The sequence below is a fragment of the Nelumbo lutea genome, chromosome 1 (genome assembly GCF_056320005.1).
Source record: "Nelumbo lutea isolate HS-2025 chromosome 1, American lotus-T2T, whole genome shotgun sequence".
Taxonomy (NCBI): Eukaryota; Viridiplantae; Streptophyta; class Magnoliopsida; order Proteales; family Nelumbonaceae; genus Nelumbo; species Nelumbo lutea.
The window spans coordinates 153,874,529-153,946,617 of NC_142684.1; the positions used below are offsets into that span (position 1 = coordinate 153,874,529).

Here is a 72,089-nt window from a genome sequence, read left to right on the forward strand (position 1 = left end):
TATTGGAAAAATGTTTACTTAAAATAAAAAATATAGATAATGATATATTTAATTTAATAAAAATAATAAATAAATAAATATTCACGGCCATCAGGCAATAGAGTGAAAGATGGAGAGATAAATTTTGTCATTGTATTTTTGTTTTATATAGTGGAGTAATTGTAAATAGTTAAATAATAATTAATTTAATTTAATAAATAAATAAGTATAGTAAAATAAATGAGATAAATAGACAATCATGTGAGAGTAAATATATATAAATATATACGCAATTCTATGTCTTACTTTGCTAGTAATAATAATTTGTTAGAATATTAAATTATTAACTAATTAAATAATTTAGTAATCGAGTAAATAAATAAATAAAACTTTATGTATTATCAACACAAGATTGGTAAAGGCTATCTCAAATTAATTAATTAATTAATTTAGCATTGTTAATGGTTTGGGCTGAAGTATCACGCTACCAAGCCCATGAACAGTCTTAGCCCTATTTGTGGCCCGGCCTGGCCTAAGACTTGGCCTGCATACCAGCCCTGCCCGCGGAATAATACGAGCCCATGCTGTCTCGGGCTAAAATAAATTTTTTAGATCTTTTATAATTTATGTTAAAATTTTCATTAAGTTTATCAAAATTTTTAGAAAACATGACTTAGCCCGGTTCGTGGTTGGGCCTGGCCTAAGACTTTGCCTGTGGCACGGCACGAGCCCACGTGTTCTCAAACTATATATTATATATATAATATAAAATTTTATTTTCAATTTTATTATACCATTTCATTTTATTATTGTATATATAAACAATTGTATACATCAAATTTTATATAAAATAAAATTTAAGATCTTTTTAAATTTTTACCTATTTTTTAATTTATGTTAACTTTTTAATTATTTTTTTCAAAATTTATAAAATGCATGGATTAGCCCGGTTCATGGCCCGGCCTGGCCTAAGACTAGGCCTGTAGTACAACACAGCCCGATTGATCACATTCAGTAAAAAAGATTAATTCCATAAATTTGTATTTTCATGGCAAATAATTTAGAAATATGTAAAATAATTAAATAGGAAAACCTTCAAGCTTATTAATAACCTACCCAACTTCAGCTTCAGCCATTAAGAAGCCCAAACCTCCCAAAAATCTTATTTTACTAACGACAAAGCAATAAGTTTTTCAGATCAGCCACTATCAAACAACCTCCAGCAAGAAAACTTGATGCCCAAAATAATAAAACCGGGAACTTTGGATCTCTCGTTTCTTCAAATTGGAATTCAATGCCATATATATTCCATACAGCTTCCATACTTAGCATCAATTAGGTTCTCGTTCTAAACAATGGACAACATAACCAGGCAAACCATTCCCATAGAAGGCAATTGTTTTATCTTAAAGCCACACATTCCTTGCAATCCTCATCATACAAATAGCCAAATCAATTCCAAACATGCAAAGAGAATACTAAATAAGAAAAAGGAAAAGGACAATTTCCTTAAATTATCTCTACTATTTGCGAAATGGACTAACCGTACCCTTACTTTTTATATATTGTCTTAAAGTATCCTTATTGTTTCTAAAAATTGATATTGTTGTTAAGTGTTAACCGAAAGAAACAAAATGTCGAATTTGTCTTTTACTATTTCTCCAATTTCAAAATAAAACCCAACTGATCAGCAATTCAGATGTCAATTTTTAGAACATAAACAGTTTTACATATGACAAGAAAGAACATACATGGGTTTAAGAGTGAAAATGTTAGATGATATGAGAGGCACAACAACCTCTTCCAAGCCTATATAACAAAAAAAAAAAGACAAAAAAACAATTAGTATGGTTCTTGATATTTGATCAAAATGAGAAGTAATGCCTAGAAACACACCTATAGTAATAAATAACAGAGACAAACAATCCAAGAAATCCAAAAAGACACTTACATCAAGCCCTTCAGAAACAACCCAAAGAAACACCAAATAACCCACAAAAAAAAGCACTTAGTTCATTATTAGGACAACGAATGACGAACATTTAATCACTACCAAAAAACCAAACCTAAGAGTGGGATTCTCACAACTATAACACCCAAAACAATGTGACGACTCCAAGCCTGCAACCAAAACAACAGAAATTTAAAAGAAAAATGGACCAAACAAAAACAACACTAATTGAACAAGACGAAACCTGTGAGTGGGAAGCAAATACTAAAAATCACATGAAGGAAATTAGAGCAAATAAATGAACCACAACTTGCAATAAAAACCTTCTCCCATCACCAGTACTTATCTTACAACTCCGAAAAAAAAAAACAGAGAAGCAAATAGCTGAACAAATGAAGAAGAAAAATAAGAAAAGAAAAGACGAAGAGATAAATACAAAACCCTTACAAAGAATAGAAGCCTTTTCAGAAGAGGAATGCAACTAGACGATCCAATGGGAGTGGGAGATAAAGGGAAGAGAAAAAAATAGAAGAACGAAACGAAACCCTCACAGAAAAATAAAAGAAAGGGAGAAGTGCGGACAGGCCCATTGCAGAATTCTGATTTCCTATGCAGATCTACAATATTAGGAAAGGTTAATTACCCCCACCATATGCACTAATGCCCGCTTGTGAATTGGTATTAATTCCGAGTTGGCACATACCGTAATTGTACTTTACGCCTATGAATTCTGATCCTGGGCTGAACTGTCATTCTCCCTAATGAAAAATGATTAGGTGTAGGAGAGCGAGCAGTGATACACCACGTCAAATGCATGTTGACCGTCAGCCTCGACCATTCGCTGGCTGACAACTCAGCCATCCTAAACATACCCAAACGTTTGCTCATTCACAACTCAGCTACCCTAAACATAGTCTTGCTAATTTAGGATAGCTGACAAAGAGGGGGAGAGACGAGTGAGACTCAAAGCGTGATTTTCCCACATGCTCACCTAACCTGCACAGGCTAAAAAGTCGGGTTTTTTCACACAACACTCGCACGTGTAGATCCCATTTCCTAACTGCAAAAGCTAGGGGTTAGCATTATTTGGTTAAAACCAAAAAACTGAAACCCAAATTTTGGTTTTGTAAAATTTCGGTTTCAATTTTGGTTTTTAGGTTTAGAATTTCAGTTAACCGAAAAAATTGAATTAGCCAAACTTTATTATCTATAAAATATATATATATATATATATATATATATATATATATATATAGTTGAAATTTGGCTTTGACCAAAAAACGAACGAAAAATTTTGGTTTTGATTATTACGGTCTATCATTTAAAATTTCGATTTAAAACCGTTTGCTCAACCCTACCAGAAGCTGTCCTTGGATTCCATTTCTTGGATGGGGTCAACCATACCCCATTTTGCTTTTAATATATTTATAATATAGATTAAAAATTAAAAATAAACTTAAAATTTTATTTTATATAAATTTTAGTGTATACAATTATTTATATATGAAATAATAAAATGAAATTAAAAAACAATTACAATAAAATTGGACCATGCATAGCATCACCCATGTCGTGTGCGGGCATTAAGGCTCACTTTAGAGCTCCAATATATATATATATATACATACATACATACACACACACACATATATATATATATATATATATATATATATATATTAGTAAATGTGTATGTGCATTTAAACATGGCAGTATCTCTAAGGCAAAATGATTTATAATTTATGGTCACTTTTTATAATTTATTTATCCAAAAATTAATTAAGGTATTAAGTGGGCAGTTTTTGAAGTGAAAGTAAAGGACATATATGCCCTCTTTATGGAGGAAATTTTGGACCTTCCAGCTCTATCCAACACTGCAATTGTTCTGGTGTTAGTGTCAACAATCTCTGCCCGTGATAGTTTTTATTGATGGTGCTACTTGTATGGAAATTATAGGAGCTCGATCAGTTGAACATTACATTATAAACTTTATGAGTTTATAAAACATTATAGGAGAGACGATGCAACAAAGAAGGCTTGGAGTTCACAACTTCACATGAAGCCTTGCCACTTGAAGTGGAGCTAATAAATCAGGGTGCAATTGATACAAATACCATAATTTTTTTTGGAAACCGCCCTTAGGCATCATATTTCATTCAATCAAGAAATTGATTAAAAAAAATGCCGACAAGACCAATAATAAAAATCAGAAACAATTTGCCAAGAGAACAAAATATAAAAAATGGATGAAGGAGAACATAAAGAACTTCTGCAATTGAATAAAGGTAAATAAAAATCACCAACAAAAGTAGACAAGCACATCTCCAATCCACCACAAACGGTGAACAAATTTGACAATAGAGGATTCCAAAAGATTGCATTCGCCGGAGAACCGCGAATGAAACTCACCATTAATAGCAATTGCTGGAGAAATGCGAACTGGCTCAATCATAGATGACAATCGTGAAGCTACATCCACTAGTAACGATCGCCCAAGAAAGAGTCCAAGGGAAGAACCCCATGTCAAAACGCCTGCAAAAAGAAAAGAAAACATAAAAAGAGGCACAAAAAATAGTAGGAAAGAGAAGAGCAAACGATGGGGGAAAGGCAAGGGAAGAACGGATAGATGGGAGAAAAACATGGGGAAAGGAGAACCCAGATGGGAGAAACTAGAGAAAAAAGCCTTGAGAAAACTCAAGAAGCCTTGAGAAGAACTCGAGATGAAGCCTCTCTCGAAAGAGAGAGAGAGAGAGAGAGAGAGAGAGAGAGAGAGAGAGAGAATAGATGGGGGAAGGGGAAAGGAGAAACTAGATGGGCGGCTCCCTTCGGGAGGGAGCCACCCCAAAGAAAACCCTAAACGATCACCTCCTTTCGAAAACCCTAAATGATCACCTCCTCAATACTTTTCAATGATACAAATATCATCCATCTGTTGGAGAGCTACCACCAAACATCTTTCCTAAGTCATTTTCTGAAAAGGGGTTCCATCCACACATTTCATTTTAAAATGTTTATGAGAACAAAAAAATAGTTATAATAGATTTAATAATGTTTATATTATTAATAATTTTATATCTTTCAAAAATCATCACGAAATTATGTAATAACAATATAAATAATAATTTAGTAGATTAGTCAATTTAAATCTTATTCAGATAATAACTTTAACACTAAAAAGTAAAATATTATTTAAATATTTGTGATGTGGGCTAGCCAGGCCTAGCCCATTACGGACTGGGAGGCCCAGCCCACTAATGCCTGACAGCGCTAGCCACAACAGGGGGAAAGCCCTGCTACCTTCGTACGGAGCCAACTGCAGGGCTGTCAGACGTACCCACCAGGGCCTGCCGCCTGACCTCATACGACCCTCATTTGGTGCGTTCATCTTCACCTACCTCCAGCCCGCTCAAGTATAAATAAGAGGTGATTCTCCCTTAACGGGGGATCCAGAACTTGGGATTTTGACATAACTCTCTCATTTACCTTCTGTACCTACCTTTCTTCCTTAGCATTTCTTGGGGAATTGGTGTATTCGAGGACTGTCATCAAGATCTCGTCTGCACCTCCTCCTACTTTACACATCGTACTAACTTGAACGTTGGAGCCTCCTTCTCGGGTTTACACCCGAGGCTTTTGACACATCTTGTTTTGCAGTACCTCAGATCTCCAAGAATCTCGCCACCGAGGTGACGACTCACTGTCCTCGACTTCTACGGTCCTCGGAAGGAATACCTCACCTCGGCCTACAATATTTGGCCTTGGCTTACCTCTCCCGAGGCCTCGAAGTCTTCAGCCTACCTTCGAAACTTGGAGAGTGAATTTACCTTGTTGCCCCTGGCTAATCCATGGGGCAACAAATGGCATCGTTTGTGGGAAGTGTTGCTAAGACGACCCCCTTTTCAGGATAAAAAAAATACTCTTACTCCAAGCCTTCCTAACCTTGAAAGCCATGGTGCAGAGAACCAGGAATAATCAAAACTTGGTCACCTATGAACAGTTTCAAGTTGTCCTCGATCATTTGGACCGCCTTACTCTTAACATATGGAAGAAGTCTGCCCCCGAGCAGGAGGTCCCTCTCGAGGCAACCGCCCCGCTAGAGTGTCAGAGGATCAGGGCTGACACGAGCATGTCGAGTCACCAGCCCTCGGCCAGGGCAACAACTTGCTGGCTGAGCCATCGGAGCCGGGCAACAACCGTTCCCCTAGTTCACCATGAGGGAATAGCCGAAGGGAAAATGTGCCCGCTCAATCCGAAGACAGTCACCAGCATTTGGAGCAACACCACTGCCATTGGAGGGAGGTCCCCAGGGACGATGACGGGCATCTCAGCCACACTGGAGTTCGCTCCCGAGGTGAGAGCCAATGCCACACCACTCCCCCTCCCGTCTTGGATCTTTGGGATGTTCTGAGTGATCACCGTGCCCGTAGATGAGCATGCGACCCGGTCTCAGAGTACTCGGGAGTCCAAGCTGACACCCACCAAATCCGTGAAGACAGAAGCAGGGCCCACGCCTTTGCTGACCTAGGGCTATCTGAGTTGTGAGCCGAGATCAGGGCTGTCAAGGACGAGTTCCGCCAGGTTAAGGAGAAAGCCAATGCCTCAACTAGTCACGGAAACTCCGCTGGCCGCATGGACGCATTCACATCGAAAATCATTTCGGAGCCTCTCCCCCTACACTTCAAGGCTCCTACTTTGGAGATGTATGACGACTCCTCAGACCCGGACAACCACCTGGAGAGTTTTCGAGCACTCATGATATTGTACGAGTATTCGGACACCTTGACGTGTCGTACTTTCCAGGCCACCTTCGAGGGGGCTGCATGCCGGTGGTTCTGCAGCCTCCCCCAAGGTCAATTAGCTCTTGGGAGCAATTTGCCAATATGTTTCTTACCCGCTTCATTAGCAGCAGGCGATGCCTGATAAGAATAAAAATTATCATATTTTTATCCCTAAATATTCAGTCTTTTATACTTAGTTAGTACTTAATTGGACTCATTATGCTTGTATTTTGATTTAGGGCATGAAAGAAAGCGTTAGGAGAAAAACAAGGCTAATCGGGTAATTTTGCACAGTTTCAGTACCACGTAGTAATCTGGGCATAACTTTCCTATCCGGACTCGGATTGAGATGATTAAAGATGCATTGGAAAGATAAGGAAAAAACTCTACAACTTTCATGTTTTTAGTTTTGAAAAATTCAAACTGCAACGAAGTAAAAATTGGGCCCGAAGTCTGCATAAGTTCGTAGAGAAGCCCAGTTCACAGAGAAACCTTGTAGCAGCCCAATTCGTTGAAGAAGCCCAATACGAATATAAGAATAAGCAAACTGCAAAGAGTCCTATCAGATGTAACTTTCTGATGTAATTCTAGAAAGATAATAAAGGAGATTCATATTACTAGATAAGAGATAGGATAGGATTAGATCTAAAATAATCATTAGGAATTAGGACTTTCTATTTTTGAGAAAGAACTCCAAAAAAGAGTTGGAAACAACCCCTCCTCCTAAAGCTATATAAAGAGGGGGGGGGGGGGGGGGACTAGCACCAGGCATCAATCAATCTGGGGAGCAATCAAAAGTCCTCCAAGAGAGCTTCAGCTTTCAAGGAAGCAGTCAACAACCTAGGAGGAGAATAGGGTGGCGGAAAGGAGAAGACAAGCTCATCGATCTCAACTTCAAGGGCAACATCATGAGTTCTTTCTTATACCTTGTTTGTTTAATTTTCTTTATCATGAACTAGTTTATTTATAGCTGGGGCTATGTAAATCCTAACCACGACCAATTGTCTATGGGTTATTATGCGTAATGCAATTAGGAGCTTGGCCATCTCTTAGTTGATTTGGTTTATGTGAATGAACCAGAAGAAGAATTCATATAATAGACTAAATAACTCATAGTGTGAATTGAATGGTATATAGGAATATATATACATGATTCATCTGATGATATAGGTTTTTCATAGAACTTAATGCACTTTCAATCTCGAGAACTCTAATTGAGGAATCAAAGGGTTACTTGATAGAAGTAGGTTTGATATATCCTGGAAGGGAATATTAAATAAATTAGGAAAAACTTCAGCTTATGAAAATAATAAGTTATCTTGGTTAATTTAATAAATTGATATTCATTGGAAAGGTTAGGTGGACCAATAGTCCTGGCACTTTCAGTTAAATCGTTGCAAGTTCAGTCATTGATTGCCTTTGTTTTTATCTCTTTTCTTTTTTTATCTTTAATTTTCAGTAGCTCCTATTGTTAGATCCAAAATTCGGTTGTCCAAATAATTGAGGGAAGCTATAGTTCTAATACTTATTTTGTTAAATCCTCGTGGGAACGATATCTTTATACTACTTGATAACTAGTGCACTTGCTAGGGTTATATAATTATAACTATCAAGTTTTTGGCATCGTTGCCGGTGATTTAATCCTAAAATAATATTAGAACTTATTAACCTTGGTTAATTTTGATTTTACTCTTTATTTAATGTAATCAAATTCTTGTTGTGTTCAGATTAGTTAGTGTATGACACGCACTAGAGGCAAAGAATTAGCAAAATTCGATCCTAAAATAGAGAGGACTCTTCGCATATTGCAAAGAGCCAACAAAAGTAAAGAGAGAGAGAGGGTTGAAGTAGGTGAACCAATAGAAGAAGTTGAGGAAGAGATGGCAGACGAAGCAAATCGAGGTATTGAGGCCAACCCTGAGAAAATACAAGCCATATTGGACATGGCACCTCCTCGATCGGTGAAGGAAACCCAGAAGCTCACTGGTCGTGTGGCGGCGCTCAACCGCTTCATGTCAAAGTCTGCTAACCAATGTCTTCCCTTCTTCTGATCCATCAAGAAATTGAAGGATTTCCAGTGGACGGAGGAATCTCAGCATGCTTTCGATGAAGTCAAGGAATACCTCGCCTCACCTCCCCTCTTGTTCTGCCCGGTACTAGGAGAAGCTTTATACCTTTACATATCAGCCAGGGACGAAGTAGTCAACTTAGGCCTGATCAGAGAAGACAGAGCACAAAAACCGATATACTATGTCAGCAGAGTGTTGTGCGATGTTGAAACCAGATATTCCAAAGTGGAGAAGCTAGCCTTTGCCCTCATGGTTTCAGCCTGAAATCTTATGCCTTACTTCCAAGATTACACCATTATGGTGTTAACAAACCCGCTTCGGTGATGATGCTCTCTAGTTGGACCCGCTCCATCTGTTCCTTGGAGAGTCCTTGCCGTGCCTCCTTCAGCTGAATCTCGAGGTGCTCCCGAACTAATTGCTCGTCCAAGAACGCCTTTCAGAACTTCTGGTGCTTGTCCTCAGCGGTGGCAGCTGCCTTTTGGAACTTCTCCCATTCCTTATGGAGCTTCTCCTCGATGGGCTTCTTCTCCTTCTCCGCCTTGTCAATGCGAGACATGGCCTGCCTTGTTCGGTCCCCCAAACTGACAAAATGTAGATATGCCTGCAACAAAGCCAATTAGCAAACGAAAGGGTAGGGAGAGAAAGAAACACAAAACTGAAAAGCATCTTACCTCAGCTAAGTGGTACAGGCCCTCGTCGTAGATGGCCTTTAGGTTGCTCTGCAATAGGTGGTAGTGATCCCTCGGCTAGAAGGCCCTGCTCACCAGTTCCTAGTTGACCCCCTGATCCTGAATGAAGTCCCCTTCTCGGAGTTGTCATTGTGGGCGGAAGATCTTTCCGCCCCCCTCGGCTCTCTCGAGGAGCCCCTATACTGATGAAGGGGCTGATGAAGGCCCAGATGGGTGCTCCCCGGACGTGGACCTCTGCACCACCTCCTCGGTCGGTCGCTCTATATTGGCCACCTTCTGCGGCAGCTCTCCCCTCGGTGTATCTATTGCGGGCCTCTTCCTACTCACCTCGGACCCGTCTGTGGGATTTTTTGGCACCTCGGTTCAGGTGGTTGGCTTCTTTGGTGCTTCCGCTAGCTTTTTGGCCCCCTCCGAGGGCCTCTTCACCCCACTAGTGACTTCCTGGGGTGCCACAATTGGCTGCTTCCCCTTAGCGAGGACTTGCGAATTTTCCCCCTTCACCGAGGTAGGGGCAACTTCATCTTCAGGCCTCTTCGGTGTTTGTCCTCCGGCTTTCTTCGTGGCCTGCTATGCCCGGGCCTTCTCCAGCAAATGTTGTTTGGTGTCCATGGGAACTTCTATAAAACAACAAAAGAAAATAGTTAGTACACTAAAGCGAAAAACGTGGAAGACGTGCTAAGTAACCACAAAACCTCTCTTACCGAGGGGGGTTGGGCTAATCCCAGCGAAGACTAGGGGGACCTCCTCCTCCACCAATGGCTTCGCCTGGAATGTCCCCATCACTAGTGCGTGAGCTACAACTACAGCCTCTTCGTCTTGAAGCAGTGGGGGACATCTCTCGACGATGACACAGGCCTTCCCCCAGTCAAACCTAAATCGTCAGCCCTTGGCGTAGGAGACGTAGAAGCATTTGTCCTTCCACCCATGGACGGACGAGGGGTTATGCACAGTCTTCCCCCTCTGAGGGTGGAAGTAATACATATTGACCTCAGAAGCGTGCTTCCTCGACGTGAACATGGCATGGAACATCCTCAACATCATCTCCACACCCCTAAGTCGAGCCCACACTATCATCGTTACGATGGTCCTAACGACGTTGGGTACGAGTTGACTAATAGTGATATCATACCACTCCAGCAATTCGAAGATTAAAGAAGGGAGGGGAAACCTAAGACTAGATTTGAAAAAATGCTGGTAGACATAGATTTTCCCCTCCTCGGGGGTCCACGACCAATCACCCACATTGGGGACCCTCAGATCATAAGACTGGGGTATGTAGAACTTCCTCGTTATGGATTTGACTTGGCCCACGTCCAAGGATCTGTCAAACTCCGAACACAGAACACCAGTGTCAACCACCCTTCGGGCAGCACTCCCTCCCACTAGTCTGGCGACGACTTCCACAACATCCTCCTCGTAGAGAGGAGACCCTTCGGGCTCCCTCAGCGACGCTGACGCGATGCTTTCATGGGGAGAGTTATTCCCCCGATGGCTGCCCTCGGCACCCCCTGAAGGTAACCTTTCCCTTAATAAGGCCACCTCTCGCCGAAAGAGGGCTACGGCTAAGGAACCCAGAGAAGACAGAGGGGGAGGGGTTGCAGGGGAGCTCCCTCTCGAGGTGTTCGGGAGTTCATGGCATTTAGAGCCAGAGTCTGAAAATGACATAATTGATTACCTAAGGAAGTGAAGACAAAATGCCCTGGAGAATGGAGGAGCTGGGAAAGTCTTGAAGGATTGAGAGCTGGGGAGTTGAGCTCACTCGATAGCAAGGGCGTCTAAGTTCAAATGAAGGGGAAAGTCACCACTAGGGCCCCTTTTTAAAGGAGAATGGATGGCCTGGATCTCATTGAATCCAACAATTGAGACACATCAGTTTCTACCATCCAACTACAATGCGCCACCCGACGCTCGTCCTTGGAAGGCGAAACAATGCCCAAGCAACAGCTCAGATTAAACATGTTCATGGGCCATCCGTTTCTAAGGCCTGAGCACGAGCCGGCCCCAACCATCGGGCCTACAACTTGGGCCCAAGCCCAGCTCTCATAAAAAGCCCGAAGCCTGGGCCCGAGCCCGAAATTTAGCCCATACTATTAGCGACTAAATATAGAGAGAGATTATAAAGAAAAGAATAAAAAATGTATATATTAAATTATAAAAATATATTTTAATAAATATTATATTATTTATATATTTTATATAATATATAAAATACATATTATATATCTTATAAAATATATAATGCTGAGTCGGGCCGGGACAGGCTTGGGCTGGGCTTTTTTGACAAATCCCGAGCCCGTCCCAAAACATAGTCAGGCTTACTGTGTTAGGCCAAGGTCAGGCCTGCAGGCCTAATTACATGACCAAGCCTGACCAGGGTGTGGGCCGGGTCGGGCCGGGCCATCGGGCTACCCGGCCCACGAACAGGTCTAGTTCAGATCACCATGGATCCAACGGTCATGGGAACCCTCCGCTTCTGCAAACTAGTTCTATCGCACCTTCTAGCACATGCTCTCGGAAGACAAAACGATGTCGGGTGGATCGCGAGGCTTGCCCATTGAAGCCCGCCGAGCGAACCGTAGGGCCCACCCATTGCAAACCACCGGGTGAACCACTCAACCCAGCAATCATGCGCCTACCGGAGTAACCGTCTTCTACATGGTAGGCCCCTTACATGACCTAATTGTGCGTGATACAGAACACCTCCACTAAACCGAGTTATCCGCACCACATGTGCCTCTGAACTGACGAGGGACGACGCACACAATGAAAACGATGCCACTACAGGACACCCCTTGCTTGACGAATCCAAAGGCATAGTGACCACTATTCCCGATGACTGAAGCCGAAGCCTTACGGGTTGGGAGGCCCAACCCACTAACGCCTGACAATGTTAGCCACAGTAGGGGGAAGCCCTGCTGACTTTGTACGGAGCCAACCGTAGGGTGATCAGACGAACCCACCAGGGCCTGCCGCCTGACCTCGTACGACCCTCATTTGGTGCGTTCATCTTCTCCTACCTCTAGCTCGCTCAAATATAAATAAGAGGTAACTCTCCCTTAGTGAGGGATCCAAAACATGGGATTCTGACACAGCTCCCTCATTTACTTTCCGCACCTACCTTGCTTCCTTAGCATTTACTCTTTGGAAATTAGTGTATTCGAGGATTGTCACCAAGACCTCGTCTGCACCTCCTCCTACTTTACACCTCGTACTAACTTGAGCGTTAGAGCCTTCGCCTCGGGTCTCCACTCGAATCCTCTAACACTTCTTGTTTTGTAGTACCTCAGATCTCCAGGAACATCGCTACCGAGGTGACGACTCACTGTCCTCGGCTTCTACGGTCCTTGGAAGGAATACCTCGCATCGGCCTATAGTCTTCGGCCTCAGCTTTCCTCTCCTAAGACCTCGAAGTCTTCGGCCTACCTTCTGAATTTGGAGAGTGACTTTACCTTGTTGCCCCTGACTAATCCATATGGCAACAATTTGAATAACTAAATATTTTAAATAACAAAGTATTAAAATTATTTAAATAAGTATATAACAAAATATTTAATATTACATAATTACTTTAAAAATCCAAATAACAAAAAAATTAAATATTTTACATATTACTTAAATATTTAAATAATGAAATATTTAACATAACTAAATTTTAAATAGTAAAAATAACAAAATTATGTAATAAATTTAAAAAAAATTCCTAAAAGCGAAAAAACAATTATAATAGATTTCATTATATTCAAATTTATAATAATTTAAGAGTTTACAACATTAATAAGGATGTTATGTAATAATAATATAAATTTCAATTTTATAAATTATTAAATTCAATAAATAATTAAATAATGATATTATTTATATAATTAAATAATATTGTAAACAACTAGTTTCACTTATATCAATTAATAATTCTATAATTGTTAATAGTAATTTTAAATTCTTAACCTATATTTATTTTATATTTATATATACTAAAATTAATATTTATTATATTTTTAGTAATTATTTGTTGTATTTTTGTGATAAATATATTTTCAATAGTTATGTAGAAATCAAATTTTGTTTTGCTTTTTAACAGAAAAAATTTCAATAATTATTGTAGATTAAACTACTCTTATTTAGCATTTTTAATTTAATTTATTGTACTTATTGTATTTTTGTTATAATTTATTGATTAATATTTATTAGAGATTAAGCTATTATTTGAGATTACACTATTTGTTGAATAATTTAATATATTTTTAGTATTTATTGTATTTTTAACATATTTTTAGTATTTATTATTAACCGAAAGCTAAACAATATTGTAATTAATGTATTTTTATTAGTTATTAATTTTATTTTCAATAATTGTGTATTTTCGTTATAAATTTTCAATAATTATTGGAGATTAAACTTATGTTATTTATAAAAAATTAGACTATTAATTTTGCTGAGAATTAAGAGTATTCATGGGTCGGTACGGCTCGGTTGTAGACTTTTTTGGCCAACCAAATCAACCTAGTCAAGTTGGGGAGTTGGTCACCTGAAACCAATTGACCATTAGTGTAAACTAACCAACTCGGGTTATATGGATTTGGGTTGATTTTTGGTTTAGTTAATCGGTTCAAAAAATTTAAACTTAAAATTAAATTTAAATTAAAAAATATAATGGTATTATTAAAAAATAAATTAAAAATTAAATTTATAATATAAATTAATTTAGCTAGACTAAGAAATATGGAAAATTTTGAATTTTTCGTATTAAAAAATTATATTTAAAATATAAAATATGTAATGATATCCATAGTCGAATCCAAGGTTCAAAGTATCGACACGTATCCGTTGATATGTATCGTTTTGGGACCCCTCCAATACACCCCTATAGTGGGTGATATCCATAGTCGAATCTAAGGTTCAAAGTATCGACATGTATCGGTCGATACGTATCATTTTGGGACCCCTCCAATACACCCCTATAGTGGGTGTATCGGGGGTTTATCTGGTTTAGGGTGTGGAGGATGCCTAAACCGACTCCGCTGAACCAATTGCGAAAAAATAAAAAATAAAAAAAGAGCACCAAAAGCTATAATGATTCGCCCTATACGCCCATATTGGCGTATCGAGCATTTCGATATTTTGAACATTGGTCGAATACGTTCGGTTTTGTTCGGTTTACAAATGGGCTAACCGAAACTGACTGGGTTTGAAAATTGCTTAACCAAAACTGATTGGAAATACTAAAAAACCGACAAGCTCGGGTCAAGTGAGGTTAAGTTGGTCAGTTTCATTTGTTTGGCGAACAATCCTAGCTGAAATTAATTTTATGTGCTTTATTATTTAGCTTTCGTTTAGGAAAGTCCGTGCATTGCATGGGTTCCTGCTAGTGTATATATATGATGAAAATACTTGTATTTTTGTTATTCTTTATTTAAATTGTCATTTTTTCTTTTTCTTTTAATAATTTATTATTTTTAAAAAAAGTTAAACAAAATTGAATCGCATTTAGATATCCAACATCCTTTTTAGATTCAAATTTGAATCAGTATTTGTAAGATCCAATCAGATTTTCAGATCAATTTGAATATACCCACTTTAAATCTGATCCAATCCATTGGCATCTCTACTTCTGACCGATCATATGAAACATTGTTCATTTCATATGTCAATAACCCATATTAGTTCTACGGATCCAACTGAATATTGGATCATCTGAGTTTCATCCATTGCTTAAATTTCAGCGACTAGACCATAATATTAAGAGTTTTTATGATTCAGTCTATCCCTAGGTGAAGTTAGATTTTCTAGAGGTGGACTGAATCCTGACTATAGATTGATGTCAAATTCAAGGGCATGATGTAATTTATAGGGGAGGAGTTACTAATAGATTAGGAGGGGCTGTAAAAAAATTTCTGACGGGAATTGCAGTCCAAAAATCCCTAATATTAATGGGTTCATATTCATATATATATATATATATATATACTCCAGTACTATTCCAGTATATTAAAAAGAGAAAGCATTCTAGATCATTCCACAACATCCTTATAAAAATGTCATTTTGAGCGTAAGGGACCACCCACCCGACTATCACCTGATAGCCGGAAAGATTCAGGGACGTCACCGGCGGTCGGCCCCTTCCAATTCTCAAGTGGCGGTCCCCGCCACTCTTTTTTTGTTTTTTTTTTTTCTGTATTAAATTCATATGTCCATCACTTGAAAAAACAAAAGAAACAGAACGAAAGGTCCCCCAGCTATTTCAGTAATGTGGAGCCAATCAGAATCTTAGGGCCCGCGCCCCGGCATCAACAGCTTGGTTCTCTGCAGCAATGTCACCTACTTTGCAGTATGGAGTCAAACCCTATTACGACCCATGAATGAATCAACGCCAACATAGATACGCATTGGAGGAAATACATTTGTTTATTCCTAAAACAAAACAGTCAAACTATATATAAATATAACCATGAACTTGATGGGATCCTTTCCTTCACCTCTACTCAAGTTGTAGTTGCATGCTTGTATATGTGCAAAAGATTTAAACACAAAATTTCAAAGTTCAAACTCGGTGGAAAAAGTCGATTTGGGATTTGGTGGCATCCTCCCTACTCCCTGGTTTTGTTTATTTTTTGATAAATAAGAGGATTTTCATTGATAAACTTTATAGTAATTTTTTTTTGTATTAAGTATTCCGATAAAATGTATTCATCTTTCATGTGGGTAAATATGATGGGATAAGTTTATCATTTTTAACATTAGCTTTTTATAGATAAAAAAAGATTATATTATTTATCTTAAAATCAATCAAAACAGCATAAGCACATAATTGAAATTACCCGAATCAATGAAAAATTTATAAATGAATAGGGCCTAAATTTTAAATACAAAATTGCAATTCAAAGTGATTTTTGGGTAAACTACAAACTGCCACTAAAGGCTGCAATCCAATTTAGATATGTTATTATATTACATATATACATAAAAGAATAAATTTTTATTGGATTGGATCATGGGAGGGAGTTAAATCTAGATGTGATGTGAGTGGAATATAAGTTTTAACATTCAAATTCAAAGTAATCGGATCCAAAATCCAACTGAGTATCGGACTTTTTGAATCCATCGACAACCTTAACCTCAAGCAGCAAGGTTCAAAATTTTAGTAATGGTGGTATGTTGATATGCGAAATACAGGTGTTTCAAGGGTTGAGATGCCTTAAACCAATCCCTCTAAAAAAGTTTAGTTTTTGAAGAAAAAATTTAACAATACACCCCTTCCGCAGTCTCGGGGGGTGTATGGATACTCTAAAGTTGCATGTCTCAGTTTTTGGTTTATATATTCATTCCTTTATTTATGCTTTTAAACTAAATTAACCCTTAAAAACAACTTTAATTAGACGTCCAAAGTAAAAAATTCATAGTTAGCCAAGGACAAATCTCCCCCACTAGTGTTGGTAGTGGAAGTGTGGAACTGGAACATTGGCGCGCTGTAGACGTCCAAGACAATGACACACTGCAACAGCAACAACTATATATATCACAACTCATTCATTCGCATACAGCTACAGCCCCAAATAATGTATAAACTATATATTTAGTAATGGAATTGAACAAACTATGGTGTGTAATATATATTATGGAAGTGGAAGCTCGCTGTCTCTTGCCTTTGTTATTTTATTGTCCCTTCAATACAAGTAACAACCCACCACTCACCATTTAATGCTAACCACAATTAGTATACAAAGGTTTTACTTTTACACACAGGATTCATCCTCGGATACTGGGCTGATTGATTAGGGTTAGCCCACCAGAGTCATTGATCTTGACCATCTAAAATTCTAAATGGGCCCGTGTTGAAGACAGAAGTTGAAGCGGTGCTCCTCACGTTATACGTAACGTGTATGAAGAAGGCCCATCCAATTGAATTGAATGGTCCTGATCCAAAATGCGTTGGTTGGAAGCCCGTGATTAGGCTTATAAAAGAGTCAGTCAATTTGGATGACTGGAGTGAAGTCGCCGTTGACTTTTTCTTCCACTTGGTTTGGCTCGGTTCAGTTTGGCTTGAATCCAACAACAACAAATCAAGCCGCAACTCGCAAGCCCGCGGCTGGCACGAACGAAACTCTCAATCCAAATAAAGACTCTCTACACATCCGGTTCCTACCGACCACGTGCCGTGCCGCGGCTCACCGACGATCCAGATCCTCCGATGCCTCGACTCATCAAACGACAACAGGCCTATCCAGGGGACGCATTCTTATCGACACATAAACGGTCCTCAATCGTCCACGTGTCGCTGAAGATGTGATATTAGACCAAAGATCCAACGGACCCGGCATTCTCTACCCAAAGCCTCTCCCCAAAAAGGATCCAAATTTCTCTTCCTCTTTCTCTCTCTCTCTCTAGCTTTTCCGACGACGTCCCCTATCCCTATTACCCTCCTCTCCGGTTACCATCTCACCGTCTGTTCCTCTTCTGGTCAATCCTTCTACACCCATCCCTACTTTCTTCCTTTCGTCTTGGATTACGGTCGAATTCTTAGCAGAAAGTTCTTGATTTTATCTGGTTTTGCTGCTAAATTTACTATATTCCTCTCTCTCTCTGTTTCACCGCGAAGTTCGTCCAATCCCTTCCTGTGAAGCTTCTTTTGCTGTCTCTAAGAATTCTAATTTCTTTATCCGCTTTCTATAAATTCCTTATCTCATAGAAGGGTCGTTTCATTTTCTTTTCTCTTCTCTCTCTCTCTCTCTCTCTCTCTCTCTCTCTCTCTTCCGACTTCTGTCAGAAGCAAGCGTACGGTTGTGAGTTCTTGTCACAGAAGTATCTGGGTCGGGCTTCATGGGGGATTCCGACAACGAGTCCGGCGGGCACAACAACAACGCGAACAGCGAGTTCTCGCCGCGGGAGCAGGACCGGTTCTTGCCCATCGCTAACGTGAGCCGAATAATGAAGAAAGCACTTCCTGCGAACGCCAAGATTTCTAAGGACGCAAAGGAGACGGTACAGGAGTGCGTATCGGAGTTTATCAGCTTCATAACCGGTGAAGCGTCGGATAAATGCCAGAGAGAGAAAAGGAAGACGATAAACGGCGACGATCTGCTCTGGGCCATGACCACGTTAGGATTTGAAGAGTACGTAGAGCCCTTGAAGATATATCTCCAGAAGTTCCGAGAGATGGAAGGTGAGAAAAGCTCCATGGGAAGGCAAGGCGAGAAGGACGGCTCCGGTGGTGGTTCAGGCGGCGCAGGATCGGCCGGGGGAGGCAATGGCGCTGTTGTAAATCCAGGGGGTAGCGGTGGCGGTTTTAATGGAGGTGGGATGTACGGGGGAATGCAGCCGGCGATGATGATGATGGGTCATCATCAAGGACAAGTATATGGCTCCGGTTCGTATCATCAAATGGCCGTGGCTGGTAAAACCAGTTCGACCACTGGCGCCGGTGGAGCTCCAGCTGCGAGGCCAAGGTAGGTGTTAGAAGTGAGTGCTGTTTATGATAGACAGTTGTTGAATGAATATCGAATGAGTGAATGATGATGCTGATTGTATGGTCCTTTTAGGGTTCCTATTTTCTACTCTATCCTTTGTTCCGCTATTTCCTTTTTCTTCTGAATTATTTTGGAGATGTTAATTAACTTGGATTAGAGAGAACTTAATGTGAGGGGTTGTTGGGTTGAAGGAGGAATATATGTGTAATTGAGAGAAGAAAGAACATATGTATCACCACCATAGTGAAGAGCAAAGATGTGTAACATAGACATAACAGCATCTGATGATGTCTTAGTTCTTCTAATTGAGCAACAAAAAACAATCTCAAATCTGTATTATACTTTTTTTGTGCTTATTCTCCTTCGTTTTTCTATGCATTTTCTTTTCCAGTTTAAAATGGAATTCTTCTGGAAGACATAAATGGGTATCAGAATTTCAATTCAGTCATTCCATGAATCGTTGGGAGAAGGTCAAAAAGTGAAAGCTAAGAGGGTGTCGGTGTTAAATTTTATTTCTTTGGTAAATTTTGAAAAGCAATAATACAACAACAACAACAAGGAATGCAGACAGCATTTTCCAGATTTGGAGAAACACTTGTAGCCTCCATATGTTTAGGAGATAAAACATCAATTGCCATGGATTAGATCTTGTTTTCTTTCTCCATATTTAGTTCTGTACTACCCCTTCGCTTCACCAAAAAATCTATAGTACGTACCTGCAGAAAAAAGAAAACCTTTGGTTATGTGGACGAAAAAAAAGAGAAAGAAAAGGTGAAAAAAGAAAAGAAAGGACTCGTCATGGAATGATTTTTTGAAGGGGACTTGTTAAAGGAGGGAACCGGGGAAGGTTAACTGCAATAGGTCGTGGACTCGTGCTGCTGCAACTACTACTACTACTGCTACTGCGTGCTCAGTCGGTATAGCAGTATTTGGTCAGAATCTAGGCATCATAGTCAGCAACGGTCATTCTAACTGTAATGGCTACGGCGGTTTATTGTGTGGATGGTTGGAAGTTGCAACTTCCTAAACCGATAAAACCAACAACACATTTGACATTGTCCCAAAAAATAAATAAATAAAATAAAAGAACAGTGCCACAGAGGACATGTCAAATGTTCTATCAAACGGCATGAAAGGTTAACCGCCCAGAAAAACTCAAGAAATTGGTTGCTGCTTACATATGTATTGTTAAGCGCAGACTAGATTTTTTTGATTATAAAACAATTAATGGAGTTCAATGCACTAAGACAGAACAAAACGTAATTGGAAGCTCGGAGGCTGGACTGTCCTATCAGCAGCTCTCGATTCTAATTAATACTCGTTATATTGGAAAGGGTGTAACGGCAGTTTCGCATTCAAGTATTGTTGGATCTGATTTTTGCAACTGAGTTGAGACATTTAATGCTGACAGAGAAAAGGCAGGGAAATGTAAGCGAAAACTATACAAGTTTTGTAAAGGTTTACTTAATTTTTCCTTCAAACAAAACACAGGTTATTTATGGGAAAAATCTATGATACGAAGCGGGAAAGACGGAGTTTTGGCGTGTTGACCAATCAAGATCCATCCAAGAATTTTTAGAAAATAACGCTTTATTTATACTTGAAACACAAAAGTTCTTGTTTTGTACTTATAGTCCGGTTTGTTGAGAAATGTGTATTTTCATCCATATCAGCACCATGTTGAAACTTTGCTACTACCAAATTAGGAAACATCAAATGGATATGTTGCTTATTGAAACATCCCCCAACATGGATTTTCATGGGAAATGTTTTTTTTGACCTTTTTAAATCAAAACAATGTCCTACTAATTATACTCCTATTGTGCTGATGTGGCTACGTTTATGCTTGAAACACCAACGGTACCTAAAGCCCCTTTAGTTGACACCAATAGTGTCGTTGTCTAGGATAATTTATTAATTTTTGTTATAATATAACTGAGAAAAGCCCCACAAATGGCTTGAGGCATTGTTTTTCTTAAAATAAAAACACTAAACCTTATTCTCGATTGTGTGATTTTTTTTCATTTCTAAATGTTAAAATAGAAATTTATTATTAAGACTCAGTTTGGAAGAATACAAATGCCAATATGTACTATGTACAGTGCAAATACATACAAAATATAAGGTTTTGCACTCCAAATATTTGCATTTATACTCCTTCCAAACTGAGCCTAAAGGTTCAGCTTAGTTGCAGTGCAAATGAATAGCATAGAAGCATGGGAGTGCAAATAGATTGAGTGTAAATTGTGGTTTACTTTTGGTTCATATTTATCTTTGTCTTATCTGTTTGTGAAATAAAATGCAAAAGAGTGGAAATAGGAGAAGGATGATTTGTAATCTCCACTTTAGATATGAGAGAAGTGAGGTAAATTGTGGTTTACTTTTGGTTCATATTTATCTTTGTCTTATCTGTTTGTGAAATAAAATGCAAAAGAGTGGAAATAGGAGAAGGATGATTTGTAATCTCCACTTTAGATATGAGAGAAGTGAGGTAAATTGTGGTTTACTTTTGGTTCATATTTATCTTTGTCTTATCTGTTTGTGAAATAAAATGCAAAAGAGTGGAAATAGGAGAAGGATGATTTGTAATCTCCACTTTAGATATGAGAGAAGTGAGGTAGGTGGAAGGTGGTGCAAAATTTGCATCACTTTTTAGGATGACTGCCAATGAGTGAAAATGAGACAAAAGTACAGGTCTTGTATGGAAAACCATGATTAAAAATAATCAAAGCCTAAATTTGTATTCACCAATATAATATTCTTCGGTGATTTGATGTTATGTTTCATGAAGAATGCAGATGCATAGTATTAGTTCAACATGTTTATTTTCGTGTTATATATACCCTCTCTTCGTTCTTGAGTCCATGCCCAATAATATATGTGCACTGGTCTAGAGCTTTAAAGCAGCACTCTTCTTTTTTCTTAGAAAATTACACATCCAAAACCATCTAGTTGTATTGGGTTTTGGGGTGTATACCGAATAATAGCCCATAAGCAATAATGCAAGTGAAAACATTAATTTGTTTGTGAAATTATCTTTTATCTTTTACTTTACTTGGACCAATTTTGGGAGTGCTTATTCTAATAAGCATTTGGTGAAAAAGCACTTGTTTTATTTAAACAGGGGTAGTATAGGTATTTTTAAAATGGCATGACGGGTCAGAATAGGCCAAAAAAGAAATAAACACTTAAAAAAATAAGTCTAAAATTTGGGCATCTTAAATATATACTTATTTGAATAATCACTTATTAATGTGGTTCCGGCCCAATAAGCATTTATTTTTAAGCTAGCAATCTCAAACTTAGCCATAGATCAAATATATATATTTTTTACTTTATTTAAAGAAAATTATAAATGTTTTCTTATTTTTATATGATTTTTAAAACAAGACAGAATTATATTTAAAATCCGAATGTAATGCCCAAAAGGCATGATACCTAAAACAACTGATAACCGATATGATTAGTCAAGGGTTAAACATGCAAAGAGAGATTGGTATTCATGAAATCTCACGTAGGGGTTGTGAATTCTGATTGCGACTGCCACTTAATAGTTGATCTTATTTCTCGCAAACATGCAACAGGTGGCAAGTTATGAGACCCTTCCGTTCTCCTTCCTAAATTTTTGAAACAACTCCACCGAAAAGTGAGAAGACAAAACAGCCAGGGTAAGCACTGGCTGCAGCTTCTCCAGCTCAAGCTGGGCGGAGTCATCAGTAGTCAGCTGTGCTCAATCTCGCTACACACATTCACACTCACACTCCGTAGAGATATTGAGTCAATTATAGTAATTAATAGCCATATCTAACATACATTTGTGCAAAGACAGGTGTCAACCTGAAGAAACGCAATCCATCCATTTAATGTCACAATCATTTGCACGGACACCCTCCCTCAAATATTTAAGTCAGAAAATCATAACCGTCAAATCTAAAGACTTTACTTTTCCCTCCCTTGCGGTTTGTAGAAGATCCTTTGAACCTCACAAGTACCCATCGCATCTTTTAGCCTTTAGATTTTTGTACAAACATATAATAATCTCGTTATACCCTAATTTGTGGTCTGGTGGCCGTTGGATCAGATAAATCTGCTTTAAATTCCTTCTCTTGACAGATACAACTTGGACGGTTGAGATCAGAAGCATGGTCCATCGACGATTTGACCTTGATCATGGGAGGTTGTGCTGCGTTGTGGGGCATTAGATTGGGAGCTGAAGTTCTGAACTCGAGTCCCAGGGTGGCGCTGCAACGTTTAAAGTTGGAAAAGGGAGTTGGAGCTGACGCGCTGAATGATGTCATGTTTAGAGACAAAGCACACGCCTGCTGTCACCGGTGCTCAGACACAAACACAGTTGGCTTCGGCAGCACTACGTACCTCAGGCTCAGGCTCAGGATCTCTCTCTCTCTCTCTTCGTAGCTTACCCTGAAACAGTGGAGGAAGTATGGCCATATAACTTGCCACCTGTCCAATTGTTAGAGGATTAAAATCCACTACTTTGATGGGTCCCACATACACCCTCATTGAAATCAGTAGTTGACTTTTAAACCACTAATTCCTGTATTATTTTCAGAGTTTCATCATCGCTGAGACACTGACATAAAAAAATGCAATTCCAACAGTGAATTTAAACCGCTTTTCGGGGGCCGCTATTAAATGGTGGGTCCTAATTCTATGAATGGATGATACGTGGTAAGCCTTAAGGTTCCGTCTTTTGTTATTGGTCCTCCGTCCCTAAACCTATGCACAGTAACCTTTTTTTCTTTTTTTCCTTCACGAAGGTGAGATGCCATAGTCTAGACCTGGGGCTAGGGGGCATTCATGCTAAACAGCGTTTGCGGTTTGCTGATGTTTGCAATATTGTATATACACGGGTTTGAATTTTACTGTGTTTGGTGTATTTGGTTTGAAGGAAGAAGGAAAGGAAGGGAAATATAGGAAAGCTTTTAGGAAAGCTCTTACCTTTTCCTTGAAATCAAACATAACTTAAGGTAAAAGTTTACTTTAAATGTTAAATAATGAGATATCCACCACATCTGAAATTTTGAAAAAAAAAACTAAAAAGATATAAATACACCCATTGGTCACCAACTCAATCAACTACGGTGATGTTGGTAACAAGGAATGAATCTAAAACTGCGGAAAAAGAGGATCTTTGCATTGTATAATGCCAATTGTCAATAGGACCACATTAACCCTTGCTATTCTAATCTTACTAACCTGTTAATTATAGGTCATATGCTCAGTCATGGTTAAACTTATGGTTTTTAAAAACGAACCGGTGATCGAATCGGTCAGGGGTGTGGTTGCTAGTTCGAACAGTTGGCCCGTTTTGACGAAAAAATTAAAAATTGAAAAACGACCAAAACCATTCAAACGATTAACCGGCTATTTCAGCAGCTTACTAACCAAAATTAACAGTTTTAAGGAAAAAACTGTTTTGGAGGAAAACGGAACCGGTCTTTCCCGGTTTTTTCGGTTCAGTCCAGTTTTGAAAACAGTGATTAAACTAATCAATGGAGAACTCTATGATGCTACAAAGATATGATAATCAAAGAGCTTTTAGTTACATCTTTTATAATACTTGTTGATTGGTCGTAAGTTTTTATGGTATCATTTCTTTTCATAGTGGAGCCCCTAGCCAATTGGACTTAGACCCATGCCCCAAATTTGTTTGCAAAATAAAAAATTGTTGATCTAGAATTTAGTGACCTAACCAATTGAATTGAACCACTATACCATTTGACTTTGTGAGTGGATTATAGGTAGATAATTAAGTCTCTCTCTCTCTCATTTTAGTCATTTTAACTCTCTCTTGTTGCACTATTTTTTTATACATTTTATCTATTTTATTTTTTTCTTATTTGATGTATAATATCATGAGCCGGATTAACCCAAATGATTAAACAGCTAATGTTCTTTTTTAAAACATTGATACAGGTCTAGACGAACTCAGATTTCATTCTCACAAAACTGTCCTCACACAGCCTTACGCAGCTGTGATTGGGAACTCTAAAGCCGGTCTAGACACCTCAAAAAGGATGAAATCCAAATTCGGTCTAGATCCCTCGAAAAGGGGGATGAACTCTGAAGCCGCATTTTCAATCCCCCCTCCCCCTCCACCCCCAAAGAAAAGACAAGCTATCTTTTGCCTTTTCTCTTTTTCTGCACAATAATTCTTCCAAATCAAACTTTTGCCTTTCTATATTAAGAAGATTGTTGCTTGGCTAGAAAAAATAAAAATAAAAATAAATAAATAAATAAACTCAGAGGTTTAATTTTTCAGATTGCACATGTTTCCTTTTTTTTTCCGACTTTTCATCACTTACTTTTGTCTAAAGGAATTAGAAAAATATTCGTGGGAAAGAAAGGAAAGTAGGCCGGAAAAGGAGTCCGGTTTTTAATTTCATCACTAGAAAACCCACTGTTTTGGGAGAGGTTTGCTTGACATTCTGTTGCCTCCAATCCAAACACAAGTTCCTGTGAGTAATTTGCTCAAGTAGAGAGCTCCATGTGGCAAAAAAGCTAAGCTAGATGTAGTGCACAGCGCACAAGGGAGTGGAGAAACCGAACTATCTGAGGTTATGCAGTGATGGGCCAGGCCTAGGAGTAGAGAAGGTCTCCCAAATCACCAACAAATTCATTGCATTTCGATTCATCTTCATCTTTAACTAACAGATATATATTGTTTCTTTCTATACTGTTTGATGTATTTCTTATCGTGTAAACAATAAGTAGTAGAAGGCCAAGAAAGAAATAGAAAAAAAAAAAAAAAAAAACACTGCTCATTTTTTGCCATTTGTTCACTAGAGTCGCCATCCACTGCCACCCGCCGCTGCCTCCAGCATCGACAACGTTGCCGGAGACGGCGGTGGAGGTGGGCGGCGGCGGCGGCAGGCGGCAGGCGGCGTCTCTGATAAACAAATGGCAAGAAGAATCTTTATTTATATTATTTTTAAAAAATTAACCTATTTTTGAAAAAATTTTAAATATATTACTTTTATTGATATTAAACCCCAAAAGCTGCCCTTATATGCTATTACCCCTTAAATTAATCTAAAAATAATGGCAAATTAAAGGATATGGAGAGTTCAAGTTCACATTTGTTCCTTAAAGGAAGGAGTTGATGAGTGTCTTTCCCAGGTACATACTAAATTGGTTAACGGTACATACTAAATTAGTACATTTTGAAAGTCAGGATACTGAATTATTGTATTTTAAGGTTTTATGACCAAAATAGCACTGGAACCAAATTACATAATACTAATCGAGAAATTTTTTGAGAGTACAAGTAACTACCATTTGAGTGGGTAAACACAGTTGTGTAATTTCCACTACCAAGTGAGATTGCCCTCTGGTCCGGATTATGGTGAACACACTGATTAGTATGCTGTTGAAAACATTCTTAGAAATGCCACAGGACAAAATAGTAATTACCCCTATTTCTTTTCTGATTTTCTGACCGAAAAAATAGACGTGGGCGTGAATGGGTGAACATGGCCAACCCATAAACGCTCTTGGCAGCCAACAGCCAAAGTTATCCCGACCCGAGAAATATTGGCTCAGCAAGGCATGCAATTAAATCAAAATTGTGTTCTATGCCAAAATGGTACACAAGTAGAGAACCCTTATTACATTGACCAAATACCAGATATGTATTGTAATCAGATCCCAAATATGGAACATTATACAAACCAAATGAGTATTCCGATATCATACTGGGATGGCAATTGCAGCCTATAAAAAAAAAATGTTAGAAAAGGATGCAATGCCAAAGCAGAAGTATACAAAGTGATGGATGGTCTAAAGCTTGCGATGCAGATGGACATTCACAACTTGATAGTAGAAAGTGATTCAGCTACTATAATTTTTTTGTCAGCAGTTTTGGGAACTGCCATCGACATTCAGAACTGGTTAGAATGGAAGTCGGTCGAAAATTTGTGCATTTCTCAATGTTGAAATCATCATCGTCATTATCTATCTAATACAAACCCGCATATTTCACTTGTCTCCCTTTCATAACATGGTCAGTTACCAAAACTTCAATAATCTAAAAAAAAAAAAGGAGCTTCAGACCATGGTTTTCAAAACTGGACCAGACCGGATGGTCGGATTAGAAAAACCGGGAACCAGTTATCTAACCGGTTCCGTTTTTCTCCAAAATCATTGATTTTGGTCAGTAAACCGCTGAATCAGTCGGTTAACTGTTTGAACAGTTTTGACCGTTTTTCAAATTTTAATTTTTTTTTGTCAAAATGGACCAACCGTTTGACCCAGTAACTGGACCCCTAACCAATTCGGTTGCTGGGTCGGTTTTAAAAACCATGCTCCAGACTCTGCCCACGAAATCATGTTTCACATTTTCCCATTCAATAGAAAACAGAAAAGAAATTAATTTGAAGAATTGAAGTTTTAAATCATAATAGTTATTATTATTATCACAGATTTGAACAATAACAGATATTGAGATTTGGCATGTAAAGCTAGAGTACCGTTTTAAAAAAGTTCCACAGAGAGAAAAATAAGAGGAAACTAACACCCATTTTCCTCTTAAAGTTGTAAAATTCCTCCTAAGAGAGTTAAAGAGGAAACAAATTCCTCCTAAGAGAGTTAAAGAGGAAACAAACATCAGTTTGGTTCTGAACTCATGTTTGAAAGTTAGAATTTCAATTCTCTAAAAGAAAACAAGCGAAAAGAACCAAGTATAAGCCTTGATGAAATTTTAATGTAACATGTTTCCATGGCAACACGACAGTGTTGAAGAGTATGGTACTCATTTGATCCAACGCATGTCCAGATTTTCTGCCCACAACTCTATACCTACATTCTACCCACCTTGAATTGCAGCCACATATTGCCTCGTATTGCGAGATGTGTGGGGATGCAGTGTACCGTGGGTAGGGCGTGGGTAAAGAAAGTGAGCGGGAAATCTGGATTCAGGGCAACCAGCATCGTCATTTGAAGCTTTTCATCCATGGACTGTGGGAAGGCTCAAAGTAAAACCACCTCATTTTATTTCAAATTCCAATATCCTTCAACAGATCTGGATCTGGATTACACCAAACAAGCTTCCTTGTTTCAATCTACAGCAAATCATAATTGCTGCGCAGGCAAAGATGGACTTTCTGATCCTCCCTTGAGGAGTAAGGCGGCCAAAGTAGGGAAAATAGAGAAAAATGCAGAGTATGGTATTAAAAAATTTAGCTCCAACAGAAACAACATCACCATGATTCAGTATCAACTTTCAATACAAGAAAATGCAGAGTAAAATTGTCATATCTGCCATTGTATTGCAATAATTCAATGAATCATTAGCTTTTTCTTTTTACATTTTCGTTAACATTGCGGGAGCCAACATGATAACGACTCCCCCACGCCCTCCCAAAAAGAAATAAACAAATAAATAGAACAGCATAATAATCATGAAGTACACATTGAAAGGGCACATATAAAAGTAAAAACAACCTCCGAAACCGTATGACGTCTCATATTTTAAATGGTCACCTCTATATTAAAAAAAAAAAACAAAAAACTACAACATTATCCCATGAGCACTTCCCATTTGGTCAGTTCTTAAGGTGTTAACCCAAACAGAAATCCGGAGGATAAAGTAGAGAATGGGACAAAAAATAGTAGAAACAAAGTTAATTTATCAATGTCTAAACAGTACAGCCAATGCTTCCCCCCAACCCCCCCATCTCTTTGCCCAAGCTGGACGATAATCCAATTAAAATTCCAGAGGCAAGGAGAAACAACGCGCAACAGCCTCACTTCCCATGCTCCATATGCCCTCCAATCTGCAGACAGAAATAGTAGTCAAGAACTATCACAAATACCACACATTCAAACACATATAAAATCAAATGAGAATAAAGAATAAAAAAAGGTGCAACTTCAAAGAGAAAAAGCAAAAAGATTGAACCATTTGAGATCAAAGGCAGTCAAATACATAAACTTTCACATTAACAGCTCATATGTAAATTAACAAAGTGCCAGTGCATCCAAAGGTTGTTTGTGCCGCCTGACCACCAATTTGTCAAAAAAGTTTCATGCCAAGGGACCTCTAATGGGGAAAAGTCCCTGCATTCAGATTTATTTCTAGGGAGAGAGGACATGGGAATGACTGCCAATAGACTTGTCGACTTTGTTTCTAGGTATCGGTTCACATTTTGAATCTTGATGTAAGATTTATCACAATGCTATCTAAAGAATAACAAAGAAAATTCCAGAAGATATTAGCTATCAATATTGATAAAAAAAAAAAAAAGATATTAGCTATCAACTTCCAAATTAAGTGCACTTAATGTCAATATAAATTATGAACTGTAGTTTCCAACACATTATTATGTCCAAAAGGTTTCAGAAAAATAAGATGAGGCAGGATCTTTGGGTAAAATATGATTTTAGCTGGTTTGCAGGGATCTTAACGTAATGGCCGATATTGCTATTATGAGGTGTGTAAAAGCAACTGAACAAAGGAGTGCTCTAACATAGCAATGAAGCTACAAAAGCATTTACACACCTCATAATTGGATGTTGAAGAATAGTTGGGGGTGGTTGAACTTTTATATGAGACCATATGGAAGAAGAATCACATGTTAAGCTGTTTAGAAGTTGTGAGAAATGCCAGAACAAATTAAGCGACTATGTAAGTTTATAGGAAAACAGTCACTCAATTAAGAGCCATTTGATAAACACTGGAATTACCCCTAAACTAAAAAGCTTAATGCTTATTTTTTAGCAAACTAGTCAATTTGAGTAGTGGGCCAGCTCCTTAATAGCTGCATTGATGGGGTAGATGTACTACAATTTTACCCAAATTGTATAATCAATCAGTCCTTAGTAAAATAACAATGTTTTCCTATATATGGAAAATCTTTGAAATCAAAAACATAGATGCACATTCATGGTCTTATTAGGTTGATGGTAGACTTGAAGATGACAATCATATGACATTAACAACCCCATAGTAGGACAAATCACCTATGTCAAATGATACAACACCACTATCAACACAGAAAATACAGCATATATACTTCTAGAGTAAAACCTCATTATTTTCACAAAATATTCACTTAACCCTTAATAATTTGTGCATTATTTTGTAAAAGAAGATGCAAAAATGATATAGCTTGACACATCTTACAACAAAACCTCCCTTGATTTAATGAATCAGAATTATTAGAAATAATAGCTCTGAAAAATGGAAGTAGAGGCACATAGAAACATATCACATAAAATACCATTTGCTTCCTGGATTTTGAGAAATATAGTCTTGCAGAAGGGGTCACTCGCCCAACTAGTTGTACAAAAAAGACCAAATATGAACAAAAAAAACACTCCGTTATCAATATTTAGCAGTTTCCATCTCTGTACATATTAGTCAATTAACAGGTAAAAGTTTTGGTGCCTTGTTTTCTTATTTAATCTGCAAGTTATTATCAACATAGATTTACCAGACGCTAGCATCTCATCCACTACACCACATCAGAAGATTATTGGTCCAAGCAAAGTTCTGGGAATCACAATTGTGTTGTAAATTGTAGAGAATATCAAATCAAACCGACTCAAAAATCATATGTAAGTTGTAAGATTATTTCTGTTTTTTATTTTTATCCATAAAAAGGAATAAAACAGATGTACTAAAAACTTAAATATATAGGAAAGTTTACTTTAGCCAAAGGTTAGGACGGTATCTAGTCTACCCCTCTCAAGACCTTTAGATAGCTGGGACCAACATTGGGTAGTGACCCACTTTTCAAAAAATAAAAAGAAAAAAACATTGGGTAGTGACCTTTTTTATATATAAAAAAAATCATTTTATCCTATTCTATGATACCTAAAGGCTATGATACCAGAACTTTGACCAATCAGTATCCCACCCCTACACAATGAATTTTAATGAATACCAGTCAATTGGATACCACTTTTATGATATTGATTAATTGGTATTAGGCTATTAGTTTTTTGGCTATCATACATTTTCTGTATCATAGTTGGTCTCATATTAATAAAGAAACAATTGTTAACAAATAGAAGAAAAAAGTTTTAACTTTTAAAACAAAAGCCCCTTAGGATGAGTTTGGAAAGAGTACAAATACAAATATGTACAGTGCATACATACAAAATACAATGCTTTTCACTCTACATATTTGTATTTGTACTCCTTCCAAACTGAGCCTTAAGGAATGACCAGTGTTTTAAAAGCGCAAGGCACAAAAAAGGCATAGAGGTCAATTTGCGCCTGAAGCACAGGGTGAGGAATGCGCCTTTCTGAAGCAAGGTGCAAAAATACAAAAAAAAAAAGCTAAAAAACCAAAAATTGTCAGAAATTTCAAAAAAAATATTAAACATAATATTAATAAAAAATATAAACTTATGCTTAAAAATTATCTAAAATTAAAATACATAAACATAAGATGTAAAGCATATTCAAATGAGAATTTAAAAATAAAATCAAACAGATAAAACATTTTCAAGAATGTAAAACCTTTAATCTCTCTTTTCACTCAATTGCATTACTTCACATAGCTAATGTAAAGCATATTATATTCCTGATTCTATGAGCCGCCTTTGTGCCACACCCCTCGAGGCAAGCCCAAACAAGTCCATGTTAGGTCTTAAATTCTTAGATTTCGCACAAAAAAATGATTTTATAGTTTTAATTGATTTTTAAGAAGGCATTTTATTAGGATGAATGAATGAACATTACCAAATTAGGGGTTCTCAGAGCTCCAGCCAGCCGTTATGTTCAAAAAAAGCAAAAAAGCGTCAAATTTTCAAAAGGCACATGCCTGGGCCAAGGCACAAAGCGCATCAAGCACACGCCTAGGCGCACCAGGTGTGCACCTTTTGGAAGGGCTGTGCCTAGGACCTAGGCGAGAAGCATACCCTGAAATGCGCCTGGTCTGTGCACCTAAGTGTGCCTGAGGCATGCCTTTTAAATCACCATGAATGACAGATAAAGAATTAGTCTCGGTTGAATTGATCCAAATTACATGAACCATAAAAATCTATTCAAGAACCAAATCATAGGATTCAAGCAATAATCTCAAGATTTTTGTAGAAAATTTTGGTCATAAGATTCATACAGAAACCCCTGGGATTCGTGATTTGAATAATGAATCATGTGCAAAATTTTAAGATTCTGACAACTATAGTCCCACATACATTCAATACAAACTTGGCTAGTGCCCTCTTGCTTTCTAGATTTTGCTTATGTTGCTAAGTTGCTTTCTAGAATTAAAAACAAATCAAAACATCCGATGAACAATTGGAAGAGGGAAGAAACTGGTACTACTGAGATTTGAGGCCCCGTGATTCATTAGTAGCGTTTTTTTGTTTGTTTTTTTTTTTCTTTTTTTTGCTGAGCATTTTCTGTCTGTTGGTCCATTTGAAGAGAAAAACAGGAGAATGTTTGAAGATATTCAGTGGGAGTTAGAAAAAGATTGTGGCATCTATTGGAAGAGCTGTCACTGGTTGGGTGCTCAATTTACCTAAATTTGCTCGAGTGTCTGCATCAGATTTAGGGTTTAATTTCTGGAATGTTATCGAGATTCAAGAATGTAATTTGGAAAGGTTAAAGAATCTATCCCAACATTGCAAAGAAGTACCAACAACGAAAAATATTTCCAAAAAATTCTTCCTCAGAAATGGGTTTAGAAAGGGCATTGTAAATAAGCATTGAATTGCATGCACTACATGAAAGTTGATAGAAAAAATAAAATAGCCAATTCCCCATGATGCCAATTCATGAGAGTAATTGAGAAAAAAAACAAGAAATGAGAATCAAAGAAAAGGGAAAGCAAGGGGGCAAACGTATAAAATTAAGACATGAAACACAACAAAACAACTTGATAGAAGCAAACCCAATAAATTGAAACTGACAAAACTGATCCTTTTCCTTTGCAGTTAAAATATATTCTTCTTAAATCAAAGTATCAAACATGAGATGTGAATTGAGCAACAGTCAGATTACGCTTCTCTCAGAACATCAGGTAGAGAATTAGGATGATTTTAGATATAGTAGAGCAGAAAGCAAAGGAAGATTCTCTCCTCCCCTTAACCTTGGAAAACTTCACATTCTATTCTTGGATTATCTATGTATAACGATGGATTGTCTGTTCTTGGATTATATGTTGTTTAAGTAACAATACTTTTTTATTGGTTTTAATTAATTAAAAATACTTAGGTAATCATCAGGTATCAATTTTTTTTATTATTGGTAACAATAGAAGAAAAGAACTTTATTTGATGTTATGATCAAGGAGTAGAGCAATTGTACTTTGAAGTGTCAGGTGTGAAAGGAATTCAAAAACATTTGCTAACAAGAAAGTTGAAATTAATACAATTATATTGAACTTATAAAGGTGAATAGCAGCCTGGATTCTCATGAAGGATGAATCAAAAGGAATCCCTAAGGTGCTTTGCTGAGGGCAAGAAAGCATTTTCTTCTTTGCTTCTTCATAGGTAGCAGATGGAGCTTGAAAAGAGAACCACAAAAAAGGAAAAAATATAACTTAATTTCAATGGATTTTCTCTTGGAAATAAAGGCTAATCAGGAGTGCAATATTTTTTTTATCGTTGAAATAAGGTACTTGATAATTTCGGAACAAGCATCCATATTCAATTTCATATGCCTTACTAATTTCTTCAGGGCTTCTCTAATTTGTAATGATAACATTATTAGGTGATTAGATCTGGCTCAATTCTTTTATTTGTAATGGAGAATCTTTTATCATGGTCTGTAATGAGCTATCCCTTTATCTTATTCACATTCAATTGCAGTGGTGATATTTTTATTTGGCAATGCATATATGATGCAATACAGTTAATACTGGGTTTGATTATGGAGCCAAATGTGCATGTGGAAAGGGAAGGATGAAACCATGGATGAGAAAGGCTTCAGAAATTTTTGGATGCTAATAGTACCACTGTCCTACACATTTCAAATATTAGACACAAGTTATGATGTTGGCATATTTGACGCCTGTCATTTTTCTTATGATGCCTGCAATAGGCTTACAAAAAACAGCTTCACTTGGGCCAATAATGAGCATGGAGACAATGGCCACAGGTATATTGAGGTGCATGACTGGCAACGCGGATATTGACAACATCTGTCAGCTAGCCATGAACTAATGAATAAATACGAATGCAAGAGTCGGATGCTATGGATTTTTAGATCTAATTTACTGTGCTGTACCAGAGTTGGGTTATTAGTGTTCCTAGTGTTCATAATCACAACACTAGGCAGATGCAGTAGTATCATTTACTCTTAATTGCCTTTGCCATGTATGAAGGAATGGCGTTGGGGCCTTTTTTTGCATTGTTTGCATGGCCCTTTTGCCTTATAAATAATTAAATAGTACAGTTATTTTCATTGCATCACAAATATTAGCATTGAGTTATGAGGCACATTAAAAGCTTAGAGTATCAAACCATTCCATGTGTTCTACAGGTTATGTATGTCATGTACTGCTACTTTTGTTGCTTTTTAATGGATAAACAGTGTAAAACTCAAATTATTAATGCAAATAAGTGGGGCCACAAAATGTTCTTTCATCTTTTGAGCTTTTAAAAAGCTTAAAATAAAATTAAAAGCTAAAAACCAAAATCAAGGGATTATCAAGCTAGCTCTGAAAAACAATATCAGTTTAAAAGGACAAAAGTAGCTGTGGAATATCAAAATCCAAGCTTATCCAACTGACAACTAAAAAAATTTGCAGAAGCAATGCAAGTCAACAACACCAGTTAGAACAACTTTTCTTATAAATTGCATAACTGTACTACTGTAGAGGATGAGGGTCCTTAAAACTTGAACTTAAAAAGAATATCTATAAAAACAAAGTGCACAAGTCAATCAATCAATTAATGGGTTAGATAGATTATCTGAATTTTTTAGTGTTGTATGTCTTTATTCCCCAAATTTTGCCTAAATGTTCTCCAGAAATAGTTTTTGTCTAATAGAAAAAAAATCCAGATATTGTATGATTTGGTGTCACTAAGAAACAGCAATATCTATTCACATGAAACTTGTGTGAACAAAACAAAGACTCATCAGTCATCAATGTACCAGAATTTGATTGCAGTGTGTGCATTCACAATTAGCTACTCCAAAAATTATTGCATGTTAACTGGCAATTATGTAAATGAAAAATAGAAATACTAATGGCAGCATGTGCGCATTAAAGGGTGTGCAAGCATGGTTACATAGCCAGAATAACAAGCAGAACAACTGGAAACAGGTCAGAATGTTTAACTTACTTGGTTCATTATGAAAACCAAACCGCTCTCCTGCAAGAATAAGCTTCAGCAAGATATATTAGGCAATGAAGTCAAAATAGGAGGCAAAGGAAATAGCTGATCAAGACCTTTCAGAGAACTGTAATGGAAAATGCAAAGAAGCATAAAGAGATTGTCCTCTGGTGCTGAATACCAGTACTAACAAAGAAGCTTCAGAGCATTTTAGTTACTCTGAGGGTCGTCTTCTCTTAGCATATTCGGCATCCCTCGATCCTGAACGCCGGTCTTCATCTTGTGATAGGCGTGACTTGCTGTGAGTCCTTGAACGTCCTCTGTCCCACTCATCATCCTGCTCAGATTCACGTTCCCTGTATCTATGGTGATCCAAGTATCTGTCTCTATCCTCTCTGTACCGATCTCGATCTCGCTCACGATCACGGTCTCGACCCCGTTCTCTGTCCCTGTCTCGGTGCTGGTCACGATCACGGTCTCTAACTGTTTCCCTATCTTCACGATGCCTTCTCTCTGGCCAATCATGAGCATGGGCTATGTCTTTTTCCCTAGACATATCCCTATCTGCCATTGTTTCTCTATCATCTCGATACCTTCTGTCAGATGCCCCAGACCACTCTCGCTCCGGAGCCCTCTCTTTCTCCTTCGTTGCATTACTCCACCCACCCCTTTCATGGCTTACTTCTCCATACTGGTGGTCTGACGCAGCATCCTCCCCATAACTAGATTCTCCTGCCCTACCTGCATGCTCATCACTACCCCATGCAGCTGCACTTGGGTCTGACCACATCCCCATTCCATGTCCCTCAACACCTGTTGTAGGCATCATACCCATACCATTTGCAGGCATGCCTCTTCCAAAGAAAGCCGGATTTACATGAGGAGCCACTCCTGGCAATCCTACACCACCAACAGGAGGGAAAGAAGGCAATATACCTGAAAAAGGAGGTGTTGGTCCAGCTGGGAAACCTCCATAACCGGCCATTCTCCCCATCTGTGCCCCATAAGATGGGTCAAATCCCTGACCCATCATTGTTTGAGGATGTAACAATGGTGGTGTTGCTGCAAGCCCCTGTCCAAATCCACTGCCACCATTGCCAATTATACCCCTTCCACCCATCCCACCACCAATACGGCCCCTCATTGGCCCAACTTGCCCTCTACCTCCCACTCCTTGGGCACCACCTCTTCCCCAATTACCCCTTCCATAACCTCTACCACCATCACCACCCTGATAATTCCCACCAGTAGCAATGCTGTTGCCACCACCTCGTCCTCCAGCATCACCAACTGTCCTCCGTCCTTGAGAAAAAGATGTCTGAGCCATCTGTTGGTTCTTGTTTACCTGGGCCTCTCCCATTCTCCTAACACTATATGGGGAAGCATAGGCCACAACACACGGTCGTCCATTAAAGATATGCCCATTCATCCCTTCCTTGCAAGCCATAGCAGAAGCAGGATCATAAAACTCAACCTGGCAATAACCTTTGGACTTCCCACTGGCCTTCTCATCAAAGAATTTCACCTCCTTCACAGGACCGTACTTAGTGAGCTCTGCCTCGAGCTGAGCATCCGTCGTCCACCAGTGCAAATCACCGACAAAGAGAATGGTCCCACCACCCCCACTTGCCCCACCACTGGCATTCCCACTACCACCAATTCCGTTAACATTTCCTCCTACCCCTCCAATTCCTCCTTGCCTTCCAAAACCATCATGCCCTACATTTCCTGAACCTACCACTTGAGAATGTTGCTGCTGCTGCTGTTGCTGCTGCCCTATTCCCTGAGATGGTACACTACTATTGCTGTCAATATGCCCCCGGGTTTCACCCATTTTACAGGATGATGATGACGGACCCAATTCAACCTTAATCCCACCTCCGCCTCCTCCTCCACCACCACCACCACCAGACCCCTTAGAAGCCATCTCATTTCCTCTAAACCCTAAATCTTGATAACCTTCTACCCTAGCAGGAACCCTAGAAGCAACAATAGACCCATCGCCACCCTTCTCAACCTTCGCTTCACCACTAACACCAGGGACTGTAACCCCCGTAGACTCTGCCGCGGACACGTCAATCTTCTTATCCACTTCCACCTCCTCCTCCTGAGTTCTGAACCCTAAGTCTTCCTCTTGATTTCTGCGGAGGGTCTGAAGAAACCCTTCCCCGACGTTAACGTCATTGTAGAGATCCTCGTAGTCGTCGTATTCCTCCCCCAAGAAACCCTCGTCGGCCACGGCGGAGATCGCCTCGTTCCTATGAAGGAACTGGTCCTCGTTACGATTTCCACCGTCCCCGAACTCCCCGTCACCCTCGTCCATGACGACAACTTCTGTTTTAGAGAGCTTCGAGAGATGTCTAGCTCTAGGGTTTTCACCTCATCGTTTCACAGATTAGGGCATACTAAAGAAGCACATCCAAAATCGAAACGAAAGAATTAGATTTAGGGTCCTTACCTCGAGTTCGGACAAGTTTCGGCACTCCGATAAAGAGACAGAGACGTGAAGAAAACCCTAATCTGTAAAATTTATGGAGAGAGAACAATTTTGAACAAACAAATGTTGGAGAGAGAAAGAGAGAGAGGGTTTCTTTTGGTGTATTTTACTTTTTTTTCTAGTATAAAATATTAAAATCAACGTTCATAATCACACCCGATGGCTATAAGTGCATAATAAGTTGCCACGTATGATCATGCATGAGATTTATAACCAGATGGTCGAAGACATTTATGCTGGGTTTTGTCGTTTTGTGGAGGCGAGCCTCAATGAACGGCTTAGATGATTTTCATCAAAAGGTAGAATATGCAGCTCTCGACTCCTTGAGCATTGCATACGGAGTCAATGGTGTGCGTGGAAGACATACAAGAGAAACCTTTTTGAGTTGAAGCCCTCGAGTTATCCGATGCTTGCGTAATTTACGTGTACCACTTAAAGCGGGTTTCTTAACCCATTACAAGGGCTTAGTTTTACTGCACACGTGTATGCACCTGCCACCTGGTAATATTCTCTGCCTTCGCGAGTTTTTAATCTGCGTCTGCGAGTTGCTGTTCCATAGATTCCAGATTATTTTTTCCGGAAAGCACAAAGGAGACTGGGGATGACATAATGCACCTTGACTTTGGACCGTTGGATTGGAATCTATCCTTCGCAGTGTAGCCCGTGTTACAAACAAAATGTATAATACCACAAAATACTCCCAATTTAGATGGGCTAGAAAACTGACATCGGATTTTCTGCACTCGTTTGGTATGTGTTGTGATACACTTACAATGAGATTGGAACACGTTGCAGTTGGCATGGAGGCCCCTCTGTTTGCTCTATTATATTTTTATAAATTTTTAAAATCATACCATTAATAAAAATAAGAATGGCTCAATGTTATCGTCAAAGGACTCTGATTTCATTCTTCCATTTATACCCCTGTCATTAAATAGAGTAATCATTATAATAAATGTTTTATATAGTTATAATTTCTTAAAATTAATTTTATGAAACTAACAATTAAATTGTGTTATTTTCCAGAAAAATTACTAGAAATCAATGAATATACAAAATTTTCAGCCAATAATTTCTTTATAAATGTCATTTAAAATTAATTAAAATTTATAAAATTGAAAAATAAATTCAACGATTATAGCTCCAGCAAAGAGTTGGTGGAGTTTGCGAATTGGCAAACAAAATATCATAATTTGGAAAATTTTGGAGAAGAAAATAAAAATATATATAATAATGTAATTTTGGAAAATTTCTTTAAAATGTAGTAAATAATTATTACACTAATAATTATTTTTTTCATTATTATTGGAATTTTGGTGTAGTAATTAAATAGAGTAATCATTATAATAAATGTTTTACTATAGTTACAATTTCTTAAAATTAATTTTATTAATCTAACAATTAAATTGTGTTATTTTCCAGAAAAATTACTAGGAATCAATGAATATACAAAATTTTCAACCAATAATTTCTTTATAAATGTCATTTAAAATTAATTAAAAAATATAAAATTGAAAAATAAATTCAACGATTATAGCTCCAGGAAAGAGTTGGTGGAGTTTGCAAATTGGCAAACAAAATATCATAATTTTGGAAAATTTTGGAGAAGAAAATAAAAATATATATTAATGTAATTTTGGAAAAATTCTTTAAAATGCAGTAAATAATTAAAGGACCCTGATTTCATTCTTCCATTTATACCCCTGTCATTAAAATATATCTCCATCCTATTACATTTTCAGAAATTTATTAATGTAATTTTATTATTAGTTTAATAATAATTATTAAGTTACATTAATTATTATAGTAAAATTTGTTATTTTCAAAATACTGTAATTACAGTAATATTGAAATAATTGTAATTCTAATAATAATTATTAGTTTATTTAAATTAATTTTTTTCAAAATAATTATTACACATAATTATTTTTGGGATTTTGGTGAAGTAATTAAATAGAGTAATCATTACAATAAATGTTTTACTATAGTTACAATTTCTTAAAATTAATTTTATTAAACTAACAAATAAATTGTGTTATTTTCCAGAAAAAAAAATAGTAGAAAATAATGAATATACAAAATTTTCAACCAATAAATTCTTTATAAAAATCATTTAAAATTAATTAAAATTTATAAAATTGAAAAATAAATTCAACAATTATAGCTATAGGAAAGAGTTGGTGGAGTTTGCAAATTGGCAAACAAAATATCATAGTTTTGGAAAATTTTGGAGAAGAAAATAAAAATATATATTAATGTAATTTTGGAAATTTTATTTAAAATGTAGTAAATAACTATTGAAAATTATTGGAATATTTTGGAAATTTGGGAATTTTTATTACATTTGATAGATTTTGGAAAATTATTTAAAAATTGTGTGATTTTAATTTTAAATTATTAAAGATAAATTAGTATTGGTAAAGGAAGACGTTAATTTGAACCAATAATTACACAAATTATTTCTGTTATTAATATAAATTAGTATAATATTGGAAAATTTTAGAAAAGGATATTATTAATTAACTTATATTGAAAAATAAAAGATAAATTAGTGTAATTTTGTAAATAATATATTTAAAAAAAAAAGAAAATAAATTATTTAATATATTTAAAAAATCAACAATTTAGTATATATAATTTTGGAAATTTACTTGGAGCCGGCATTCAATATATCCTTTTGATCATTTTTACCAGCAAATTAGATATTGGGTTTTCCCGTGCATCACACGAGTTCCCTATTAGTTTAAAAAAAAAAAGTAAAATGTAGGTCATGCATCTTAAACCCTGATCATATAAGCAGTGGTGGATCCACCGGTCCTAAAACTACACAATAGATTGAAAGCGTTTTCACATGGCATTGCCTCACCAGTATTGTTTATGTAGGTGTTGTAGAGGCTTGTGGATGAACAATCCAATGGTGATCGCAATAAAATGTTGGAGCAATTGAGGTACATAATTGTATATGTTTGGTTCCATTTACGTTTACGAGTAAACATTTATTGACGGTGCCACATAAGTGCCCCATCAGCAAATGTCTCATTAGTTGCATTTGTGTATGTTGAAGTTTGCAAAAGCAAACTTCGATTTTTGTGCGCCTCTCCCGTTTCAGGAAGCGGGTAGGGGTTTATTGGCATTTTGCTAATGTGGTGCCTAATGGCGCCTATGTGTCATAAACACCCTTATTAAATGTGTTTCTCGGTTTTGTAGTCACACTAGCACAAAATGTTTACTAAATAAATGTAAACAGAGCCAAACACCTTGTTGTTGTGGAAAAGAAGGCTGCTATTGAGGTGGAGGCCTTCGCTTACGATATCAGTAGTTATGCAAGTATTGCCGACAAAACTCATCAAGCTAATCACTAACCATTGGTTTTCTAGTGAGATTGATGATTCGTTGAGGGCATCGAATAGAAGTGGGCTAGATACACACCGTTATTTCATTTGTTAATATTTCAAACTCAAGATTATAAAATAAAAGTGAAGAATATCTGGATTTCAGAGTCTCTGCACATTGGGGATTTACAAAATGTAGACTCTAAAACTTAGAGAAGGAATCCATGATGACATTATGGATTTGTCGCCAGTTCAAAGATGGGAAGCATCTCTAAATCCTTTGTTTCAACATATATTTCTCTAATATATCGAATATCAAATAAAATCCTAGTATGGGTCCTTGACTTTTCACCACAAGATTTGGGGGAATCAGGATCCTCTGATTTCTTCACCACAGCTGAAATCGTCGACCATGAGCTTAGTTAATTTAAGGGTTTGAGCTTTTTATGAAGTCGATTGTCAACCATGGTGCACCTGATTTGGAACCTATGAGATAATCTAACATTGAGAAGAAAACTTGATAATTGGGATGGTTCCATGGGCTTCAATGACTTTGGTGATGGAAGAGTTGAATGCTAGGATATTTCAGCTTTGCTCCGATCAAGCTTGAACAGGGGTACAAGTCATGGAATCTTATAGATTTGGACAACAATGAAGAAAAAAAATAGAAAATGGTGGACTGGTTCGGTCTTCCCGCAAGAAGGAGAAGGGGATAGAGAGAGAGAGAGAGAGAGATGGGGAGTCACGGGACTAGGCTGACTAGTGCCCTCTTCGATTGGGAGGTCATTGCCTATTTCCAACTAATTGCAGTGTTAATAAACAAGGGGAAATAAGAGAGAACAAGAAGGGGAGATGAAGAGTGAGAGTTCTGGTTCGTTGGTTCTAAGGTTGCGGAGGAGGGAGGGGAGGAACAAAGGAGAGGGAAGAAGAAAAGGAATATTTTCCTTTTTCTCACTTCTTTAAATTTCAAAATTTTATGAAAATATAACGAGGCAAGCACACCATTTAGTTTTGTCGCACAAGTGAGTTGGGGCATCCTTGCGAACTACAACATGTTCCAATTTCATTGGAAGTGCACGTATATCAAACAAGTGCAAGAAACTCAATCTCCAGAAAACTCGGGCATGGCCCTCATCTAAATTTTGGTTGGGTTTAGATTGAGGTATCGAATAGCCCAAACCGGATTCGAATCCATCCAATCAAATACATACGTACATGTATTATATTTATATGAATATTCTTTCTAATTATATATATATATATATATGTTATGTTAATATAAACATACTGCAACACGATAGTATTTTGGTAACGTGATAGTTGCCTTTTGTTTTCAAAAACAAAAGCAAATATCCAACTATGTTGTTGAATACCCTTTAAATTTGTACATGTTTTCAATTAATTTTATTCTTAAATTGGTCATAAATTTTAATAAAAATGGTTATTTAAAAATTGGAGGTGTTCACGGTGTTTGGTTTGGTTTGGAGAATATCTTCACATTAAGCCAATAAATTATGGTTTGAGAATTTCTCAAAACAAACCATGTTAGACCAAACAATCCCTTATTACAGTTTGGTTCGGTTTCTTATATGGTTTGAGCCATTCTATTGGGCTTAACCCAATTAGAAAGCCCTAATACATACCTACATAAAATAACAAATACAATTCAAATATCAAATTGAAATTTTAACAAGTGTCACTTAGTACTATAATATAATTCAAATATCATTGCTTGGTTTGGTGGGTTGCTCGTTCTACTAATCAAGCGCCACATGTTCTGGCTGAACGAGCACCATTGGTCATTTATCTCGTTACTTGGTCTTTTCCACCTGATTTCCTTTCTCCTATTCTCTATGTGGATTGTACTTCCGAGCATTTATTTGAATGAATTATGGCCTTCAACCTTCTGTTGATAGGCCTTTTTACCTAAAAAAAAAAAAACATAAATTGCTCGTATGGCATAAATTAAAAATTGAAACAAACAACAATAATATATGAAATGTTAAATGAATATATGCATGCATACATATGTTATATATATATATATTAATAATTCATTTTAATATGATTTACGGTGTGGTCTGATTTCTAAAATTTAGAAAACCAAACTAAACCAAATTGTTTTAAGGCCAAACCAGACCAAACTGCCAATTACGGTTTGGTCCAGAGCAATTTGGCGGTCTAGACCATACAATGAACATGAACACCCCTATATAAAATACATAAACAAATTCTTTTAAATCCAACTAACCTAACATGCTCTAGATCCGACCCAAATTGCATTGATTTAAGCTTCAATTGGACTTAGGTTGATAAACTTGGGATTAGCCTTCGATTGGACCAGGTCTAAGCCCAAAATGTGCACCTCTAGGGTTGGGCTAGATTACCATTTAATATGGTGCAACCCGTCCAAGTTGAGCCAATAATTATAAACACATTAAAAGACTTAAACCTCCCTTCACTTTTCGTCTAAATACTAAAACATTCACTCACTTTCATGCAGTTATTGTTAGGATAATTAATAAATGGTGGTTTTGAGATGCTCACACACACAACCACACACACACACACACATATATATATATATATAAAGAGAGAGAGAGAGGTTAGCATCAAGTTGTTTGCAACCATTGATAATACTTGAATAGCAATTATTTTAATGGAAACTGTTTTACCATTGGGTGACATCTCTCTCTCTACAACATTCATGTTTGAAAGTTAGAACTTGTGGTCCACAAAACTCTTATTCAACTCTAAACAAAGAGAAGGCAAATGTTTGGAGAACGATCTTTATTCTTTTTGGAGGAACTGAGAAGATTCTTATGTTAACTATTGTTACATTTCTCATTAAAGGTTTAATTTTACACTAAAAATGCAATACTTATGAGGGAAATCAGATTTAGTCATCACGAAACCGTCCTCATAGGACCTTGTAGTCGTGCATTGGGAATATCTCCCTTTGAATAAAAACATACAAGTATGGACATATTCCTAATTCACGGCTACAAAGGGCTGTAAGGATGGTTTTGTAAGGTCAGAATTCGAATTCCTTATGAAGCCACGACCAAGTTTAGGAGTGCCTAAAAATAAGTGCTTACAAACACTTTTGGCCTGAGACAACACCAATAAACACTTATTGGCGTTTGGCCCAAAATAAGTGCTTATTCAAGAAGCTTAAAATTTTGGATTATTTTTAAGATCTTATACAATAAGCGCTTATTCAAACTTTTACTTCCAAAACACTTACTGGTTATATTTCAAAATACCAATATTTCCCTTTTCTCGAAGAACCTAGGGTTTTCTATATTCGATGAAGGTTCCTTCTCTACTCTTATTCTTACAAACTCCATAGCAGTGGTGACACTACTCCAAGCTCAAACCAGAAGCTCATGCGTCCAGGATGATGAATATTCATCTGTACTCTTTTTTTTTTTGTTTTCTTATCTTCATCCAAACACTCATTACATGTGTCTAGCCCTATTAATCCTTTTTTGAATGTGAATACAAGCCTATTCTTCTTTTTTCTAAGGCTATGTTTGGTTTGAAGGAAAAAGTAGGGAAAAGAAGGAAAAGGTAAGGAAATCTTTACAAATTTTGTATAGGTTCTCATACCTTTCCCTTCCTTTCCCTACCTTTTCCTTCAAACCAAACATAGCCTAAACGTTTGGAACTTTCCAAGATCATGCATCCAAGTTGGTGAACATTCTTTTCTAATCATTTTTTTCTCATTTTCAATCGAACAACGAACATGGCGCATAGCCGTGGTACTTTTTTTTTTGAATACCAATTTGTCCTTCCCAAAATTGTATTTTTAAATGAATAAGCACTTATTGGAGAAAAAGACTACCAAGCGCCCAATATGAAATAAGTGCTTATTTATAAAATAAGAACTTGAAAAAGCTAAGTGTAAAATACAAATAAGTGTTTATTCAAGTAAGGACTCCCAAACTTGGCCTATGATGAAGCTTCTAACCAGCTACAATGTTTCTCCACTTTCAAAAAATTTGACCATTCCTTTTCCAAGGAGGGAAACGAGGGGTGTCGTTTCATTCCAATAAGGATATTGTTGTTTTGTGGTGATTATGAGTATTTTTTTCATTCTCAAAGTTTCTTTTATCTTTTAAGGTGATGAAACTATGAAAGTTGTAGTAGCTAGATTGCTTCATTTTGATGGTTCCCGCACTATCAATGTCAAAATGTTAGGTATTTCTTTCATTTCATTTAGGGTTGTTCACAAAATGGTAAAAACCGACCAAATTAGCCCTACTCAAACCAATAGTGGTCAGCATTTTAAATAATTGGTTCAATTTTAATATATATATATATATATATATATATATATATATATATATATATAAAGAAAATATGATCTCTCTTCTCTCTCTCTCTCTCTCTCTCTCTCTCTCTCATCTAGTCATGTCCCACTTTTCCACTTCCAAATGCCCAATGAAAATTAAAAAATACAAAAACTCCTTTCTAACCTAAGATAAGAAAGTAAATAGTAAAAGTCTATCTATACTCCTAGTCCTAACCCCTACACCTAAGGGTGCAAATGGATCGGATCATGATCTAATCTGATTTGAGATCCGGTCCTATTTGGTCAAATTTGGGTCATTATTATTTGAATATTTGGATCAGATAATAGGATTCAATCAGATATTGGATCAGATTCGGATCACCCCTATCCGATTCGAGAAGATCTGATTCAATATATGTTATATATATGCTATTTATTTATATTGTATTTTTATAAATTATTTATTTATATATATATGTTATTTATTTATATTGTATTTTTATAATTTTTTTATTTTATTTATTTTTTATAAGAACATGTATATATGATGAAAATGTTGGAAGGGTTAGGATCCATTATATGAATGGCCGATCCATGCTAGATGGCTGGGTAGATTTTCAAAAATTTCTTAATCCTTTTGGGAATCAAATTCCCTATGTTTTCAAAAACTACATTTTTTAGGATCTGTCTTGCATTGAACCAGACCAGATTTGAAACCAAATAAAGAGGGAGATGTATACTTGATACAAATACCACAAATGCAGATCCCAATGTGGAAGTTCATGCCTAAATCAATCATAAAACCAACATCCACTGAAAATGGCGCAGTGTATAGGTGAAGCTGATTCAACAACACATTTTTCAACAAAACTGCAACCCAACTGCTTAGGTCAAATTGGGGAAGGTGAATGAAATTCCTCTAAATTTTTCTTGCAAAAATTAGAAGAAAACTAATATCTACCAGTCCTTGAAAGCCTAGGTCATAATAGGGTTTCTTGGAAGACAAAAAGAGAATAAGAGAGAACAAGAGAGAGTGATCTTTTAGTATGGGTTACCCTCTTCTTCTTTTATTTCCTTATTGAGCACTCTCCTAATTAAGTTGTCATGTGACAGCTTACTTAATCTTATTAATTATGGGCCTTAGGCCCATTTCTTTCAAAGGCTCATAACCAAGATGTTGCATGGCCAACTTAGGCATGATTTGTATGGTGTAGGACCCCACAATGACCTCACATAAGTCCACATGAGTTTGACCCAGACTCTATGAAAAGACTTGGTCGAATTCACTAGTAAAAGTAGAGAACCCCTAAGCACATCACTATGGGCTCTATATGGGTCCAACATTTACGCTTAAATGACCATTGAATTCAGCCATCTTATGAAGACCCAATGATAATGGACTTAAGTAAGAAAAAGCACATCAAGTAATCAGCCCTTAATGGTCTCTTACACTTAACCTCTTGGCTCATAATGATCAAACACTACTCGATAGGGAAGAACCTCTCCCCTTGCTGCAAGGTGTAGTGTCACACTCTACATAGATGGATCTTGGGAATTAAAACATTTTGCAAACATTTTTTATAAAACACAATATATATCCTATAAATATATTTTGCAAAATCAAATCTCAAACATAGTTGAAATCTATTACCGACAATTTAGGTTTCCATCAGAGAGAGTATAAGCCATATTATTCACTTTATTCGACAAAGGGACCGATCCTATCACTATGATCACCCACTTAAGTTAATTCTTAGACTGACCCAACATACCCAGGTTTTGACCCTTAATGGATCTCATTAGCATATAAAAAATAATCCAATCTAACACCTAATGCAGTATCATAATCAAGTCTAGGGGTTATATGTAACTTTTTAGTTTTGCCAATCAATCTCCAAGGTCTAGGGCATAACTAGAAAATGGTTAAGGTTCAGTGTTTCACCGAAACATACATTGCATGTGCTTTGGGTCTAATCCTAACAGTTGAGACAAATTGCCCCAACTTCTTTGGTAGCACATCAATGTTAGCCTTGACAGGATAAACTCCCAAAATCCATCCAACGACTGAAAATAGTGTAAACTAACATGAGTTACATAAGTGTCAAGTTTAAGGGGTAATTACATAGAAACATACCAATATCAAAACAAAACAATAATGTGCTTTTATTTATTTATAATAAATGTATATATACATCAATTTGATTGGAGCTAAGGACATACACTATCTAACAGAAGATAATTAAAAAAATACTTGTATTTTTTTTCATTTTTTCATTATTTAAACTATATATTTTATTTTTCCTTTAATAATTTATTAATTTTTATAGAAACAAGTCGGATCAGATCAGACCTGAAAATCCGACTTATCGATATGATTCAAATTCAAATTGATTCGGATATACCCTTATTTGAATCCAATCTAATCCATTTTGCATCCCCACCTTGCATCTAGGAATAACTCCCACTCCTAAGCATAATACAAATGTGAAGTACTCAATATCCATTATTAAACATCAAAGGAACTCCTCTAATAGAACTCCTCTAATAGCTTATAGCCATTCTTCTATTTTTATTAGTTATTTATTACTTTATATTTTGATTTTTGAATAAAAGATCAACTGATTATTATTTGTGAAAGATATTTCTCATAGATTTTAACTCTATCATCAACAAACAACAATTAATAAAAAAAAAAAAAAATCTACATAAATGAGCTTTTGAAGTCAAAATCCGTCATCAATCATTTTCATTGGGAGTTGCAAAAATAAATGAATCAAAGAATCAATCAAAACAAAACATAGAGATCTTGGTTCGATTTAAACCGACCAAACTGAGCATCTAACAGCTGTTATGAAAGGTTAGCTTTTACTATTTTTTGGGCTGGTTTCGGTTAGCATAATAGTCAACCTGAGATGTTCGCGCCGATTTAGTTGACAAAATTATGCACAATTGAAATGAACCGACCCACCCATGTACATCCCTAATTTCATTCAATCCTAACATTACAACATGAGAACTTGCACTCTATACTCTTATAGGGTTCTTCTTATGGTCTTCTTTCGATTATTGAGATCTATGGTTTAGGATTTTTGTGGCATTTTTTGCAAGCAAGCTTGCTTGTTTATTGTCACCAAGCTTATCTGGATTGAACCCTCTAAGGATAATGGTTTACGGGCAATGTTTTGCAACAATTTTTAAAGATTATGACTTTGTAAAAGCTCAATATAGGTGAGAGTAATGCATTATCTGGATTGATATATGCCAAAGTATATAAGTGATTTTCAAAGTCTTCACTTGTTGGACTTGTGAAAGAATAATTTTACTGGAAATAATTTCCTTTTGCTATATTAAAAGCATTGCTTCACTAGGTTTATTCCCCTTTTGAATAACCACATCTCCAGTTCAATTCCCTTGTCCATATCAAAATGTATGAACCTCGTCAATATTGATTTTTCTGTCAACAATCTTAATCGAAGACAATGTTTTTTTCATTAATTAATTACAAATCAATGTAATCTCAAATTTAGTCTTTAGGGTCTCCTTTGTTGGAAACAACAATTTTCAAATCTGAGGGGAAGGTCTAAATTCAATCTGAAAAGTGAAAGGATGTTTCAATATTTAGGTTAAAATTTAGGGAGTCTTTTCCCCTTATAAATATACATGTTTCTAGTTTATGGTATATATATTATTAACGAATTTAGTTGTGGTTGGGGATGTGTGCCCTACCAATTATAAATAGGCACATCAGCGATCCATATTTTTTTTCCTACCAAACCATAGTTAATTATTTACAAGATGTTTGGTTTGGTTCAGTCTCTATATATACTAATTTGACTGAAAGGACCATTTAGAAACATTGTGAGCTACTACATTAAACTTCTCAAACAGTAAAGAAAATAAATGGCCATCAATTGCCACCATATTCTTCGCATCCAATAAAAGATGTTCTCATCTCTACAATGTTGTCTTCACAAGACCATTCATATGTGATCAAACAATCTCCTTGCACCAACTAGTGTAACTAAAGGAATCATTCATATGCTATCCTTGCACCAACTATGTACTCTGTGGGAATTCAATCCAAACTTAAGGGAGGATCTTTGACTCGTTGGAATAGAGACCTTGGATCAAATCCCACTATCAACCGGGTTGAGGGCTATTGTTATATTGTATTTTAAATATGTTTAACTTCTCATATATGAATATATTTAAGGGGTGTTGGGCAACATGGATTTCTTTAACAAAAACAATTGCTATATTAGTAAAATCATTTTATTTTCAAGAACAAAACCAACTATGTTGTCCAACACCACCTTAATATATTATAAATATATTTTGCATTTAAAAATATGTTTATTTATTTTTTTAAGATACACCAAGGATATTCATTCATTTAGCTCGGGTGAATGAAACTTTTTGAGAGCATGAAATTTTATTAATAAAAATTAATTGAGTGTGAGATTAATTAGGGAGGTAGCAAGGTTTAAAGTATCGACATGTATCGGCCCGTATCGGCTGATACGTATCATTCCGGGACCCCTCCGATATGCCCCTACAGTGAGTGTATCGGAGGTCTGACTGGTTCAGGGGGTAGAGGAGACCTAAACCGACCCCTCTGAACTGGTTGCAGAAAAAAATAAAAAAAAGCTTGAAACACTATATCGATTTGCCCGATACGTCCACACCCGCGTGGACCAATGAAGTAGTTTGAACCTAAACCGCCCCCTGAACCGCTTGGGCGTGTCAATATTTTGAACCTTGGGAGGTAGTTTGAAGACCAAAAAAAAAAAAACTTGACTCGGTGCCCTTGATTCTAATTCCAAGAAAGGGATGCCAATGGATTGGGTTAAGTGCTAAACCCACATTTACCCAATCAGCCTTAACCAAGTTTCAAGTCAGACCAGGTTGAGGGAAGACATGCTAAACCCAATATGTTGACATTATATCATTGAAATATTCTTCTACATGGGCTTGTTTAAGCATGAATGTACTATATATGGGATAGGCTGGGCTGATTTAGGTTGTGTTTGGTATCATTGTTATTTATACTTGCAACATTTTGTTGGTTAATACAAATTTTTGATAAATTATCTTGTCACATCACATCAAATAACCAATTCCACTTAAAAAAAGTATAGGCATTGGATAAGTATTGGCATTTATAGTAGAAACACCAAATATGGAAGAAAGGATGAAAGGGAGTATCTCCATGCACTATGGTGTGAGCACAATCTTGTGACAACTGAATCCAATCTCTCATATTTGATGTATACATTATTCCTCTCGCCATCAACAATTTTATTGTTTTCTTCTTGTTTTTTATAGGTTTTAAAACAAAGGAGTTAGAAAAAAATTCTTTATGCTACATGATTTTAGGGTGGAATTTGCCACATGGAAAGAGAGTGATGTGGAGGGTTCCAAATGAGCTACACTTGATGGCCATGTTAGGGGCATTGTAATATGGATCAAATTATAAGTTGTCTTCAACAGCTTCTTCTATTGATTCTTATTGTAAATCTCACCCCTACAGATAGGATGGTTACAAAGGTTAATTACAAGAGCAAATTTGTATCTATGTAATATTATATAGCGATGTTTTCCACGTCAACAAACCTTTCCTTTCCCCATTACCCCAATCCTAATTTCTCCTTGACTCTCTTTCCTTTTTCCCTTACCCATTTCCAGCTCTTTCATTGAATCTCTCTCTTTCTTTCCTTTCCCCTACTCAAGCCTCTCAATAGGCCATGTGGCAAAACAGGGCCTCTCATTAAAAGGCAAAAGTCCTATTATACATGGAAACTAAATCACATTACATGGATAGAAAACTTCACAAAACAATTTCCTTCCCCTTAGGAAACTCCTCCCCTTCTTCACCTGCCACATCACCTATCTATTCTTAGCTTCCTTCACACGAAAGCACTTGGAAAGACAATAAGTTCATATTCCAAACATCAAAAAATCCAAATAACTCCACTATACTTGAGAGTTCTTTCAAAACACCAAGAGAAGAAGCTCCCTATTGTAGAAACACAAGTTTAGGGAATCCATAAATTTCATTGTCTCACTCACGTGGTGTTCTATTTTTGGATTTGGAGATGGAGAAAAATTGGTCAATGGGATTTTGATTTCCATTAACCAAGAAACCCATGTTCTTTTTTCATATTTATGTGGGGACCAGGGAAAGTTTATTTTCCTAGTAACTATCTCCTAGGTGTGTAAGTAACTTTTCCACTTTGGGGGAAAGTCACTAACACTTAAATGGGACAAAAATGCACATTTTAATAATAAATTTTTATAACTAAAATAGTCATTACCTTATTTATCTTAGAAATAAAAGAGCATGGGTACCATTCTCGGTCCGTCCCCTGGCCGGCACGCAGCAACCCGCTCTCGCCGTGAGAGCAGCTCGAGCAGTCTGTCGACAGTTGATGGGTTCGGGATCGGGACCCCCGTGCCCAACCCTCAGAGCCAATCTTTTTCCCGAGGTTACGGGTTCATTTCCCTGACTTCCCTTGCCTACATTGTTCCATCGACCAGAGGTTGTTCACCTTGGAGACCTGATGCGGTTATGAGTACGACCGGGCACGATTGGCACTCAGTCCTCCGGATTTTCAAGGGTCACCGAGGGTGCACTGGACACCATGCGATGTGCGGTGCTCTTCTGGCCGCTGGACCCTACCTACGGTTGAGCCGATTCCAGGGTAGGCAGGCCGTTAAATAGAAAAGATAACTCTTCCCAGGGCCCCCGTCAACGTCTTCAGACTCCCTAACGTTGTCGTCAACCACCACGTCCCGGTTTGAGAATTTTAACCCGATTCCCTTTCGAAGCTCGCGCTGATCGTGCTGTCTGACGGGCTTCCCCCCGTCTCTTAGGATCGACTAACCCATGTGCAAGTGTCGTTCACATAGAACCTTTCCCCTCTTCGACCTTCAAAGTTCTCATTTGAATATTTTCTACTACCACCAAGATTTGCACCGACGACCGCTCTGCCCAGGCTCACGCCTCGGGTTTTATAGCGACCACCATGCTCTCCTACTCATCGGGGCCTGACAATCGCCCCGATGGCCGAGTATGGGTCGCTCACTTCAACGCCATCCATTTTTGGGGCTAGTTGATTCAGCAGGTGAGTTGTTACACACTCCTTAGTAGATTTCGACTTCCATGACCACCATCCTGTTGTCTTAATCGACCAACACCCTTTGTGGGTTCTAGGTTAGCGCGTAGTTGGGCATCGTAACCCGGCTTTCGGTTCATCCCACATCGCCAGTTCTGCTTATCAAAAATGGCCCACTTGGAGCTCTCAATTCTGTGGCCTGGCTCAACGAAGCAGCCACACCGTCCTACCTATTTAAAGTTTGAGAATAGGTCGAGGGCATTGCGCCCCCGATGCCTCTAATCATTGGCTTTACCCGATAGAACTCGCACCCGGGCTCTAGCTATCCTGAGGGAACCAACTACTAGACGGTTCGATTAGTCTTTCGCCCCTATACCCAAGTCAGATGAACGATTTGCACGTCAGTATCGCTGCAGGCCTCCATCAGAGTTTCCTCTAGCTTCGCCTCGCTCAGGCATAGTTCACCATCTTTTGGGTCCCGATAGGCATGCTCTCACTCAAACCCTTCTCAAAAAGATCTAGGTTGGTCGGCGGTGCAACCCACAAGGGAATCCCGCCAGTCAGCTTCCTTGCGCCTTATGGGTTTACTCACCCGTTGACTCGCACACATGTCAGACACCATGGTCCATGTTTCAAGACGGGTCGAATGGGGAGCCCACAGGCCGATGCCCAGAGCATACAGGTGCCAAGGCATGCCTAAGTGTAACAAGTGTTCTCTTCGCCGCACCATCAAGTGCCAACCATCATGCCTACATCCGCCACTCCAGTGTCCAAGAGTGTCATGGGTGGGCTACGCATGTACCGTTGTATGGGGGGATTGCCAATGGCATTATTGTAATACTGTAGTATGATTTTTCACCTTTTTGATGTTTCTTATTATCACTCCCCCAAAAGCTTAACGTACTCTTTGAGGGGAGGTAGGTAGTCGAGTGAGTTCATAAGCGTGTAAAGGTTAAGCACAATATCCTCTCGACACTGTACTGTGTGCTTGTGCTTGCCACTGATTATTGCAATACAAATAGCCTGCTGCTAATTCGTGTTCCATCTTGTTGCCTTTTTGTGTGTGTTTGCTTTGTTGAGTAGGCTTACTCGCCCCTTTCGAGTGCCACATGGGGCCCCAACGATTACCCTCGTGACAGTTGGTATCAGAGCAGGAGCTCCTTTTAAGCCATTCGACCCACGACGCGAGTGACAGCATGAAGCACAATAGGGACATTGTGGAGGAGGTCGAGCATGGACTCTCCACAGCCCATGAGGCCGATGATGCACCCACCGACAACATCGGCAAGGACAAGGAACCAAAGCCCAGCAGATGTGAGAAATCTTCCAACAAGCATGCAGCCGTTGAGTTGCGCATGCTGCGTATACGAGACTCGATAGACGAGCTGCATCAAAACATGGAAGCCCTGGACAACACACTGGTCGAGATTGAAGGTCGCTTGAGTGGAGTCGTGGACGAGGTCCAAGACATAATCAATGGCACGCTCAAGTAAATTTGCAGCACTGCGCGCCAACAAGAAGCAAGCTTCTCCAACTCGTAGGTCCAAGACAGGCTTGACAGTTTTCAAGCCCAACTCGATGAGATGAAGAACGAGTGGGCAATGTGGAGAAGAAGCACCTCCACATCAATGACCATTCAGGCTCAACTAGATGAAATGAGAGCGGAGTGGGCCTCAATGAAGTCCGCCGCATGTGCCTCCTTCGACACCCAAGCTCAATTAGAGGAGCTCAAAGCAGAATGTGCAATCTTGAAAAGGGCCGTTGCTAATCCAGCCAGCACTCCCTTTACACATACTCCCTCCCACATCAAGATTAGGGAGCCAACTCCCCATTCGGGTACCCGCAATGCACGAGAGCTCGACAACTTCCTGTGGCAAATGGAACAGTACCTTGCCGCCACCAATGTGACTGACGAAATGACTCAGGTACATACTGCTACTATGTATTTGACTGATGTTGCTATGTTGTGGTGGTGCAGAAGGTGTGTTGACATAGAATGTGGTACATGTGTTATCCGTACCTGGGCTGATTTTAAAAGAGAGCTGAAGAGACAGTTCTACCCAGAGAACGTGGAATACCTCGCTCGTCACACGATGAAGACTCTCAAGCACGACGACTCCCTCCATGACTATGTCAAAGAGTTTTCAGCCCTCACATTAGCAGTCACCGATATGTCAGACAATGACTTATTGTTCAACTTCATGGATGGCCTAAAGCCTTGGGCCGAGCTCAATCTCCAATGATGCAATGTTCAGGACCTTGCCTCCGCCATGGCCGTGGCTGAATAACTTAGTGAACAGAGACTGTCAGATGATGAAGAAAGCAGACCAACCAGCCCGTGTACCACACATTTAAGTGGGGGAGATAGACAACCAAGTCCCCCGAAAGAGAAGCCACCCTTCAACCACAAACCAGTCGAGCACCACAAAGGGAAGCAGCCACAAGGAAGTCAAAGCTACTACAACAACAGATATCAAGGGAGACCAAGCCATTCTCCCACTTGCTACATTTGTGGGGAGGAGCACTTCACCAGGAATTGCCCAAAGCGAGCAAAGCTGAATGCCCTCATTGCCAAGCTAGGTAATGATGAGCAGAGTGATGGGGAACGGAGTACCCAGGAACCAAGAGTTGGCGCCCTCCAACTTTTCATGCCATGATGAAGAAATGGGCTACTTCCAAACAACCCTCCTCAGTCAAGAGAGGATTGAGGTATGTTGATGTAACCATTGATGGGAGGCCAACCAGGGCCCTAGTTGACACAAGGGCCACTCAACTTCATATCCATTGCAGAGGCCAAGAGACTTAATTTGGCCATTTCCAAAGAGCCTGGCTGGCTCAAAGTAGTTAACACAGGTGCCAAACCTACTGAAGGCATGGCTCACCAAGTAAGACTACAACTCGACACCTGGGATGGAGAGATTGACCTCTCTGTCGTCCACATAGATGATTTTGATATTGTCATTGGAATGGACTTCATGATACAGGCAAAAGCGACACCGGCGCCTCACCTCAACACCCTGATGATCTTGGATGAGCAGTCACTTGCATGGTCAACATGATTGCCACCGCCAGCACCAAGAAGAACCAAGTCTCTGCCTTGCAACTCCAACACCACCCTTAACCATTGATGGCAGAGAGATCTACAACCACCACCAGTGCAACCAGAAGTGATCATAGCAACTCCAGGAAGAAGTCAGCGCTAGCGCCAGCGTCAGTGCCAATGCCGCCACAACAACAGTAGCAAAAGCCACCTTTGCAGCAGAAGCCGCACACACCCACAACTGGTGGGCCCAATAGAAGACCCAAGGCCATGTCAAACTTTGCCCACATCTACTACCACAACCACCGGGGAGAGCGAGTGTCACCCAAACCATTTAGGGACCACATTCACATCATCCCTCAAGCTAAATCTCGTAGTAGCCCTGTGAGTCACCCTTGGGGACAAATTTATGGGAACCAACACCCTAATAATCCAAAATACCATTTTGACTCAGCCTTGGCCACAAATTTTCCTACCACCATCGGGAACCATCCAAAATCCTACCTCGAAGCAGCCAAGTAGGGATTTAACTTAAGGACTAGCCATAGGTTTTCCCACCATCCAGAACATCCACTAGCCATCTAACCAATCTCCTATCTGGGCCTTGGAAGAAACCCTGTTCGTGGAGCAGTAGAAGAACCTTCACCAATAAGTTCAAGCCTCAAGCATAAACTAGTCTTTGAGGACGAAGACTAAATTGAGTGGGGGAGACTATAACAAGTGTTCTCTTCGCCGCGCCATCAAGTGCCAACCATCGTGCCTACAACCGCCACTCCAGTGTCCAAGAGTGTCATGGGTGGGCTATGCATGTACTTTTGTATGGGGGGATTACCAATGGCATTATTGTAATACTGTAGTACGATTTTTCACATTTTTGATGTTTCTTATTGTCACTCCCCCAAAAGCTTAACGTACTCTTTGAGGGGAGGTAGGTAGTCGAGTGAGCTCATAAGCGTGTAAAGGTTAACCACGAGATCCCCTCGACACTATACTATGTGTTTGTGCTTGCCACTGATTATTGCAATACAAATAGCCTTTTGCTAATTCGTGTTCCATCTTGTTGCCTTTTTGTGTGTGTGTTGCTTTGTTGTGTAGGCTTACTCGCCCTTTCAAGTGCCGCACAGGGCCCCAACGATTACCCCCGTGACATAAGGGCGTGTGCTACCTTCCACAATCGTGGTGACGACGTCTCCACAGGCATAACGCGACAACCCGGGCTTGGGGCACTGCCACAATCCGCATCGGTCCGCTCCCCGAGTCGAGTGGTGGACCGGCTTTCACCGTTTCACATCCGACCGGGGAGCATCGCCGGCCCCCATCCGCTTCCCTCCCGACAATTTCAAGCACACTTTGACTCTCTTTTCAAAGTCCTTTTCATCTTTCCCTCGCGGTACTTGTTTGCTATCGGTCTCTCGCCAATATTTAGCCTTGGACGGAATTTACTGCCCAATTGGGGCTGCATTCCCAAACAACCTGACTCGCCGACAGCGCCTCGTGGTGCGACAAGGTCCGGGCATGACAGGGCTCTCACCCTCTCTAGCGCCCCCTTCCAGGGGACTTGGGCCCGGTCCGTTGCTGAGGATGCTTCTACAGACTACAATTTAGATGACAGAAGTTGTTCGATTCTCAAGCTGGGCTGGTCCCGATTCACTCACTGTTACTAGAGGAATCCTTGTTAGTTTCTTTTCCTCCACTTATTAATATGCTTAAATTCAGACTTACTCGGATAATTAGATAAATGTTCCCCAATAATTTACCGAAAAGCAAATGAGGGTATTAAAGAAAAAAACAGAGGTTTGTTTATTTTTTTCTATGACATCCAAGGAATTATTTGGACATCAAAATATGGGCTCCGCCCCATTCTATTTGTCAACATATCATTTAACCTTAAATTGATTATTTTGTTGTATTATTTTGGTTTTGTACGTCAAATTAGATAGACCCAGTTCATTATTTTGGAAATGATTGACAAACCTCAAATATATTCATCGTTTATGGTTGTGGTTTTTGAAATCAAAACAAAAGCTCAGCCCCATTATCACTCTCAACAATTTTACATTTAACTATTAATTTTCTTCTTTCTTTTTACAAATATATATAAGATAATACAAAATACAAGAATTTACACTCTATATACAGTTTGGAAATAGTACAAATACAAATAGAATGCAAAACCTTATATTTTATTTTATATGTATTTATAATAGAATGCAAAACCTTATATTTTATTTTATATGTATTTATACTGTACATATTTATATTTATACTCCTTCCAAATTGAGCCTCAGGGATTGCTTGCATTGAGAGTCAATTCGGGTCAGCAAACCTCTCTTTTGGAATCACTCCCGTGTTACTCTTTTGTTTGTAATAGAGAATAACAATCAAAGGTTTGATACTTGATGGTCCAAGAAAATTGAGAAATCGAAAGGGCTAGAAAGATTTCAATATCCACATCCTTTGTATTATTTTATCTTTTTTTTTTCTAAAAATTGATACCCAAGAGAACCCTCAAAGATGTCTAAGGATAGACACTCATTGTCTACTTCTATAACTCTTGGAGAAAGCAATTAGTAAGTTTTTTATGTTCTTTTGATAGTTTGTTCTTTAGTCTGCATTTGAAAACGATGCAAATAAATGTGGATGCAAATATATAGAGTGTAAAATGGTTCATATAAATTGTAAAGTTGAGTTAGTTTTGCATTGACAAATTTATCTTCTTACCAAATAGACTTTTAGTGTAGCGGATGTGGATTTGGCCCTCTAGTGATATCATGACACATGGCATCTCAGAACAAGTAGATGACACCTTGGCACCACCTAGGCAATGACTTGCCTTAGCCAAAGAGATGGAATCCGACCTAGCGACCTGCCACCACCATTGACCTGGCGAAAACCTAGTTAACAACCCCGTCCACGACTCTGAGTGGCTTGTAGCACATCGTCCAAGGCCAACCTGTGGCACTTCGTCAGTACACTCGAAGTGACCTCGATGAGGAGCAACCTCCCATGAGGGCTTGTCGTTCTGATTGAGGTCTAGGTGATGACCTGTGAGACGTGCTCACCGATCAAATCGACATGCATATCTCGACACTCCCGTGTTTCTCCGAAGTTGGCCCCCGTACCTTATGTTCTAGAGCAAAACCGAACAAGGTGCGAAGACTGGTCTACGTGCACAGCTACCTTCGAGGACATTGGGCCGGTTAGGCATGTCTTCCTAGAGACCTCGAACACGATGCGTGAAGCCCATGCCAAACAACGCCTATGTAAGGGCATCTACCTCAGTGACACAAGGTACGCGTGATTATTTACTTACTAGCTCTCATACGTTCAAGTTTTAGCTCGCATACACAGCCAACATATTAACTTAAGCATTGGAGTGACCATGTCGGGTTAGCCACCCTGGTTCTCTGATCATTTCTATCTTGCAGTTCAACCAGTCAATTAGGCCATTGACATCCAAACCATCATCCAGCTAGGAGCAACCAGATCGTGCACCATTAGATACAAACATGAATTTCAATAAAGCATATGTTTTTTTTTTTTTTTTATCAGAAGCCCACTTAAATGCAAACTTACTTCTTTTCTATTGGACCTTAATTAGCCGAATATAATCTAATGTATCTATTTTATCCTATTAGCTTCGCCTTCTTTTCTTAACGTTTTTAAGTTCGATTTTTGATATATCTTTAGCAATTTCAGACACCATTTTCCGACAACGTTGCCAACGTAGAGTGGACCAAAAGTTAAAACACAGGGTGACCTCAATGCTTCAATCTGCTGCTATGAAACATTGTATGGCGATTTTCTGCACCCTACACCTATCCGTAATGCCAACCCGAGAAGATAGAATCGGGTCCAATTTGTCCAGACAACACTTCAGTCGAGGGTCAACCCAAATCCCATTTGAAACCCACTTATTACATATGTGTAATAAGGTTCTGTACACTACACTAGCCCAATAGATGGTTGATACTTGAAATGTTGGAACTTGGCTGAACGAGGATGCCCATTGTATGGTTCATATGATTGAATCGGGCCTACAACTAATTAACAATAATTTGCTTTTAACAATAATCCATTAATGAACAAGGAGACCCATTAACAGTAATTTACTACCAATTAATTATTAACAGTAAATATTGACACAATTAATAAAAATAGTGAACTTTTATTTAATAATTATTACTATAAATCATTAACAGTAATTTACTACTAAGAATTACGTTTCTTAAAAATCCTCTATCAAGTTTTGTAGTTACGTTAATAAAGTTTTATAATTACCTTACTTTCAAAATTGGTTAAGTTAATTTAGTTTATATTAATTTGTTTCTGCTAAATTAGATAGAATATTAACTCATCTTCTAACAAAAAACACCCTTAGCATGCATAGTAAATTAGTAATTAATAGATGATAGCCCAAGGAACCAGGGTCTTTACAATATTGTTTTAGCCTAAACCAATTTCTCATAGAATATTAATTAGATTTCCACTTAAAAATAATAATAAAAAAAAATTAGATGCCCACGCTGGGTGCAACCGTGCAACTTGCATTGAAACTACACTATAAAAACCCATGGCCTATGCCCGAATCAAGTTGGGTTGGGTCATAAACAAATGATTTTAGGTTCCCTTTATTTCAATTTCTTTTAACAAAGTCTGTGCATCACACAGGTCCCCAAGGAAACCCCTTTTTCCACCCACTAATTTAGGGGTTTTCACCAATAATTTAGGTGTATTTTCTTCTTTTTGTAATTTTTCAACGTCAGTAAGCTTATCCATTATAGATAGTTTCCATTCTTTGATTCTTTTTCTATCACATCGTCTGGCCTTTGCTTTTTTTATCGTATTTACAATTTTCTAGAAATCTTGTAGACGCTACACTTGCTACTTTTCTCTCCTACGAATGTGCTTATGTATTTATGTCTATTACATCTCTCTCCTATACATTATTGATTTTTTTTTAAGCCTAACAAGGTAAATTCTATTAACTGCTCAAAGAGATGTTGTTACAAATACAACCTTGCAAAAATAAATAAATAGGACCTCTAGACCAAGATTGTACAACATTTATAGATAAAGCATGTGCGCTATACCATTCACCTCCCTAGGCACAAAGTTAATTGAGCAGTAGGGAAACCAATTCATATAAGCCCAGGGGTGTAAATAGTACTCGAAAATCCGATTTCGAATTCGATATTTAACATAATTGAATTGAAATCGGATAATTCAAATATCTAATTGGTCGAATTTGGATATCTTGTTTATATCGAATAGTTAATCGGATTCGAATTTGGAGATGACCTGATTCGATTTGATAAATATCCAAATTCGACCAATTATTTACTTTTTTATATATAATATAAAATATTTTATATAATTTATATATAATAATTATGGTATATAAATAGTTTATATACTTTATATCAATAAAATATTTATTTTATATATTTATTAATTATCTAAAATAATTAATTAATCAAATTCAAATTGAATCAAATATTTAAATATTTAATCGTATTCAAATTTGGATATTAATTTTCAATATTCGTCGAATATCAAATCAAATTCAGATATTGCTTGATCCGATTTGAATTCAATCCGTTTACATCCCTACCTGCACTCAACAGCCAATTGGGTGATGCGCCATGGAGGTTCGAAGATTTCCTCCAACATAGCTTTAATCAACACTAAAGAATCCCCTTCGTCATTGATTCCTAAATACTAGGCAAATTTCAGTCCCTAAAGTAAAGAAAGAGCTTCCATATCAATTGAGGATACTCCTCTTCTTCTAATAGCACGTCCAAAGCAAAAGGCTCTAGAAGAATTATAAATAACAATCCCCAAACCTGAGGCATTGCTCGACGTGGCACCATGGAAGTTACGTTTTAACGTATGGCCCAAAGGTCCTGACCATGCACTCTTCTAGCCTGCATATCCTCTCCATTAGTTCTTGACAAACCCAACCTTCTATTTGTTGATACAAAAGCATGTATTTCCTCTATTTGATTTTGAGCTGAGATAATGATAGAGTGTGCATTTGCTAAAACTCCTTCAAGTGTTGTCTTACACCGAGCTTTCCAAATGTACGTGCCATAAAATTCTAGCACACTTTGAGAAAATTGAAACATTCAATTTATCAAATATGTTTTCTAGGTTAGCCCAAAAACAAAACCATTGAAGCAAAGCGCCACTAGCAACTTTAAATCCAAGCTCACTCCCAAACCACACAGCTCTTCCTACTTCGCAGGGGTGGAGACAAGGGGGGATACAGGGGAGCCATGGCCCCCCCTATGGTCTAGAAATCTCCACACATAGTACATTTTTTCATGGTAGTTTCTTCTTTTCCTCACTTTCCACCAAATGTTTAAAATATCAATATGATACGCCTGATACGGGGCGTATTATATCGTATATTTGAAAAATAGATATGGGATGTGCATGGAAATCAGACATTTTGTTTTTTTTTTTTTCATGCATATCAGACACGTAGCAGGGGTGTATCAAGACATATTGGGATGTATCAAGGCGTATCGAGGGTGTATCGGTAGTGTATTGACGAAAAATATATAGACAAAAACAAAAAAAAAATTTAAAAGGGGAAAACAAGTTTTTTTTTTTTCTTTGAAATAAGCATTCTTTCACCCCCAAATGACTCTAAAACTCCAAGCTTCATTCCTAGAGTGTTAGATTTGCAAAAGTTTGCAAGAAACAAGTGTGAATCGTTAATTTTTTTAAAGATTTTTCAAAATTTGAAAAAATATCACAAAATTAGGTATATTTTTCAAATTTTTATAATATCTTGTGATTTCTTTTTTTTTTCTTGAATGTTTAAATTTATATTGATCTACATTTCTTATATTCAAAATCACAATTTTTTTCGCATTATTAGTAGATTTATGGAAATTTCATGAAGATATTTGAGAAAAATATAAATTAACTAAAAAATTTGAAAATGTAATTTCTTTCTTTGCCTATAAAGACTAAATATGTTTTAGATCTATAGATCTATCTATCATATCTATAGAGCAATTGAAATTTCTTATTTAATGTATATATTTTTATTTTTTATATTTTTAAAATTAGAAAATAAATAATAATTAATTATATTTATCATTTGATCATAAAAATTGAGTATATTATAATTCTATGGATGATCTATCATATCCACATACCAATTGAAATTTCTTCTTTAATAATTATTTTTTTATTTTTATATTTTTAGAAGTAAAAAATAAATAAATAATTAACTATATTTTATTATTTGATCACATGGATGATCTATCATATCCACAAAGCAATTGAAATTTTTTATTTAATAACTACTTTTAAATATATTGTATAATGTTTATTTATTTTTTATAATTTTTGAAAATAAATAATAAATAATTATTAATTATATTTTCACATAGAAGTTGTGCCAATGCATGTTTTATGGTTGGATAGGAGAGTTGGGTTTTTCCCATTCCATAAAATATTAAAATTTAAGAATTATGATTTATAAATTATAGTTAAGCATACGATTTTTAATGAAATTATAATTAACTACAATATATTTCTTCATAAAATCATTAAAATATATTAATTTAATGTATATACACCTCACGAGGTCTTATATTTAGTGTTGTTGATGTATTTTTATGATTTACTAAAGTGTTTATAGTGCTTCCAAGCATACCTATGCGTATCTTAGTTTTTCTCCGATACTCATACGTATTCAAGGCATATCCCAATACGTCTCTTAAAATTGCCTTCGATACGCTTGACATTTCCAATACTTTGAACATCATTTCCACCAAATGATTGCCCCCCTATGGCTCATCCATAAGTTTTGGCCCCCTTTATAAAGAATTTTTGTCTCCACCCATGCTACTTCACATTCTATAAAAATGTGATCCAATGATTCTGGGATATTATTGCAAATAGGACAGATATTTTCTGTCTTTTCTGGATCTTTTGGCAAGGGCCTCCCTTGTAGGGAGCATATTATGGATGCACTGCCAAACAAACATGTGGATTCTTGGTGGTAAATGATAAATTCACTAGAAATTGCTCCGAGACACTAAACCAAAAGCATTACCTACCAAAGAAGTTTGAGCTTCAGCAAGTCTTAATACCTTATAAGCCCCAGCTGTCGTTAAAATTCCTCTAGGGGAAGCTATCCAAACGAGCTTTCCTTATAAAATTTTTTCACAGGATGGGATCCGAATCCGACAAGTAGATTTACATCTAGTTTGATCAAAATAGAAGCTTATCACTTCCTCGTTCCACTGCCCATTCTCCAAATCCATTAATTCTGCCACTTTGACATGAAAATTTTGTTCATTTCCTTCATAATGTGTGTTGTGGTTGAAACCGGGTATACATGGATCAACAATGGCATTAACGCTCCAACCATTTCCTATCATCCAAAGTGCACCTGGCTGGATCACCTATCTGTAGTTTAACATAATGCGCCACACATCCGAGGAACTTGAATTCTTCTTTTGGGTCCAAAAATTTGTCCCGTTTTGCATGTATTTCGATCTTAGGATTTTACACTACATGCTATTGTTGTCTTGGAGGAAACGCCAAACCAACCTCATTACTAATATCACATCTCTCACCCCCAACCCTCCTTCATCCTTTGGTAACTTCATTATACGCCAGCTCCTTAAATGAATAGTTTTTTCTATTATCACCAACTCCCCACCAAAAGTCTCTTTTTAAGCTATTAATAATCCTTGATTATTGATCCTATTGGTTTTGCGGGTGGTCTATGCTTATTGTGGGACAAAAGCAAATGTGATGTTTACATTATTCTTAAAAATTATCGTTTTGTGCACACTCAAATAAATAAAAGATCTTGCAAATAAATCATTTTTGTTATGGGATTGGATCAGAATCATTGCCGAAAATAATGCTGATGCTTGGATTCTAATGGGTGATTTTAACTCATTCAGAGATTGAGTGGGGGGGGGGGGGAGGGGAGAGGCAAGGCAGGTCACCCCATATCAAACTCGTGACTTCAACAAGATGATAAATGAATGCAACTTAATTGATATCAATATGCAGGGACTGCAGTACATGATAACCCTGCATTTTGATGCCTTAAGGACATTAATTCAGGGGTATTTTTGGTTTTAGAGTAGTTAAAGTGTATTCTTTTTCCTGTTAGAATCAATTATGTTACATTTGAAGGTCTCTGTGCAAATTATGTAGAAATTTAGGAAGTTTTTTAGGCTGAAGTGCAATTTTTTAGAAACTGGTGTGAAGACTAGCTGAAAGAGGGGGTGTTTTTGTAAAGAACTAAAAACAGGAGGGCGCCTCTATCTGCTAAACCCAATTGGCGCCCATCCTATTGTATTACCATGCTCCCCTCTCCTTAGCAAACCCTAGGGAGCCTTTTTAACCTAATTTTTTCACTCTTAGCAAACCCTAGCCGCCCCTAGGTGTTTAATATCCATCCTCCACCTCTTTTAATCTCAACCACTCATTTTAGAACTCTCCTTTATAGCTTTAAACCCTAGGGCGCCACCTATTCTGCTAATCCTCACCATTCAGCCCCTTACCTCAAAATCTCAGCCACTCCCTCCATCTTATATCCCAACTATTCAATCTAGAGCACCACCTATTCTTTTAATCTTAACCCTTCAACCTAGATGTTCTAATCTACACCTTCCATTTCTGGGCGCCCAAATCTCAGCCCTACATAATATTGGGCACCCTCTCCTTTTATTTTCATCCATAGGATCACCCCAAAACCATCTTAGCCATCCATTAGAAACCCTAGGGCATCCCTAACTTTGCTAAATCCCAGGTGTAGCGACCCCATCTTTCTCCCTATTTCCAGTTGTGTCCACCATTCTCTATAAAAAGGGTCATAGGGGCCCTGTAGAAGGGGTTGGTCAATTCACCCTGGTAAGAAGGAAGGCTGGTTTTGAGAAGTTCAAGGGTAGAGAAAGAGGAGGACGCCCAGGCAAGAGGAGGGGTTCCTACTTGCAGTTTGCCAACACCACTACTACCACTTCTGTATTTGAATCCCAACCTTTTCTTTTTCTTCAGTTTTAGAAATACTTTATGTTCTTTAATTTCCAATTTAATTTTTTTCCTTCCTAAAATTTTATTTTTATTAGATTTAATTTGTATTTTATTTCTTTTTTTATAGATGTGAAATTCGGCCAGGTAAGACGGAAGGCCTACCTCGAGAAGTTCGAGGGTCGAAGCAGAGTTCCGAAGACAACTACCTCTGATCAGATTCTCATACATTTTTATTTCATTCCTTTTATTTATTTCTTTTTGTTATTTATTTTTATGCACTTGTTATTCTCAGTTCTATTCAAATTTGGTTTTAATGATTTTTGTTTTTTTCTTTTTAATTAATTAATTTTATATTTTTGTAACTCCCATTTGTGTTCTCTCTCCCAGATTTGAGTACGTAATTATTTTTCTCTTGCTTCCCTATAGATACGACCCGTTCTCATCACTTTACTGCGCTAGTAGTTGTTTGAGAATCGGAATAAAATTATAAATGTTTAAACTGGTGTTCCGGAGTGTTTAACGACACACTTTTAGATACACCAGTACACTTGGAAGAGCGACACCACGTGGGAGCGTTTAGACTGGGTTCTCTCTAATGATTTATGGAGGAGGGAATTCCATGATGCTAACCTATTAAACCTGCCCTCTCTTGCTTTTGATCACTCCCCTCTTTTGCTGGAAACAACGGGTTTAAATCTTGTTGGCCCTAGGCCCTTCCATTTTGAGGCCATGTGGTGCAGTGAACCAAGCCTCGAAAATGTGGTAAACAATGCTTGGAATATTGAAGCTAATGGCTCAAGAACTATGACTTTCATAAAAAAAAGAAATAATCTAGTAAAGGGTCATCGCAAATAACCCTCAAGATATTCCCACAAAGAATATGAAAAGAGCATTACAGATCTAGCTTGAGAATATCCTCAAAAAGGAGGAGATTTTTTTGGGCCCAAAAAGCCATAATTGATTGGATAAATTTGGGAGATAAGAATAATAAGTTCTTCCATACCATGGTGGCTATTAGAAGAAATAAAAGCAGGATAAATAGAATTAAAGACGATAATGGTGATTGGGTCCAAGATCAAAGTGGAGTCATTGAGGTCTTTACCAAGAATTTTGAAGATAGATTTAAAACTGAAGAGACTAGTGGGGTTGATGACTTTATTGAGAGTATTAGCCCTAGCTTTCTTATAGAACAAAACGATCAAATTACTAAACGAGTTACTGATGCTGAAATTTTTTAGGCGGTTAAGTCCATTAAGGACATGAAAGCTCTTGGTCCTAATGAACTTAATGCCTTCTTTTTCAAAATTTTTTGGCATATTATTGGTGAGTCAATATGTAAGGCTATCAAATCCTTCTTCCATTCGAGGAAAATGAACTCTATTTTTAATGAAACGTTCATAGTTTTGATTCCTAAAACAAAAAATCCAGAGACAACTAACAATTATAGATCCATAAGCTTGTGCAGCGTGATTTATAAAATTATCTCAAAGATTCTGGTTAATAGGGTTAAGCCTTTTCTAGATAGTTTAATATCCTTGTTTCAAAGCGCCTTTGTCCTTAATAGGCAGATCAATGATAATATGGGAATAGCCGATGAGATTATCCACTCAATGAAAAAGAAAAAAAAAAGTAAGGAGTGGAATTATGGCCTATAAAGTGAATATGGAAAAAGCTTATAATAGGTTGGAATGGGATTTCATTGAAAAAGTCATGAAATTTGGATTCCCTAAGAGATGGGTGGATTGGACTATGACTTACATCAAGTCTATCTCATACAAAATTCTCATCAATGGATCCCCTTCTAGAAGTTTTACCCCAAAAGTCAAATTGGGTGTTGAATCTCAAGAAGTGGACTTTGTATCCCAATCCTTCAATTTGCCAATGGCTGTATCATCTTTGTGAGGACTTCGATGCCTGCTTGTTTTAAAATCAAATAAATTCTAGACCAGTTTGTGTTGGCATCTAAACAGTGTCCAAATTTTGACAAATCTGCTATGAGATTTTCAAAGAACATTCCCATCATATTGTAGAGAATCCTCTCTTGCAGGGAGAGTCACCCTCATCAATTCTACAATTAGCTCTATGCCCCAATTCATGATGAGATCTTTCAAGATATCCCTCTGAAAAATGTGAAGGAGATCAATAGACTCCAAAGTAATTCTTATGGGCAAATAGAAATGGCAGGAAGCCTGTACACCTCATGAGTTGGGGAAAAAGTATGTTTACCTAAGATATGGGGTGGTTTGGGGTTAAAAAACCTAAGATGGATGAATGATGCAAACCTTGATAAGCTTGGGTGGAAAATTATCATTGAAAAGAATAATCTGTGGGTTAAAGTTGTGAAAAATAAATACCTAAGTAAAGTGGACTTTTGGAATGCCAAGGATAAAAGGGGATCTCTTAGGATTAGAAGGGAATCCTTAAAGCTAGAAATTTACTTAGGAGAGACCTTGGCTGGTCAATTAGAAATGGGAGATTTGTTAACTTTTGGAATGTCAAATGGGTGGGGATGACATTCTTAAATATGTTAGGATAGAGGACACTCTTGTTAATGAAGATCTCAAAGTTAGTGATTGTATTGATCATGATAGAATGATTTGGAAGGAAGATCAAATCTGCAAAATGGTCCCAAAGCCAATTTGGAACAAGATCAAAGAAATTTTTATCCCTTCGAATTTAAAAGAAGATGAAGTCATTTGGAGATTCAACCCTAAGGGGAATTTCACTATAAGATCAGTGTACAAAGAAGCTTGTGTTAGGGATAATATGCAAGTGCAGCACAGAGGCTTCCTAAACACTATTTGGGGCCTCAGTGTCCCCCACCCCCAAGATAAAAATATTTATGTTCTTGCTCCTTAATCATAAGCTACCATCAAAAGACCTCCTTAGGAAGAAGGGTATCACCATAAGTGAGGCATATAACTTTTGTGAAGAGGACGAGAACATCAATCACATTTTCAAAAATTGCATGACTGCAAAACAAGTTTGGAGATTAGCGAGCCAAGACATTTTGAACCTAATGGACAATGAAGTTTCTATTAGTAGTTGATTGTTTAACTTGATCATGACTAATAGCCATGTAACGCAAAAATAGAGAAAAAGCAAGCATTATTATATGGTTCTTGTGGAAGAATAGAAATGAGAAAATTTTTAATAACGAAAACATCAATCCAGTTGGGATCATTGATAAAGCTCAATCCTTCTACAACCATTTGGAGATTTGTAACAACGCAACAAGGGACAAGATTGATAAAAAATTTTGGAACTCAGTTTATTGGAGGAACCCAAAATTGGGGGTTATCAAAATCAATTTTAATGCTTCCCATAATAGTGAGGGGTGTTGTGCTATTGTATGTATTGCCAGGAACTCCCTTGGGGAGGTCTTGGATTTGAAAGCTTGTCCTATCAGGGAGGCATTGATAAATCTTGCTGAGGTGTGGGCAGCTTGGGAAGCCCTCAATATGGCTTTTAACTTCAGAGAATCCATTTAATTTAAGGGTGACTCGCTCATCATCATTTGTTGCCTCAAGAAAATGCTTGACTCGCCTTGGAGACTTCAGACTATCATTGATGAATGCTTTAGAGTGGTAGAGTTGCTGGAATGTGGTGTGCTTTTCTTTCATGCCTTTTGTGAAGCTAACCAGGTAGCTGATTGGTTGGCGAAACATGCTCCCGACTCCGATTCTCCTGTTAGCAATTCCCTCCTTGTGCTTCCTAGGTCTCTAGATTTCATTTGTTGGTGCAATTTTTGGGGAAGAGCTACCCCTAGGCTTGTGTAGCTCACCTTTACTCTACCCAAAAAGAAAATTTTATCACACTTGTTTGGGGTAGAGCTGAATTGCCATATAATAAAAAGGGAGTGTAGAAACTGTGCTCTGAAGTAAAACAATCCTCTCTGCATGAGAAAGGGAGTGACCCTTCCACCCTTATAATCTTGATTTCACCTTCTCTATAATCATTTTTTCCCTCGTCCGCAGAACTTTTGGACCCAATAATAGGACGCCCTAAATACTTTTCATTATTGATCTTAACTTACACAATTATCTCCTAAAATACTTTCTTAATTGCCTTCTATTCATCTATCTTGGAAATCTCCTAAAGAAAATTTTCTTTGTGACTCTTTGATTCCATGTAAATATGGCATGGGTCTAGATTTCATTTATAGAAACCCACATCTGGGCTATGAATATTTGAAGCATTAGGTTTTTTGCTAGTTTGATGTAACTGGCTAGAAGTTAACCGCTAGGGGTGGATTCAAGCTGAGCCAAGCTGAATATCTATCTATTTGAACTCAGCTCGCCAATAAAGTACAAGGGTCAAGTTTGATTCGAGGTAGAGACTTGATCTTGAATTTGACTCAAGTCAAAAGCTCATAAGCTCAAGCTCAGCTCGGCATGAGCTCAATTGTGAGTCAAATGTTTTATAAAAATAAAAAATATACATATATGTGTGTGTATATTAATTAGGCTCACGAACCTTACGAGTCGAGCTTTATTGGGATTAAACTTGGTTTAGATTAAGTTGAATTGATCTTTTTCCATGTCAAGCTCAAATAGCTTGTAAAAGCTTAACTCGTGGCCACCCTTAGTAATTGTGGATATATGGTTGGATCAGTTACAAAGCTTCTTGATGTTCCATTAGAACATCTAATATAGGGAGGAAATAGATGCTCATAATCGAAGATCAATGGATTTGTGCTTTGTGCCCCCTAATTTTATGTAGTCAAAGAAGATGGTCAATGTGGGTATCTTTTGACCAGGTCATAGTAGTAGTACGAGAGTTGGATCGACCCATTTGTAAATATGGCATGGGTCTAGATTTCATTTATAGAAACCCACATCTGGGCTATGAATATTTGAAGCATTAGGTTTTTTGCTAGTTTGATGTAACTGGCTAGAAGTTAACCGCTAGGGGTGGATTCAAGCTGAGCCAAGCTGAATATCTATCTATTTGAACTCAGCTCGCCAATAAAGTACAAGGGTCAAGTTTGATTCGAGGTAGAGACTTGATCTTGAATTTGACTCAAGTCAAAAGCTCATAAGCTCAAGCTCAGCTCGGCATGAGCTCAATTGTGAGTCAAATGTTTTATAAAAATAAAAAATATACATATATGTGTGTGTATATTAATTAGGCTCACGAACCTTACGAGTCGAGCTTTATTGGGATTAAACTTGGTTTAGATTAAGTTGAATTGATCTTTTTCCATGTCAAGCTCAAATAGCTTGTAAAAGCTTAACTCGTGGCCACCCTTAGTAATTGTGGATATATGGTTGGATCAGTTACAAAGCTTCTTGATGTTCCATTAGAACATCTAATATAGGGAGGAAATAGATGCTCATAATCGAAGATCAATGGATTTGTGCTTTGTGCCCCCTAATTTTATGTAGTCAAAGAAGATGGTCAATGTGGGTATCTTTTGACCAGGTCATAGTAGTAGTACGAGAGTTGGATCGACCCATTTAATCAACTTTAATTCTTTATGGGTATAACATACAAAGATGGGTCTTGTATGTTGGACATTTCTAGTAATACTCTATGTTAAACTCAACAACAACAACAACAAGAATAATAATAATAATAATAATAATAATAATAGTAATAATAATAATAATAGTAATAATAATAATAATAATAATAATAATAATAATAATAATAATAATAATAATAATAGTAATTAACTAATGACAATAAATTTATTCATTTAATTTTAATTAAAATGATTAACATCATAGAAAATTTAAAAAAAAATTACTACTTTTTAATTTTAACAATAACAATTATAACATTAATTACATTAGTATTATAATTAACTAATTATAATAATAAATTCTAACATCATTAAAAATCTGAAGCATTAATAAACCTAACATAATATAATAATTTAAATTTACTACACATCAATAACAACTTAATAAATAAATTAAAATTTAATAAAAGAAAAAAATATCAATTTAAAATTTATTTAAATCTAAGTTAAATAATGAAAAATAAACATAACGGGCCAAGTTTAGTATGGGTTTGCCCTCACCCTAACCCAACCCTCCAATGCTTCTACTTGAATCGAACTTAATGACATAGTCTTGGAAACTGATCCAACCCTAAAGGGGTTTAACCTGATACGAACTGAACTTGCATCCTTTTGAATTGTATTTTTTATATTGCATTTAAAACTCAAAGCACAAATGGTAATTTGACTGGCCCTTCCCTGATTAGGGAAATTTTTTTGATTGATGATCAGATTTGGGGCGGGTTTTTAGGGAAACTTGAAATACTGGTAATTGGGAGCAAGGCAAGGCTGGCATTTGTCCACCTCACCCCAAACCCATCCCTAAATCACTCCAATAGATAATATGCATATAATATGTTATTTTATGTTATGCTTTATATTTCATATGTAAATATTACAATATGACACATATAATACATCTTATATATATAATATTTTATATTATGTAATGCATAAATATTATGATATATTTTTCTCAAAAATAGGTTTGCAACTAGGAATGACCAGAGTAGGGTGAGGCAAATACAAGTTGGGATTTCTAGCCTTGCTAAGGTACAAGGTGGGGATAGAGTGGCATATGTGTGTTTGGGATCGGGACAAGGT

The 72,089-nt window shown here is 37.4% G+C and overlaps 2 protein-coding genes and 1 pseudogene across 3 annotated transcripts; 1 reads left to right on the top strand and 2 right to left on the bottom strand.

Annotated features, from left to right (window-relative positions):
- Window positions 1–17,783: 17,783 nt before the first annotated feature.
- LOC148878503 (nuclear transcription factor Y subunit B-3-like) lies at window positions 17,784–19,266 on the top strand. The gene has a single exon (XM_088955747.1). The coding sequence runs from the start codon at window positions 18,281–18,283 to the stop codon at window positions 18,908–18,910; it is 630 nt and encodes a 209-aa protein (XP_088811873.1). The 5' UTR covers window positions 17,784–18,280; the 3' UTR covers window positions 18,911–19,266.
- An 8,916-nt stretch (window positions 19,267–28,182) lies between these two features.
- Window positions 28,183–37,738, bottom strand: LOC148878504 (RNA-binding (RRM/RBD/RNP motifs) family protein). Of its 2 annotated transcripts, none has more exons than XM_088955762.1 (3): window positions 35,363–37,738; window positions 35,191–35,220; window positions 28,183–28,721 (listed from the first exon to the last, which is right to left on the bottom strand). In XM_088955762.1, exon 1 carries the CDS (start codon window positions 37,502–37,504, stop codon window positions 35,396–35,398), a length of 2,109 nt encoding a protein of 702 aa, XP_088811888.1. In that variant the 5' UTR covers window positions 37,505–37,738; the 3' UTR covers window positions 28,183–28,721; window positions 35,191–35,220; window positions 35,363–35,395. The 2 variants fall into 2 exon arrangements, with proteins under 2 accessions (XP_088811888.1, XP_088811880.1); XM_088955754.1 differs by having other exon boundaries at window positions 35,298–37,737.
- Window positions 37,739–51,838: 14,100 nt separating this feature from the next.
- Window positions 51,839–57,179, bottom strand: LOC148878505 (25S ribosomal RNA; annotated as a pseudogene).
- Between the last annotated feature and the right edge of the window lie 14,910 nt (window positions 57,180–72,089).

What these genes read in the sequence shown, in the direction of transcription:
- LOC148878503 (XM_088955747.1), top strand. Translation starts at nt 18,281, where the DNA reads ATGGGGGATTCCGACAACGAGTCCGGCGGGCACAACAACAACGCGAAC.
- LOC148878504 (XM_088955762.1), bottom strand. Translation starts at nt 37,504, where the DNA reads ATGGACGAGGGTGACGGGGAGTTCGGGGACGGTGGAAATCGTAACGAG.